The sequence below is a fragment of the Arachis ipaensis genome, chromosome B10 (assembly GCF_000816755.2).
Source record: "Arachis ipaensis cultivar K30076 chromosome B10, Araip1.1, whole genome shotgun sequence".
NCBI classification, from domain to species: Eukaryota; Viridiplantae; Streptophyta; class Magnoliopsida; order Fabales; family Fabaceae; genus Arachis; species Arachis ipaensis.
The window spans coordinates 45383141-45435792 of NC_029794.2; the positions used below are offsets into that span (position 1 = coordinate 45383141).

The following is a 52652-nucleotide window of genomic DNA, read 5'->3' on the forward strand; positions in this document are numbered from 1 at the left end:
TTCGTGCACCAAGTTTTTGGCGCCGTTGCCGGGGATTGTTCGAGTTTGAACAACTAAAGGTTTATTTTGTTGCTTAGATTAGGAATAATTTATTTTGTTGCTATAGAGTCATTAAATCTGAGTCCTTTAATTTTTTTTCAAAAAAAAAATTCTTCAAAAATATTATTTTTCTTTATTAATTTTTAATTTTTTTTCGTGAGTTTAGTGTCATGTTTTAAGTTTGGTGTCAACTGCATTCTTATCTTTTTCTTTTAAATTTTCGAATTTGTGTTCTTTATTCTTCCTTGATCTTCAAGTTTTTCTTGTTTATTTTTCTTGTTTGATCTTTGGTTTTTCTTGTTCTGTGTCTTTTCTTGTTTTACTTGTGCTTTCTCAAAACATTAGTTTTCAAAAAAATTAATTTTTAGTTATTAAAAATACCTCTTTAAAACAAGTGTTACATTTACTGCTCAATTGGCTAGAGCGTTGGTTTATGTTCTTGGTAATTAGGTATCTTCTTTTTAAAATCTTTTTCAAAAATAATTTTTCTTTGATTGAATCTTGTGTCAAACTTTAAGTTTGGTGTTTTCTTGTTAATCTTTTTATAATTTTCAAAAATTTTATTCAAGTTTTCTAAAAATTTTAAGTTTGGTGTTCTTTCTGTTATTCTTGTTGTTCTTGTGAATCTTCAAAGTGTTCTTGAGTCTTCTTTGTGTTTAGATCTTAAAATTTTTAAGTTTGGTATTCCTTGGTGTTTTCCCTCCAAAATTTTCGAAAACAAGGAGCATTAGATCTAAAAATTTTAAGTCTTGTGTCTTTTGTGTATTTTTTTCTTTCATCATTAAATTCAAAAATATCTTTTCTCTTTATTTTAAGTAATTTTAGAAATTTTCCTTTAAAAATTCAGATTTTTATTTTAAAACTTTTTGTTTCATCTTATCTTAGTTTTAAAATTTCAAAAATCATATCTTTTTCAAAATCTTATCTTATCTTATTTCAAATTCAAAATTCAATTTTCAAATTCCAAAATTCAAAATTCAATATTCAAATTTCAAATTTCAAATTTCAAAATTTCAAATTTCAAAATTTCATTTTCAAAATTTAATTTTCAAACTTAAAAATCAAATCTTTTCAAAATTTAAATCTCTTTCAAATCCTTATCTTATATTGTTGACTTTTTCGAAATTCAAAATTCAAATTTTCAAATTTCAAAATTCAAATTTCAAATTTCAAAAATTTAAAATTCAAAATTTAATTTTCAAATTTAAAATTTAAATTTCAAAATTTCCTAACTACTTTCTCTCTCTTCATTTTTCGAAAATCCTTACCCCTTATTTTTCAAATCGTTTTAATTAATTAATTATTTTAGTTTTCAATTTCCTTTTAATTTTTGAACTTATATTCGAATTTTCACTTATTTTATTTTATTTTCGATTTCCAAAAAAAAATTTTGCAATCCACATCATCTCCCTTTCTCCATCATGGATCTAAGTGGAAATGAGCAGTCCAGAAGGACTCTGGGGTCATATGCTAACCACACTACTGCTTCATATGGGAGTAGTATCTGTATACCCTCCATCGGAGTCAGTAGTTTTGAGTTAAATCCTCAGCTCATTATCATGGTGCAGCAAAGTTGCCAGTATTCCAGTCTTCCACAGGAAGAACCTACAGAGTTTCTGGCACAGTTTTTACAAATTTCTGACACAGTACATGATAAGGAAGTAGATCAGGATGTCTATAGATTATTACTATTTCCATTTGCTGTAAAAGACCAAGCTAAGAGGTGGTTAAATAACCAACCTAAGGCTAGCATAAAGACATGGAAACAGCTGTCAGAAAAATTCCTGAATCAATATTTCCCTCCAAAACGGATGACATAGCTAAGGCTGAACATCCAGGGCTTTAAACAACTTTTAGAGATTTATTTTGTACCTCATGACATTTTAGATCTGAACTTTGTACTCTTTGACGGCATGAGTCTCTAAACTCCATTGTTGGGGGTGAGGAGCTCTGCTTTGTCTCGATGAATTAATGCAATTATTTCTGTTTTCTATTCAAACACGCTTGTTTCTATCTAAGATGTTCATTCGCGCTTCAATATGATGGATGTGATGATCCGTGACACTCATCACCATTCACAACCTATGAACATGTGCCTGACAACCACCTCTGTTCTTCTACCTTCGATTGAATCAGTATCTCTTGGATTCCTTAATCAGAATCTTCGTGGTATAAGCTAGAATCCATTGGCAGCATTCTTGAGAATCCGAAAAGTCTAAACCTTGTCTGTGGTATTCCGAGTAGGATTCAGGGATTGAATGACTGTGACGAGCTTCAAACTCACAAGGGTTGGGCGTAGTGACAGACGCAAAAGGATTAATGGATCCTATTCCAGCATAAGTGAGAACCGACAGATGATTAGTCGTGCGGTGACAGCGCACCTGGACCATTTTCACTGAGAGGATGGATGGTAACCATTGACAACGGTGATCCACCAACACACAGCTTGCCATAGGAGGAACCTTGCGTGCGTGAAAAAGAAGACAGGGGGAAAGCAGAGATTCAGAAGACAAAGCATCTCCAAAACTCCAACATATTCTCCATTACTGCATAACAAGTATTTAATTCATGCTCTTTTATTTTTCGCAATCCAAACTGATAATTATAATTGATATCCTAACTAAGAATTACAAGATAACCATAGATTGCTTCAAGCCAACAATCTCCGTGGGATTCGACCCTTACTCACGTAAGGTATTACTTGGACGACCCAGTGCACTTGCTGGTTAATGGTACGAGTTGTGAAAAGTGTGATTTACAATTCATGCACCAAATTCGACCTCACTCTATTGTGATTTTTTACTTGACGACAATTTGGTATACTTGCCGAAGGAAGATTGTAGTGATACAAGATTCCGTGCATCATTATGATACTAAAAAAGGAGCTCCACCTTCCATTCCCATTCCAAGTAAGCTTCAGGGTCACTTCTACCTTTAAATTCTGAGATGCACATCTTGATAGCATTGAGGTTACTATCAACATTTTTCGATTGTCTATGACACCGGAATTCAGGCGAAGTCTCCTCTTCAGACTCCTCAGAATGATTATGAATAGATTTTTGAGACTGTGCTCTTCGATTAGGGGAAAGAGAGTTAATTCGGGAATCCATGTCATCAAGACGTTGTTCAATTCTTGCAAGGACGCCAGCGAGTGCGTCGACGCGGAACGTTAGTCGTGGATCGGGGTTTCCGTCATTGTTAGCCATCAATGAACCTGTGAAAAAAAAAACAAAGACCTCACAGCACACTTCTCACGTGTATCACTCGGAGTAGGACACTCATGTTTACACTCAATACGTGGCTTTTACCCTTTGTTGAGCTCATCACTCTTGCCTTTTTCTACTCTTGGATTGCTTTAACAAGTTGCATTTCAGAAAATAAGGAATTGAGACACAAAACTAAGGTAATCTGAATGATAGAGACGTTCAACTTGACAAAAAGACAGCCAATGTATGTGACTGACGAGAGGATTTTTACCAGTAAAGAGATTCATAGAAATGGTTGCGTTGTAGATATAGTCTCTAAACCGACAAAAATCCCTTCGTACAAACGTTTTGGGTGTCACAAGTAACAAACCCCTTTAGAAATTGTTAACCGAGTATTCAAACCTCGGGTCGTCTTCTCAAGGAACTGCGATGAAGTATGTTCTTATTATTGGCTATAAAGGTTGTAATCGGGGTTTAGAAGGTGAGAAGCAAGTAATTTAAATGACAGGTAAAGTAAATGGCACTAAACAAATACTGTAAAGCAGACTTTTGGTAAGGTAAAAGAAGTTGGAGGTCCAACGTGGTTATCTCTCTCAATTATAATGAAAGTTGAATCTAAACTCCACGTGGTCAACCTTTACTAAGGCAAATGAAAGTCAAGGGACTAATTAATCTGGCCTTCGAATCCTATTTATTTCCTAAGAAAAGGTTGGGATTATTTAAGTTCAGCTTAATTAGCAAGATAACGATTATCAATTATATTGAGTTTAATAACTGTTGAGTTACTAAATTCTTAACCAGAACTAAAAGGGGAAAAAGTAAAATTGCTGAAGTAATAAGAATATCCTTAGATGGGAAGCAATGGTAACTTAAATCAAAGTGAATAATCATAAACTGAAAATACCTCAATTATCATTAATTCAAATAACAATCTGTGACATGGAATAATTCATAAATCAAATTATAATAATCAATTCAAATGTTGGAATAAATAAATAAAAGTAAAACTAAAATAAAAGAACATTAAACCTGGGATCCAGAGTTACTCTTAAAACAAGAAGAAATCCTAAATCCTAAAAGAAAGAGAGAGAGAATCTCCCTCTCAACTAAATCTAAATCATTGAAAGGTAAAATATGCGAGCTCTCTTTGAATGGGTGCATTCCCATACTTTATAACCTTTGGTCTATACTGTCTGTACTTGGATCTGGGCCAAAAAGGGCTTTAGAATTCGCTGGGGGCGCATTCTGTAAATTCTGATACGTGGCCCCTGTCACGCGTCCGCGTGGGTCACGCGGTCGTGTCATTTGGAGTTTTTTCTTGCCACGCGATAACGTCAGCCACGCGACCGCGTCATGTGCATTCTGCTTAAGGCGCGCGGTTGCGTCAGTCATGCGGCCGCGTCGCTGCTGATTCGTGCTTGGCACGCGATCGCGTCATTCATGCGATCGCGTGGATACCAGTTTCCTTAAAGCTCTGTTTTGCTTTCTCCTTCCATTTTAGTATGTTTTCTTTTCCATCCTTTAATTCATTCTGCCTTAGAAAACCTGAAACTACTCAACACACCGATCACGGCATCGAATGGAAATAAAGGTAATTAAAATAATTAATTTTTAAAGCTTAGGAAACATGTTTTTCACAATATGACATAATAAGGAAGGGACAGTAAAACCATGCAATTAATGTGAATAAGCAGGTGAAGGATTGTATAAATCACTCAAATTAAGCACAAAAGAACTCATGAAATATGGGTTTATCAACCTCCCCACAATTAAACACTAGCATGTCCTCATGCTAAATCCAAGGTACCTTAAATAATAAAGCATTTTAGCAAATGAGATGGGAAAGAAAATATTGTACAAACTTGCAAAACAATTAGTAAATATAAGCATAGATATATGTTGATGAGTTATAGAACCCTCACTGGATTTTGTGTTTACTCTCTAGTCACTCAGTGTTTATTGGATTTATTCACTCTATTTTTCTTTTTATTCTTAATTTCTATAGCTTTGTTTTTCATCTAACCAATCAACAATTATAGAATATAGTCATACCAAAAAGTCATGAGGTCTTAATTGAGGTTGTAATGGGGCCAAGGTAAAGGTAAGGATTTATGTATAGGGTTAAGTGAGCTAAATAAGTGAATCCTTAATTAGACTAAGATCTCACCTAACATACACATCTAACAAGATAAAACTTCTTTACCTATTTTCCCACATTTCCTACTTATTGTTACATGCTCATGTTTCACTTTTTTGTTTCTTTTTTCTATTCCATGTGCATTGCTTTTATTTTGCAGTGGGGAATTTCTTTTGTATCCCCTTTTATTTAGATGCTGAAAAATAACTCGGCTAATTTGGGGTAAGTGAGTTGAAATCAAATGATGGCCTCAATCATTCTCTTGGTATGTATCTATTCTATATTCTATAATTGGACATATAGATTAAAGCAAAGGAAAGAACATCAGAATAAAAAGAAATGTAACACACAGAAATGAAATTATGGTTTGAATGCAACCATACAATTTAAGCTCAAGACTCACAGGCTGTGTGTTCTCTAACTCAAGCATCATATATCATTTATATATTGTATGCAGGTTTAGTTAAAAATTCCAATTATTCTCATAAAAAAAATTATTTAGGGTGGCTTTTAAAGTTTTAATGTTCCTCCTTGATGAAATGTTGTTAGCTTAACTACATCATGTAATGCTATATACAAGTTTTGTGGATTTAAATCTGATATGTTCAATTTTCTAGCTTACTTCCTTTTTATATGTTTCAATTTAAACTATACTATCTTATGCTAAAAAAGGTAAACTATACTAATTAATCCACTAATAAATCAGAATTGCAAACTAAACTAAATAACTAAAATAAACTAAATGGCTAAAGTATGAACTAAAGATGCAAAATACAGAAAATAGAGTAAAAATACATAAAAGCAATGTATAAGTACTCAGAAAATAACAGTAAAAGGAAAAATACAGAAAAATATCCAAAATAAAAGAAAAAGTATGTAGTGGTTCACCAAAATAAACGCCAGAGATGGCGACCTCCCTACACTTAAAAGGAAGCATCGTCCTCGATGCTCAATCAAGCCGGGTGTGAAGGAGTGTCATCACTGGGAGGGATGGTAGCGGGGATCTCAGTGGTGGTGGTGGGCTGAGGGTCTGGCTGCTGTGGAGGAGGTGCTGACTGGATCGGGATCTCAAGATCCGCAGCCTCAATCTGATGTGGGACCGCTGCCTTGGTGCGGCTGGTGCTGCCTCCTGGGGATGGGTCTCTGCCTCGGGCGCATCCGCCTCCTCCTCAGATGCCTCGGATGGTGTGTCGGGCTCGGAGGGGATATCGCCGGATCGTATCATCAGCTTTAGGTGCTCATAGTGCCGCTTGTTGTGACGCTCCATCTGGTCAAGTCGTCGGAACAAGCAGTGCACCAGATGATAGACGGGCTCTGTGGCAGGTGGAGGTGCAGTGGTGGTAGCAGGGGTAGGTGGTGCAACAGTGGAGGAAGAGGGTCCAGCAGACTGTGGGGCTGACTCATCAGTAGCAGTGAATGGTGCTGGTCTGTGGCCCAGGGCTAAGAAGTTCCGGCTGTGCGGAATGATCTTCCTGCAATCCGCCGCTGGTGGTCTCTCATCAGCATCCTCCCATGGCACGTCAGCTCGACGGCCAAGCTGTGTAACCAGATACGAAAAGGGGAGGGTACCTCGGACGTGGACCCTGGCCATATAATGCCGAATGAAACGTGGCAGATAAAGGTCCTTACCCTCTAGCACACACCAAAGGAGGGTGATCATAGCAGCCGGGATCTCCGTCTCGTGAGTACTCGGCATCACATAATTACTCAAGATCTGATGCCATAACCGAGCCTCATCGTCCAAGTATGCTCTCTTGATCCCTCTAGGCATGGTAGTGTCCTGACCCATCTCCCAAGGAATTGTCGGGTCGAGAGCTATCCGTGCCTTCACGGCATCCCAATCAAACTTCATCTGGCGCATGTCCTCCTCAGCCTTTGAATAACCATCAGGCTAATCGGACTTGGCTGGGAGCCGGAGAATGTCCTCTAAGGCCTCCTCAGTGACTAGAATTTGTTTTCCTCTCAGGTTCACTGCATCTAGGGTGGTGAGGTAGTAGTTGCAGTAGAATTCCCGGACCCAAGATGAATTTACCTCTGTCAGTGTTCTCTCCAGAAAGAACCAGCCCCTTTGCTTAATTTGCTCAGTGGTGTACTACTGGAAGGCTTCTAGAATCTTCAGAGTTCGTTCCAGATATAGATTTCTGGAGTTTGCAAAAGCCGGGTACTTCAGCTCACAGTACCGGTTTGCAAATTTGATAGGATCATTTGCAGGGAGCAGCTGGTCAGCCTTTTCCTGCTGTGTGAAGTTCTTCTCCCACCATGAAGAATCGTGCATTAGAACAATGATGGATTGGGAGGAATTTCCTCTCTTGCGCTTGCCAGTAGCCTTGTCTTTTCCTTTCCTTTGTAAGGCAGACATCCTGAAAAACAGAAAATCAGGAAATGGATAAAATAGGAAAGCAAATAGGCAATTAAACAAAGGAAACTCAAAGCGGCAAGGGAGAATTAGAATAAGAAAAATGAGTAAATGAAATGTGATTGAATTCATGTTAAATGGAAAAATAAGCAATATGCCATGGTTAGAAAGTTAGAGGAAAGTGAAAATAATCAGAAAATATATTAAAAGAGTTAGTATGGTTAGAATTTGAAAAGGAAATTAGTAAATTAAAATTAGTGAGTTAGTAAAGTGCGGGTTAAAGTAAGTGGCATAGAAAAATTCCATATAACAAGGATTCACGGGTAAAAATAGAAGTACTCACAATCGAACAAGGAAAACAGGGTGATGCTGATTCGAATAGAAATAAAGAAAGCAACAATTGGAATCAGTGAATCACAAATGCAGTTTATAAACAAGGAAATTAAAGAGGATAAGAATGTCTGCCATAGCATTCAAGAAATGGTTTGGGTAAAGTAGAGTAAAACAGAGTTCAGAAATGCCAAACCAAAACATGAATGAAAATAATTTTCAAAAAAAAAAATTTAGGCAGCATTCCGGCTAAAATTGGATTGTTCCGGAAAATAAACAGCAGTCATAGCAGTTCATATGAATTAAAAACTTGATGCAGTTATCAGTAATGAATAGAAACAGGAAAATTTAGAGTAACAAGCAGCAATTACAAGAAAGCACAGCATATGAATGAGGTCACAAGAACAACAAAATTGCAGTTATGATAAAACATAAACAGGAACAGTGCAAGTAAACAGACCTAGATCTACTAACCACAGCCTAAGCTACCTAGCAACCTAAAAATCCACTACAGAATACATGTCTATCTATCCTAATGATGAACAAAAACGGAAAAAAGTACAGAAAAAATGACGAACGGATAAATGATAGGGTTCGCGGGCTGGGGGGTTATATTTTCGAATCCACGCGGCCGCGTGGGGCACGCGTTCGCGTGGTTGGGACGAAAATGGGAGTGACGCGATTGCGTGGGGTGCGCGATCGCATGAGAGGGGGGAAAAGAAGGTTGACGCGATCGCGTGGGTCGCGCGATCGCGTCGCTGGAATTTGTGCTAAACGCACGACTCCAGCGCCGTTTTAGTGCAACTCTCTATCTCCTTTTGGGGTGATGTGCAATCCATGCGACGCGATCGCGTCGCTCACGCGGTCGCGTGGGAATGGTTTTGTGCAAGTGACGCGATCGCATGGGCCATGCGATCGCGTGGGCCAATTTGTGCGAAACGCACAAGGGCCGCACGATTCCAGCCTAACTTTCTGTTCGTTGGATCCTTACACCGATATATAGATCACGCGGCCGCGTGGGTCACGCGGCCGCGTGGGTCACGCGGTCGCGCGGGTGGTGTTTTCCGCGATATGGCGCGATCGCATGGGGCATGCGGTCGCGTCGTGCATTCCCTTTTTTTTTTATGCATGAAAAATGCAGAATGCAATGATTAACATGAATGTTATGCATGATTCCGAGTTTAATAAATTAAAATGAAAAAGGAAAAATGAAAGCAATTAACAAGAAATAAATTGAAAAAGAAGCGACCATACCATGGTGGGTTATCTCCCACCTAGCACTTTTAGTTAAAGTCCTTAAGTTGGACATTGGAGGGGTATCCTGTTATGGTGGCTTATGTTTAAATTCGTCCAAAAATCTCCACCAGTGCTTGGAATGCCAATAGCCTCCGGGGTCCCAAACTAAGCACGCAAAGCTTCCAAACAGCTTTAAATATATTGTTAGGCTCCCGGGATGACAAATGTCAGAATAAACTTCCGGATTCCAAGCCTTGCTTTTAAATCTGCCTCCGTCTTGATCTACATGTCTCCATTCGGGCGGGTTAAAAAGTAGAATCTCACCTTGGTGACCAAACGTTTTTCGTGATCCATGTAATTGAGCATGATACCAATCCGTGTACTTCGAGGTGAAGCGTGGAACCTTATTGAACCTTGTACACCAGCTCTTAGTACGAGCCGTTTCCCTCTTACTCTTAAAGCCGCAGAGAGCTCTAAGCTGGTCATCTGTTTCAAGCAAACCATATTCAAGCGAATAAGTAAAGTTATAAGTTAAGGATTGTACCCACTTGAAGCTTGTATTAGGTGGTAATGGCCTTGGGATAGGTGTTTTTGGTGGTTCTGCAAGTTCCGTTTCCTTGTGCTCTTCCGTGAATTCCTCCACTTCTTTGCAAAGATCTTCAATTGTATCTGTGTCCTGGTCAAAGTCTTCTGTGTCTTCCTCATCACTTGAGTCATAGATTGGAGGTTGAGAGAAATCTACCTCTGCATCATCTTCATATTCACTTGGGGAAGATTTTTCGATCTCAGAGAATTCACTTGCGGATGCAAGTTCATCACTAAGAGAGCTAGACTTGTGACTATCATCATCAAGGGAATTTGTTTCTTGGATTATTCCGTCTGATTCTTCATAAACGATTTGCCTTGGAGAAATATCCTCCTTAGCATCAACTGTAGCATCATGGACGGAGTTTTCCTCAATTCTGGATTTCCATGGAGGTTCAGCATCTCCTAGATCTTCAACTAACTCTTCTTCTTGAACAAATACAACTTCTTCTAATTGTTCCAGTACAAATTCATGCTCTGTCTTGTCCACTGGAGTTTCTGGCACTTCCTTCATGCTCTGCTCTTCATTGGGCTGTCCACATGGAGCTGTGGTTGACCCTTGTATATTTGAGCGCCTAAAAGCCCATTGAATCATCGCTTGCTCCAGTTATTTAATGGTTGTTTGAAATTTAATTACTGTTTCTCTTAGGCGATCCTCTACTTCTTGGGTTGCTGGACTTGGACATGCTACAAAGGAAAGTGGTGGTGATTGGGAGCGATTGGATTGGTATTGGGGTAAGGATGGATCATATGGTGGCGAATGGTGAAGAGAAGCTTGTGAGTGTGGTGGTTCAAAGTTATGTTGAAAGGGTGATTTATATGTACGGGGTGGGGCTTGTTGGTAGTTACAAAGTTGTCCACCATGTCTTTCAGCTGGGTATGCATTGTGGAATGGTCTTTGTCCAGGATATCTCGGAGGGTGTTGCTGCCAAAAGGGTTGATTAGATCCTCTTGGTTCTATCCATCCTTGATTGGTCTGACCTTGATGCACATTCCTGCTGTAACTTCTATTTCCCTTAACAACATTAGAACCAAACTCAAAGCGAGAGGGGTAAGAGTTCATAGCAGCAAATAAAGATAAAAAGGAAAAACAAAAATAAATAAACAAGCAAAAGAAAAAATATTTACAATAACCAATAATAAGGCACACGTTAGCAGTTCCCCGGCAACGGCGCCATTTTGACGAGAGGATTTTTACCAGTAAAGAGATTCATAGAAACTGTTGCGTTGTAGATATAGTCTCTAAACCGAAAAAAATCCCTTCGTACAAACGTTTTGGGTGTCACAAGTAACAAACCCCTTTAGAAATTGTTAACCGAGTATTCAAACCTCGGGTCGTCTTCTCAAGGAACTGCGATGAAGTATATTCTTATTATTGGCTATAAAGGTTGTAATCGGGGTTTAGAAGGTGAGAAGCAAGTAATTTAAATGACAGGTAAAGTAAATGGCAATAAATAAATACTGTAAAGCAGACTTTTGGTAAGGTAAAAGAAGTTGGAGGTCCAACGTGGTTATCTCTCTCAATTATAATGAAAGTTGAATATAAAATCCACTTGACATGGAATAATTCATAAATCAAATTATAATAATCAATTCAAATGTTGGAATAAATAAATAAAAGTAAAACTAAAATAAAAGAACATTAAACCTGGGATCCAGAGTTACTCTTAAAACAAGAAGAAATCCTAAATCCTAAAAGAGAGAGAGAGAATCTCCTTCTCAACTAAATCTAAATCATTGAAAGGTAAAATATGCGAGCTCTCTTTGAATGGGTGCATTCCCACACTTTATAACCTTTGGTCTATGCTGTCTGTACTTGGATCTGGGCCAAAAAGGGCTTCAGAATTTGCTGGGGGCGCATTCTGTAAATTCTGATACGTGGCCCCTGTCATGCGTCCGCATGGGTCACGCGATCGCGTCATTTGGAGCTTTTTCTTGCCACGCGATCGCGTCAGTCATGCGACCGCGTCATGTGCGTTCTGCTTAAGGCGCGCTGTCGCGTCAGTCATGCGGCCGCGTCGCTGCTGATTCGTGCTTGGCACGCGATCGCGTCATTCATGCGATCGCGTGGATACCAGTTTCCTTAAAGCTCCGTTTTGCTTTCTCCTTCCATTTTAGTATGTTTCCTTTTCCATCCTTTAAGTCATTCTGCCTTAGAAAATCTGAAACTACTCAACACACCGATCACGGCATCGAATGGAAATAAAGGTAATTAAAATAATTAATTTTTAAAGCTTAGGAAACATGTTTTTCACAATATGACATAATAAGGAAGGGAGAGTAAAACCATGCAATTAATGTGAATAAGCAGGTGAAGGATTGTATAAATCACTCAAATTAAGCACAAAAGAACTCATGAAATATGGGTTTATCAGTGACAAAGGAAGGGAAACAATAAGTGATACTAAGATAACAGAAACAAAAAAATTAAATCCTAATTGGAACCCAAAGAAAATTTAAAAAGCTAAAACAAAGCTGAAACAAATTGAATTTCCATTTTTTTATGTTTTTCTTGGACTTTTTTTTTTTACTTTTTCTTTTCAAACGCTGATGTTAATATATAGAAATTGTAGTAACAAAATTTAAATAAATTTTGTTTTTTTTTTAACTATGAAGTAAATTTGCAAAAATTGACGAGAAAAATTAAAGAGACTAAATAAGAATCGTGGAACGTGCAGATAAATAAGAATTTACCTAGAACCTGTAACTGATACTAAATTATAAGAAAATAATTGGGATTTAATAAATTCGAAACATTAAAATCCAAATGGAAGAGTTGGAAGGAGGATATCATAAAAAGAATGACACAAAAGGAAAGAATATTGGCACACTCCAAAGACACAGTGAAAACATAAAGGATAGATAAAAGTTTTTCTACTAGACCTCTAAGATACCTGTTATTAGCAACCTAGGTCACCGGAAGGGATTCCCTACTAGACCTTCAAAGAATCTGTCCTTGACAACCTAGATCAGAGGGATGAAAATTGAAAGAGACCCCACGCAAATTCACCTTAGTATTGGATCCTTCAATCTTCTTCATGTAACAAGCAAAGCAAATCACTCACCTCACTTAATCACACAATAAAACGTGCTTAAAGCAACTGAAATTTATTTATCAAAAGTTGTGTAAATGGTCTCACCAAAGGTGTTTAAATAGGCCCCTAATAAACTAACTAAAAGATAAGATAAGATTTTAAAATTTAAATCAGATTTGATCTTAATGGAATAGATCAGATTTGATTTAAACTTAAAATTTCTAAAAATACTACTAAGCAAATCAGAACTAAAAACAAATCTTCTAACAAACTCTAACCCAAAACAAACTAAAACAAATGCCTGAAAATTCGAAAATTAATGATAAATTATGCCTTTCACTGAATTTGAAAAGTATTATTGGACTTCTTGTTGTCATAACTTAGTCCAATGGGCCTTGTCCATTCTTTCTTGGTTAGAACTTGATGTAAGTCCTCATGCATAAGTGTTGCCAAGTTCCTAAAACTCTTCTTGAGCTTCTTTGCACTTTGCACGTGTTCTAATGATGGGATCTTCTAAAAATGTGAAATTTCCATTCAGCCCTTATGCCTTAGAATACCCCAATTATCTTTTCGAGCATGTATCAATACTTTTCTTTTTTTTTTTTTAGTTTTCTATCCAACTAAATAAAAAATTTATTCTTTCTTTTAAATTTTTCTTATTTTTCTTTCATTGAAACATATTAAGATAAATTAAAAATTCATCCAAATTATCTTTTCTTCTTTCTTCTCCTTTTCCTTAATTATCAAAAGATCTTTGTTTTCATCCTTCTATCCAAATAAGGCCTAAGTATTCATCTTTGTTAGTTGTTAACGAGTTTCTGATTGTTAATGTCAAAATAGTATAAGTTATAGATAATATTTTTGTATAGATTTACTTTTTATTTGATTTTATAGCTTGAAATGGTCAAACATCATATCATAAGAGTGCAAGATATTTTTTCAGATTGACTATTAAGATTATAAGAATAATATCTCATCATCCTATTAAATTTTCTCATCTAACAAACCAAATTAGGTGAATTATTATTCAAACAAGTAAATGCAATTTTACAATTAATAATTATGATAAAAATATATAGAAAAAGGTCAAAGAACATAAAAAAAAATATATGGTGAGAGTGATTTATTTTTTTTTCCCACATTTTAATTGTAGTTGTAATTTGTAAATGAAATGGTAATTTCCTATCTGATCTTTTAGAATGAAGTGGTGATGGGTTATTTCTACTTAGAAAAAAGCATTACACTTTTTTTAGGCAAACTATGAGCTTTTCAAATATTCACAACTTCATTCCATCTCATTATCCTATATTTATTCATTGTCAACAAAATTTTATATAATTTTTTTTTAACAATCTCACGTATTGTAAATTCCTTAATAACTCTCTAAGTTGGGTTAAATTCACAACCTCAAAAATAGAGACAATACAAGTGTAATTATCCGTATCATGCGCGTGAGAAGATTGAAATTATAATTTTAAATTATTTTTTTAAATTCATTCATGAGAACCATTTCTATGTAAATTGTCTTGTTCTTGTCAAATTTGAATGGAACTTTCCATAACCTTATAATTCTTGCCTTTATTTTTCAAACTTTTTTATTACATAATCTATCATAGGTAACACTGTTGATAGAATTGTAGTTAGTAGCCTTTAGGTATGAAAAATAATAAACAGAAGAAGATCTATGTCTGAGGTACGAATTTTTAGATGATAAATAATTGTAACAATTCACTATTAATCCTTATATATATACACACTAATTATACATGGTAATAATTAGCAAATATTTTCAATGGAGATACTTGCTACAATTAGGTAAAATTTATGTCATTTTGAAAAAAGAACAAATAGGTCCCTGACCTTTTGCTCCGCGGACATTTTCGTCTCTGACCATTGAAAAATACTTTTAAGTCCCTGACCTTCACAAAACTTGGACAGATCAGTCCCTACGGAGGCATTTGGACGGAGGGACTGATCCGTCCAAGTTTTGTGAAGGTCAGGGACTTAAAAGTATTTTTCAATGGTCAGGGACGAAAATGTCCGCAGGGCAAAAGGTCAGGAACCTATTTGTCCTTTTCTCTTATATTTTTATTAACCTTTATGATTGATTCAATAGAGATATACTTACTCAGTATATATGTTATCTACATTAATTATATGTCAATATTTTTAGAAAAGAGCTAAAAGAGGAGATATATAAATATATATATTATCATTGCTATATAGAAAGCATACATAAATTACTATATTTTTTTATTATATTATACAACTTAACATTATAGTATCATGTTATTATTATTTCTAGATACTTGCTATAATTATATCAAATTTAATTATGACTCTAAATAAATAAAATAGATAACATTCAATATTATTTTTTTCTTTTTTACATTCAATATTTACTGTAAATATAAAAAGTTGATCTTTTTATTATTATTATTATTATCCACTAATTGATATCAAATTAAATAGGTCACTATGAATGTGTACATCAACTATCTTCTAATAAAATTATTATACTCGAATGAGAATTAGAACTATATCAATTGATATTATTAGAATGATTAGAAATATCGATGATTGATAAGTAGTTTAATAACACATTGAATATTGATTTGATATATTAAAATAAATTTATTTGAGAGAAATTTTTTATAATATTTTTAACCTATGGTCTAAAGGCACAATTATAATAACCCATTTTTAAGTACTTAATTAGTTAATACAAATAATTAGTATAATTGATTTAGTTCAATAAATTAAAAGAAATAAATGTGAAAGAAAAAGATAAAAGAAAAGTGAAATTATAAAAACATGTAGCCATTAAAAAGAAATAAAAAAGTCCCTTTTAGTTTTGTTTGATTTATTAATTATTAATTTATTATAATTAATTTCACAATATTTATTATACGTTATTCATCTTACAAATTAATACAATCAATTAATTGATATTAATTATCGATAATTAATTATAATTGATATAACTCATTTCGCTATACTTTCTAAATAAATAATTAAAAATGCACGTCTCAATTTTTTGTTAAAGTAGAATAAAATAAAATATATAAATTGAGTAGATATAAATCTGAAAATTATAAAATTTTATTAACAAATCAAATAAATTAGTACCATAAAACTAAATTTAATGTCTATTTTAAAAATAATTACTGATCTTTTATTCTTTTAATTATTAATAATTTAAATAAAGTAATACCCTATCACTTATTTTGTTATCTATTTTAAGTAATTGCTAACATTCTATTTTTCTAATTATTTGCTTGTCTTATTTATCATTTATACTTTCAATCAATTATATTAATAAACAAATAAACTAAATTAACTCCGGTTATACTTGGACTATTCAACAATTTAACATAATCTTTTTAATTTAGAATTAACTACTAACGATAGAAAATAAAAAATTTAGAGTAATTCAATATCATGAACATTAATTATTATTGTGAAATAACCTAAAATCATAATGTAATTTATTTTTAAAAAAATAATCAAGTATTATTGTTAATTATGAAATAACCTAAAATCATAATGCAATTTATTTTTAAAGAAATAATAAAGTAGTCAAAATATTTTAATTAAAAATATGAGGGGTTAATTACTATTCATTATTAATAATATATCAATTATATCAAAAAGTAAAAATATAATTATCCGTATTTACACAATTAGTAGAATTACCATCATGAGTAAAATTTTGTCAAAAAAAAATTGCATACATAGTGAATTTAAAAAATAAATGTCGTTAAGTAATTATGATTTTTTTAATAAATAGTAAAAAATTAAATATCGTAAACTATATTCTTTTAAAAGTAACCATTTTAAAGTGTTATAAAATGTATAAATAAAAGATAAAAAATAAAAATTAAATAAATTATAAAAATTGTACCCTAAACATGAGAGAGAGAGGGAGAGATAGAAGGAGATAAATAAAGATAAAAGAAACAAAAATAAAATAAATTATAAAAATTGTACCCTAAACATAAGAGAAAGAGGGAGGAAGGAAGGGAGAAAGGGAGATAAATAAAGATAAAAGAAACAAAAATTAAATAAATTACAAAAATTGTATCCTAAACATGAGAGGGGGGAGGGAGAGAGGAAGAGAGAAAAGAGAGAATGAGTAAAAAATATTTGATCTTGTATAAATAGATAGTATTGAGAAAAATAAACTAACTAAATTAATTCATATATTTTGTTATCATATTTATTATTTATTAAATAATTTGATATTTACTCCAATCAAATCAAATAATTAATATAATTAACCAAATTAATTAATTAAATAATTTTAAAAGAGAGAATAATACTTTCATTACATGAGAATAGTACTTTCTAAAAATAAAAATATTTTCTTAAATTAGTATAATTATGTATTATTACTTAAATGTTAATTATAGTATAGTTATAATAAAGATATTTTTATAAAATAAATTTAGAAGAGAAAATAGTGCATTCATTTTGGCGAAAAAATAGATTCATGAAGAATTGACACCTCACTTTCATTAGTTGGGGGAAAACCCAGTTTTAGTATATTAAGTAGACAAATTCTAATTGTGAAATTTTAAATCTTCACACACTGCAAATCATGGAGATCAACCACAATGTAATGGCGACTTTTTCTTACTTTTGACCATGATATAAGTTCTCCTTTTCTGGTCAAGAGTCCAATAACATCTAATTAAAAAAAACGAATTAAAAGCATGAAATTAAAGACAAATAAATGAACAATACAATAATAATAATAATACAAATTAACTACGTATCAAATAAGTTAACCTTTTCATTTGTTTGTCTCAATATATCAGCATGATCAAGAAAATTGAAATGATTGTCAGAAATGTTACTACCATCAATCGTATTTACTATACATGACTCCTTCTTAAAAGTTATTCTACACACATGTGTAGTTGGAAGATAAAATCCGCTTGATTCCTCAATCAGAAAATTTGAGAAGACATAAACCTTCCCCTCGATCAGATCATGCTCAAACATCTTTACTAAATAATTCTTTATTGAACAATGAATTTTATCACACTGTAAAACAAATTAAAAATGAAGATTATTAGCACTTATAACTCTATTAAATCACATTGTCGTTGATTCGTTCAAGGGTTTACTTATCAAATAAATTTAAAATATGAACAAAAAACTATAAACTAGACCTATCATTACTTGAAGCAATCATGGAGGATAATCAACCTATCTTATCATCCATGAGAACCATTTCTAAATAAGCTGTCTTACTCTTGTCGAATTTGGATGGGACTTTCCATAACCTTATAATCCTTGCCTTTATTTTCCAAACCTTTTCATTACATAATCTACTATAGGTAATACTGTTGATAGAATCATAGCTTGTAGCCATTAGGTATGAAAAATAATAAAGAGAAAAAGAACTATGAATGAGGTACGAATTTTCTACATGATAAATAATTGTAACAATTGACTATTACGACTTATATATATATACACACACACTAATTACACACGATACGGATTTTTAATGGAGATACTTGCTATAATTAGAAAAAAATTATATAAATAGAGACACCTGCTAAGTATATATATATGTTATCCACATTAATTATATGCTAAAAATTTTAGGAAAGAGATAAAAGAGGAGATATATACATATGTATAATATTATTGCTATATATGAAGCAGGTTTAAATTGCTATAATTATAGAGACTTACTATAATTATATCAAATTCAATTATGACTGTAAATAAATAAAATAGATAACAATCAATCCTATTTTTTTCTTTTTAAATTCAAAATTGACTGTAAATATAAAAATAAAATCACTAATCATTAAAAATTTGAGTAGAAAATAAAACTCCATAATAAAAATTTAATTTGTTAACTAATTAATATTATGTTTGTGTTTAGGGTTCTCGAATGTTGTAATATGACCATTACTTGCCGTCGGATCCGTACAATCAAATAGTGGATGGACATTTACGGGACACCGACTTTTATCATGTTTCACAAATTGGAGTTGTTCAATGTCAGTCAGCATTGATTAATGCTATGATCGAGAGATGGCGCCCTGATACTCACAGGACAAATCACTGAAATAAGTCAATGGGAGCTCAAAATTACACAAATCAGCCAAATACAAAAAATGGTTCATGAATCAACCAGAGACATATATCTATATAATTCGAATTAGGTTAATTCGAACTTCATCTTCATGTAATTCAAATCATACTGATTCGAATTACCTACACGCACACACCCACTAATTCGAATCAACCTGATTCAAAGATTCGAATTACACTCACACACGCTGCACATAATAATTCGAATTGGCCAGATTCGAATTACTCATGATTTAATTCTGCCCATTCTTTTATTAAAAAATTAATAATTGATTAAAAAAATTAATAATTTAAAAATTAAAAAATATATTTTTTATTTTATGCATTAAAAAAAGCTAACAAAATATTTAATTACGAGACTTCTTTAAAATATTAATGAGCTATCAATTCGAATTTCATACAATACTCTTTGCCCATTTTTAATAGCTCATGAATATTTTTTTATAAATATTTTTAATAAATTTATTTAAATTATACCACAAAAAAATATTTTATTCTATACAAAATAATTTTAAAAAATGGATTAAAAGATGTTATGAGTACTATAAAAATTTGTAATGTTCTAATGACTTAGGACATTAAAGAAATACTCTACATAGTCAACAATAATTTAGAAATTAAAAAAAATATAGTTATAACCAGTATTTACCTAAATTACTCGAATATTACAAACTTTTATAGTACTCCAAAACAATTTAAAGGAAAAATAGCTTAAAAAATGTTAGGAGTACTATAAAAGTTTGTAATATTCCAATAATTTAGGTAAATACTAGTTATAACTATATTTTTTAATTTCTAAATTATTATTGACTATGTAGAGTATTTCTTTAATGTCCTAAGTCATTAGGACATTACAAATTTTTATAGTACTCCTAACATTTTTAAAGCTATTTTTTTAAATTATTTTGTATAGAATAAAATATTTTTTTGTGGTATAATATAAATAAATTTATTAAAAATATTTATAAAAAAATATTCATGAGCTATTAAAAATGGACAAAAGAGTATTGTATGAAATTCGAATTGATAGCTCATTAATATTTTAAAGAAGTCTCATAATTAAATATTTTGTTAACTTTTTTAATGCATGAAATAAAATATATATTTTTTTAATTTTTAAATTATTAATTTTTTTAATCAATTATTAATTTTTTAATAAAAGAATGAGCAGAATTAAATCATGAGTAATTCGAATCTGGCCAATTCGAATTACTATGTGCAGCGTGTGTAATTCGAATCACCATGATTTGAATTACTTTGGGTGTAACTCGAATCAGGTTGATTCGAACTAGTGGGTGTGTGCGTGTATAGGTAATTCGAATCATTATGATTCCAATTACATTGAAGGTGTAATTCGAATTAGGCTAATTCGAATTACATAAAAATGTCCTCTTAGTTGAACCTGTAATAATTATTGGTTTAGTTGAATCACGTAAATTTTTTCCCAACTTGGTTTATATGGGTGATTTGCCCTTATTATTATTATTATTAAAAGTATTTTTAATTGATAATTGATAAGTAGTTTAATAATGTATTAAATATTGATTTGATATCTATACCAATATATAATGGGGATACACAGGTTTATTATCCAATTCTTTCTTCCTCTTTTGCCCCCTGTTTCTTTTTTATTAAAAATTTAGTTTACCCACGACAGAATTTAAAAATTGAACCACTTCTAATAGAGAAAACTGACACTAGGTACTCAAGATACATGATATTTTAAAATTAAATTTATTAAAATATACCAATATATAATGGAGATACACAGGTTTAGTATCCAATTCTTTCTTTCTCTTTTGCCCCCTGTTTCTTTTTTATTAAAAATTTAGTTTACTCACGACAGAATTTAAAAACTGAACCACTTCTAATAGAAAAAACTGACACTACGTACTCAAGATACATGATATTTTAAAATTAAATTTATTAAAATATAAATAATAATTAATATAAATAACGTTATACTATAATCATAATAATATAAATAAAATTATGTCAACAAAATATTAATTATTTATTATTTTTTTATAAGTATTTTTTATATATAATAGCCCATAATACAATATTATATAAGTGATCAATATATCATTATAGTACAATAACTGATAGTATATAAAATATTTTTATTTTCTTATTAGTTATTTCAATGAGATAATAGTATTTAAAGTATAAAGAAAAATAAATCATTATTAACTAAAGTCATTGGAATAATTAAATCTACAATATATGGTTTATATATTTTTGATGTCCAATATTTATTTTTTTTAAAAAATTACATGTACAAAGTGTAATCATTAATCAAATTTATACCAATACAATATATAATGGAATATACCAATGTATAATGAGAATAAGAAAATTTAGTATCCAATTTTTTCTTACTATTTTACCTCTGTTTCTTTTGTTAAACATTGGATTCAATATAACAAACTGTTATTACGTCCTCCATGTTTATTATTTTTTTTATCAAGGAAAGAATTGACCCACGACAGAGTATCAAACTGATTCACCATCAACTCACGACATATTTTAAAATTGAAAAAAACTGCTACTATTACGTATTCACTTTAAAAACTAACTCACTTTCAATAAAAAACTGTTCCACCTTCAGTCATACTTTTAAATTACTGTTTTTCTTTCAATCTTGGTCTTGCAAACGTTTTTCTGCTCTGCATATTATTGTTATCTTTCTGACAAATAGCAATGGAAACTTCACGAAATCAACCGTCATGTCAACGTCGACCCACTTGGACAGATTATGCTAGACGAAGAAGACAGAACATGACCGAAGAACAAAGACAACAATACCTAGCTAGAAGACGTGCAAGTTATCGGGAAATGATTTGACAAGGAAAACAAATTGCCATACCAACTGATACAACTCCAATTCCAAACATTGGTGGAGGTACCTGATTAACTACAGACATAGGGGTAGCCAGATTAACTACAATTAGACAAATGGCCAGAGCTACACCTATCATCAATTTGTTACGGGTAACACGATAACTAAATTTAAATTTCTTTGTTATGAATTCTTGAATTGAATTAGTTCTTAATAATTATATTTTACTTTTCAAAATACAGGAATGGAAGCGTATGACAATAAAACTGCCACAGGTAACAGAAATCAAACTATCACACACAAAATTAATTAAATTAATATTACTATACATGGTTTAGTATCCAAAATATATATATCACGAAATTCTACATACACTGCAGTGTCTTTCTTAATCAAATAACACATCAATCATATATGAAGTTATAAAGTTAACATTAAAAATTTGGTATCCAACTTTTTCAGACATCATTCATCCTTAAAAATAATTTAAAAAAAAAATTTAATGGTCAAAATAATAATAATATTTTTTTAATATATTTCGTTTTCATCTTACAATATAATATATAACGTAATATATAATATTTATATTAAAAAAGAATAAAAAATAATGTCATGTAAGACTAATGACAAAAAATACTCTTATATTAAAGTAATGAATCAACGTAACATTAAAACTTTTAACAACACTTTAATTTAATTTTTTTAAATTCGTTATGTTCTCATATTTTAGAACTTTGGTAATGATATATATTTCTAAAAATAAAAAAAATTAAGATATATCTTACTTACATACAAATATAACGGTTAAAAAAATTATAAGAGCTATCTATACCAATATATAATGGGAATACACATGTTTAGTATCCCATTTTTTTTCTCTTTTGATTATTAAAATATAAATAATTAATATAAATAACATATAAAGAAATAGAATATAAAATAACTGATATATTTTTAAGTGATCAATATATCATTATAGTACAATAACTGATAGTATATAAAATACAATTATTTAATTAACAGTTATTTCAATGGGACAATAGTATTTAAATTATATAAAAAAATAAATCATTATTAACTAAAGTCATTGGAATAATTAAATCTACAACACATGGTTTACATATTTTTTATGTCCAATATTTATTTTTTAGAAAAATTACATATAAAAGTGTACTCATTAATCAAATCTATACCAATATATAATATAATGAACTATACATAACGGTTAAAAAAATTACAAGAGCTATTATTTTTTATCCCCTATAATTAAAAAAGCACTGCATAAATAAAGATTAATTCTTTTTATTATAAAGAAGATTAATTCCTTTTATTATCAACGTAAACACAAAAAAAAACAAGAATACATTATCGTATAACAAATAAATTATTTTTTAAACATATCTTTGTATTCTTAATTGTCTTAATTGATAAAATACTCATCATATCATTAATTTATGGTAACAAATTAAAAAAAAATTAAAATATCTCAAACATTAATGGACGAGAATCAAACTTTTGAAAGAAAAAACACTATAAAAAATATAATAGAAGCATAGAAAAAACTATTTGTATTATAATAAAGAAATATAGATCAATTCTAAAATAATTAAAGTTATCGATATTTTGTTTCAGGCAATCAAAGTTAACTAATATTATGATAACTAATTATTCTCTTATGAGTTTAATTTATACTTATTTTCTATATTGGTCTTTAAAAATATAGGTACGAAAATACATGGTAACAGAGCTGGTCCAAATAATAGATCCCCTGGTTAGTATCTTTGTATGCTTTAAACATGTAAACACATTGATATAAGTTATTTTGTATGCACATTAAATCTTCTTAACGTATAATATTAACAAAATTAACCAACTTAATTAACACGCTTTATTTTATTGCTAAGCACTAATTTTTTATTAATTCTAAAATATTTAAAGTTACCGATATTTTGTTTCACGAAATCAAAGTTAACTAATATTATGATAACTAATTCTTTCCTTATTAGTTTAATTTATGCTTATTTTTCTATATTACTCTTTAAAAAATATAGATACAGAAATACATGGTAACAGAACTGGTCCAAGTAATAGAACACCTGATTAGTATCTTTATATGCTTTAAACATGTAAACACATCGATATAAGTTATTTTGTCTGCACATTAAATCTTCTTAACGTAGAATATTAACAAAATTAACCAACTTAATTAACACGCTTTATTTTATTGCTAAGCGCTAATTTTTTATTTTTTCCAAAAAGTATATAACATATAAAATTTGCAATTTTTTCAAATATAAGTGTACGTCAAGACACCATTGCTACTACTAATTCAATTCCTCAACCAATTGCTTCTTATGAACCAACTACAAACAATACTAGAAGCCATGCAAATATGAATGGTGAGTACTCTATTTATATTTCTAATATTTTATCATCATCATATAATAATAATTTAAAACATTTATTATATTGAATAAATATAAAGTTTTATTAATATACATTACTATATAAAATGTGTTTAGTTAAACTTATTGTATTATTATGCTTATTAGTTATCATAATAACAAATGAATTTTTATTATGTTTATTATCTATATTGCTCTTTAAATTATGCTTACTATATATTGTAAACAAAATTCTGAATTTAATAAAAAAATTTAAAATAAATACTTAACAAATAAAACATTTAAAATAGTTGATACATTCATGAAACTAATAATAATAAGAATAATTTTATAATAAAATTTTTGTAACAGCATATATCTTTTAAAATTAAAGAGAAAAACTGAACAAAAAAAATTTAATACAAAAACAACAATTAACAAATAGTCAGATACTACAAAAATATTGATGTCTTATCTCATGTATTTAAAAATAAACTGTACAAATTATATGGGTCCTTTTTATTATAAGGTTATTAACAAATTAAGAATTTAATAAATGGTGAAATTTACTAATGGCACAATGTGTTCTAATTTCTTAAAATAAAAAAAACTAAATATTATATTAAAAGGTACAAGTCAATAGGTAACTAAATAATGTAGACCTCAAATTAAAAACATAGATAATATTGTTTACATTCTTATGAGCTACAAGAAAAAATTTTAATGAATCACTAATTTAATTACTAACTAAAAAAAATACTACTACAACTGTTATCCAATAGCAAAAATCATGAGACACATAATATCATTTAGTGATGAAAAATAAATTTTAACATCATTACAGTAACTAGGGAATAAACCCTTGATGATAATAAAATTATCAAATTAAAATTTAATAATGTAGAAAATGTTATTAACATAAACACCAACAAAAATAACAAAATAAAAGTACACCATACATGTTAACCATAAAAAATATTTATACAATTTTAATGGACAAAATTTTTACTGTATCGTTAATTTATCATAATAATTTAAAAAAATATAATTAAAATTATTACAAATTACTGGGCGACATTCAAAACTTTCATAAAATTGAATAGCAAACAAAAACACAATAGAATCATATCATTTTAAAAATATTTTTTGTATATTTCAGTATAACTCAGAATAAAAATTTGCTATATTAAATATATATTTAACCTCATATATTACCTAGAACTTCAAACTTTGACAATCTTATATGAATTTAGGCAACAGAAAAATCTAGAAAAAGACACTACATCTTTAAAAATTACGTTTATTTTTCAAAAAACAAACCTCATTTGAGAAGTTGTATACATATTCTTTGTTCACTCTTGATTTCACTATCTAAAATAATATGAAATAATTAATGAATTCTACCCGAGTCCCTAACCATACAATTGTTGGCACATGTAGAAAAAGAAATCTATAACATAATATTTTAATATTCCTATGCGAGTGCAGAAATTAGACACCATGTCCGAACATCCCACAATTGTGTTCAAAATTTTCAAGAGAATACAACAGTGCTTCAAACTACACTACTTCCTACAAGGACATGTACACACTGTAATGCACGTCTGTTTCACTATGAAACATTTGACTTATGTTGCAATGGAGGAAAAGTCTCTTTGCCCCAAGTAAATGCTCCTCAGGAATTACTTGAAATCTTCTTAGACTCTTCTGCAGAAGGGAACCATTTCAGGAAACACATTCGTGGTTACAATCATATTTTTTCATTAACTTCGTGCAGTGTACATATAGACGAACAATTAGCTACAGCAAGTCATGGTATATATACATTTCGTGCTCAAGGATCAATGTACCACAGTATAGGAGGATTTCATCCGGATCAAGGGGCGCGGCCACGCTTCTTGCAACTGTATATATACGATACTGAGCACGAGTTACAAAATAGGATGCTGGAGAATACTGATAAACCTCATTTGTAGGGTTTATCTTGTGTTGAATTTAGAGGGTTTTATCATCTTTTCCCACATTTATTCAATGAAATAGCATGGTTTTGTAAATTCTCCTTTAATTGTGTTTAAGAGTGAAAACATGCTTTTTAGGCCCTTAATTGTTTAATCTTAATTCACCTTGATTCTATTAGATGCCTTGATATGTTTGTTAAGTGATTTCAGGTTTAGGAGGTAAAGATTGAATCAAGGGAATGAAGGAAAAGCATGTAAAAGTGGAGAACTCATGAAGAAGTGAAGGAATCGCAAAAGCTATCAAGCCGACCTCTTCGCACTCAATCGACCATAACTTGAGCTACAAAGATCCAAATGATACGGTTCCAGTTGCGTTGGAAAGCTAACATCCGGGACTTCAAAATGATATAAGATTTGTCATAGTTGCATCACGTTTAGGGGGGCATGCACGCGCAGATTGGCAAGTGATTCATTAAAAGCAAATTAGTGGCCAGCAAATTCTAAAGCCTTGTGGGCCCAATCCAACTCATTTCTGATGCTATTTAACCCAAGAATTGAAGAGGGATGAGATATCTAGTCATTAGTTTAGTTTTATTTTAGTTTTATTATGCTTTAGTTAGTTTTAGAGAGAGAAGCTCTCATTTCTCTCTAGAATTAAGATTAGGTTTTAGATCTAGATCTACTTCTTCTTCTTCTCTCTTAATTTTTCTCTTTCATCTTCAATTGTTCTCTTGTAGATTGTAGAATTCTTCTTCTCTTGTAATTCCTTTGTATTGTTAGTTATAGTTTATGAAGTTTCTTTTGTAGATCTACATTTCTTCTTCAATGCAATTGGTGAGTTCTTTGTTGTTTCATAATTGTCTTCCTTTTCTATTGTTAATCTCTTGCTATTCTAGTTAGATCTCTCTTTAATTCTTACAATTCATGTTGTTTACTTTTATTGCCTTCTATGTGTTTGTTAAAATGCTTCTTCTAGTTATGAGTTTACTTTTCTATTGTTTTGCCTTTCTATTGTCAATCTCTTTCTTTTGTAGTTGTAGATTCCTTTAATTCTTGCAATTTACTATGCTTTCCTTCTATGCCTTCCAAGTGTTTGATAAAATGCTTGGTTGGATTTTAGAATAGAATTTTATGTTCTTGGCTTGGGAAGGTAACTTAGGAACTCTTGAGTTACTAATGTCCAAGTGATTGACGATTGGGAGCCATTAACTCTAGATCTCACTAATTTTTTGTTCTTGGCTTGGGAAGGGAACTTAGGAACTCTTGAGTTACTAATGTCCAAGTGATTGACGATTGGGAGCCATTAACTCTAGATCTCACTAATTGATTTGGTGGAGAACTAGGACTTATGGACTTGGATTGATATAGCTCACTTAACTTTCCTCTACTATTAGTTAGGGGTTGACTTAGTGGGATTAATCCTTGCCAATTCTCATGTTGTGGTTAGTGATAAGGATAGAGATCCTTGACCACCAACCCTTGCCAAGACCTTTGTAATTGTTAGTTTATTTTCATTGTCATTACATTTCATGCCTCTTATCAAAAACCCCAAAAATATCTCATAACCAATAACAAGAACACTTTATTGTAATTCCTAGGGAGAATGACCCGAGGTTCCAATACTTCGGTTTATAGATTTTAGGGGTTTGTACTAGTGACAAACAAATTTTTGTATGAAAGGATTGATGTTGGTTTAGAAACTATATTGCAACGAGCTTTCATTTGTGAAATTCTAAACCACACAAAAGTCGTCTCATCAAAATGGCGCCGTTGCCGAGAAATTACAATGGTGTTGTGTTATTGGTTATTGTATATATGTGAATATTGTGAATATGTTTGCCTTTTGCTTCTTTGTTAATTCTTGCTAGTTTTAGGATTCGGTTTCCTTTGTTTCTTATTTGATTTTATTTTCATTTTCTCTTGCTATCATGAATTCTCACTTTGGCTATGAGTTTGGTTCTCACTATGTTGTAGGAAATGAGGACTATAATGAGAATGTGTATCAAGGATGGGATAACCAAAAGTGGGAGGTGCCATATGCATATGACCGATTCTCTTGGCAACAACCTCCACCAATGCACTATGAAGAAGAGCCATTCTATGATGCATACCAATCCAATGGCTATGGTAAATTTTCTTGTGACTTTCAAGAACCACCACCATATGCCTATGAGTCATATCCTCAACATGAACCTCAACCATACTCACAAGCCTCTTTTCACCAAACACCTCCATATGACCTTGACCCATTTCCACCCTACCAACCACCTTTTCAAACATATGAGCCATACATGGAACCACCATCCCAAGATCACTACTCCCAAGAACCATCTCAATACACACTACCACATCCTTACCAAGAAGAACCACCTTCCTATTATGAACCCTTTCTCCAAGACAATGAACCCTCTTATCCATCCCAATCCTCAATGGATGAAACCCTTAGCCTTATATTTCAAGGGCAAGGAAAAATGCAAAGGAAGACACTAGAATTTGTGGCTACCTTAACCAAGGTAGTAAGCGTTTTAGTCTCTCAATATTTGAGCACTCAAACCGCTCCCATGGTCACATGTGGAGAATCAATTGAAAAGCATAGCATGAAGGAGAGATTGGAAACTCCGGTGGAGAATGAGGGATGTTATTTTGTATTAGAGAAATTGGAGGAACCTATGATCATTGAAGAAGAGGAAGAAGTGGTTGAAGACTTAGGAGATGCGGAACCTCCTTGGGAACCTAAAGCTGAAGAGAACCTCTCCAAGAAGAGTGAATTTGATGTTGAGGAGGAGAGTGGACAACCTCCAAAATAATTTTTGAATGAAGATTTAGAGAGAATGAAGCAAGAATTAAGTTTCCTTGGTGATGAAGATCATCATCCAAGCCTCTTGGTGGTGAATCCTTTGAACTTGAAGAACCTTCTCCCAATGAGATAGAAAGCAATGTGGAAGTAGATTTCTCTCAACCTCCCATCTATGATTTGAGTGATGGAGAAGAGCTAGATGAAAATGATGAACAAAAGATTAAAAGTGAAGAAGTTTGTGAAGAGGTGGAGGCAATCAAGGAAGAATATAAGGGAGTAGAGCTTGCAAGAACATTGGGAATACCTCTCCCCAAGCCATCACCATCTATTCTTTCGTTCAAGTGGGTAAATTCCTTATACTTAAGCTTTATTATTCCCCTTGAATATGGTTTGCTTGAGACGAATGGTCAACTTAGATATATTTGTGGCTTTAAGAGCAAAAGGGAGATGGCTAGTGGTTGGAAATATCATTCTAGGTTCATGAAGGCTACACGTTCAAGGCTTAATTGCAACGGTTGGTGTAGAGCTAAATTGCTTGGGTATAGGATGTTGTTTGGTTGCTTAAATGAGAATTCCAACATCATGGCACCCAAATGGAATAATGATAATCAACTCAAAGATGGGTGTAGAAACAAGATATGGGATCCCGGCATACATGAGGATCAACTTTGGGAGCCCATAGTCTATGAAGAACTCCATCAAAGCTTGGGAGAATTGAACTTAAAGAATGGAGCTCATTGGAAATGCAAGCGTTGGTGGATGTTCAAGGATGGCTTCAAGCACAAGCCACCTTGATGGAGCTCCCCATAAGTCCAACTTAAGGACAATAACCAAAAGTACTAGGTGGGAGACACCCCACCATTGTAACTTCTTTTCATTTTCTCTTTTTGTACATATTGATAATTAGTTTAAATTCATGTTTTTGGTTGATTTGTTGAGTATAATTGGTAGTTTTGGCATGTTAAATAAGGTTTTATGGTGTTTTGGTAGCTGTTTGGAGGTTTGGAATGCTTAGATTGGTGCAAAAACATAAAAAAAAAAAAAACAGAGCACCATCCGCGCGTACGCGCACTGCATGTGTACGCGTGCATCAATCATTTTCGCCTATCCGCGCGGACGCGCCATGTACGCGTACGCGTGGATTGAGAAATTCCACCCCAAGCCAAAAACCCAAGAGTTGTGCGAATGTTGCACGCGCATTGTGCCTTTGGCACAAAATCACTTGCGCGTACGCGTACATGACGCGTACGCGCCACTCTCGAAATAAGCCATCCGCGCGAACGCGCCATGTGCACCTACGCGTCGCGTCCATTGCACCACCATCCGCGCGCACGCGTACGTGCGGATATCCTTCCTTCACCACATCTCTTTTCTTCACCTCTTTTCATTTCTTTCCTTCTCCTTTCTTCTTCCCTTCTCCTACCCTTCATCCAACACTCCCAAACACCATTGATAACCATTTATTTTAGTTAGTTAATTAGTTAGTTAGTTAGTTGATTAGTTAGTTTTAGTTAGTTTTCATTTCATTTTCTCTTTTTCATTGTAAGTGTTGGATTGTTATTCTTGTTTACCATTAATTGCTGCTGAGTATTAAAAAGGGATGTTATCTTAACATCATTATGTTTATAATTATTGTTGGATTCTATTATTGAGGTTATATTTTGCTACTTAGTTTTGAGTTTTTCATGCTTACCTTTTAAGAATACCAAGTGATGAGAATTGCCTTCGAGCTTGTAACTCTTCTTGAATTGCATGATTCGGCCACCATGTGATTTGAATCATATTCTTTGATTAGGCAATCTCTTGATATTGGATGTTGTGCATTTACTTTAATGCGTTGTGTTTCATGGTCATATACATCCATATATGTTATAGCTTGAATGCCTTCATGCTTCTTTAATGCTTGTTTTACCTTACAAGTTTACTTAAAGCATCTCAAGCACACTAGAATGAGTAAAGTGCATGCCTCTTTTTTGTGACTCAGCTTTTGACGCTAGTGTGTGTTCTAAAAGGCGCCTATTTTAGAATTCACACACTTATTTTTCATCAAGTCACACTAATTCACTCACTCAATTCTAGTGATTAGTACCTCATTCCAATAAATGTATGCTTCCTTGCTTTTGTTTTCTCATCTTATGGTGTTATATTTTTATTTTTTTTCATGAATGACGCACCACAAGCAAAAATGGAAGCGCAAACAACACGCAGCAACCGGTTGACCTACCGGCTGAAGGTGGCAATCCGGAGAGTCGCCGTACCCCCTTGCTCATCTTTAAGTGCACCGAGGACTGTGCAAACTTTTAAGTGTGGGGAGGTCGTCTGACCGGTCGGCGATTTTAGGTGACAAGTTTTTAATCTCAACACTTTTCATTTCATTTTAGGTCTTTTAGGATTTTTGTTTCATTTTCTTAATTTTGCATATATATATTTGGGTGACAAGTTTCTAATCTCAACACTTTTGCATTTCATTTTTTTGGTTTTTAGGATTTTTGTTGCATTTTCATAATTTTGCATATATATACATAATAAGCTTAGTCAAAATAATGAAATTTTTCAAGATTTCTATCTATAGGGCACCAATTGATTTGAGTGAAAATTTTTCATAAGACTTGCTTGAATTATATATATTGTGGAACATGTTTTGAGCTAAGAACACAAGCAAGTGAGATTTGAGCCTAATGGTGTGGTTACATCTTATAACCACTTATTTTCCTTCTTGGTGTGGTTACATCTTTCTATGATTGTAATCTCTTTATGTCCATTATTTTGTGTATTCATGCACTTATATGATTGAGGCCATCATTTCATTTAGCTCACTTACCCAAATAGCCTTACCTTTTATCTTCCATTGTTAGCCAATTTGAGCCTGCGATTAACTCACTTGTTCTTAATTTTAGCACATTACAAGCCTTGAAGTGAAAAACAATAAATGTCCTTATTTGGATCTTTGATTATCTTAGGCTAGTGTGTGTGTATCATTCAAGTGTGGGAACCTTGGGACATTGGTTGAATAAAATGGTAGTTTTGTATTTTTATTGAAATTATTTGGAATTGGGTACATGCTCATGTATTGATAAAAATGTATAGACCTTATGCATTGATGTTCTTGTATATAGTTTGAAAGAAAAGAAAAAAATAAGAAAAACAAAAGAAAAAGGAAAAAAAACAAAAAGAAAGAAAAGAAAAAGAAGAAAGAAATAGAAAAAAGAAAGAAAAAGAGAAAGAAAGAAATAAAAAGGGGACAAAATGCCCCAAAGCAAAGCGAAGCTCAATAAAATCAATGCATATGAGTTGTGAAATGAGAAGAAAATGCATGAATATGTTAAAAACTGAAAAATGGGTAGTTAGATTATAACTTAATTGTATAGGATGTCATAGGTTAGGTGGGAAGTTTAAGCTAATCAAAGATTCAAATTTCAAGTCCACTTGACCAAATATGCATCCTTACCTTGACCCTAGCCCCATTACAACCAATGAAAAGACCTCATGATACTTGTATGCATGCATACAATAAATGTTGATTGTTAGAAGAAAAAAAAATCTTGGAAAGCATGATTAGGGGAGAATTGAGTGAATCAAACCTAAACACTTGAGCGAATATAGCACAAACACATCCGGTGAAGGTTTGATGCTCAATTACATGTTTTCACCTATAATCATCATTTTTCTTGCAAGTTTGTAAAAATATTTAATAACTCAATTCAATTGTGGATTAGACTTGTTAGTCCTTAGTCCTTGTGCATATATGCTTCTTGGAAATTGATTTATGTTGACCAAGCAATTGCATTCATATAGATAGTTGCATATAGGTAGATTGCATTTAGTTAGACTTCATTGAATAAATGTTGATACCCCTTGTTTCTCTCTTGGCTTAAGCATGAGGACATGCTTGGTTTAAGTGTGGGGAGATTGATAAACCCCATTTGTAGGGTTTATCTTGTGTTGAATTTAGAGGGTTTTATCATCTTTTCCCACATTTATTTAATGAAATAGCATGGTTTTGTAAATTCTCCTTTAATTGTGCTTAAGAGTGAAAACATGCTTTTTCGGCCCTTAATTGTTTAATCTTAATTCACCTTGATTCCATTAGATGCCTTGATATGTTTGTTAAGTGATTTCAGGTTTAGGAGCCAAAGATTGGATCAAGAGAATGAAGGAAAAGCATGTAAAAGTGGAGAACTCATGAAGAAATGAAGGAATCGCAAAAGCTGTCAAGCCGACTTCTTTGCACTCAATCGATCATAACTTGAGCTACAGAGATCCAAATGATGCGGTTTCAGTTGCATTGGAAAGCTAACATCCGAGGCTTCGAAATGATATAAGATTTGTCATAGTTGCATCACGTTTAGTGGGGCACACGCGCCGATTTGCACGTGATTCATTAAAAGCAAATTAGTGGCCAGCGAATTCTAAAGCCTTGTGGGCCCAATCCAACTCATTTCTGATGCTATTTAACCCAAGGATTGAAGAGGGATGAGGCATCTAGTCATTAGTTTAGTTTTATTTTAGTTTTATTATGCTTTAGTTAGTTTTAGAGAGAGAAGCTCTCACTTCTCTCTAGAATTAGGATTAGGTTTTAGATCTAGATCTACTTCTTCTTCTCTCTTAATTTTCCTCTTTCATCTTCAATTGTTCTCTTGTAGATTGTAGAATTCTTCTTCTCTTGTAATTCCTTTGTATTGTTAGTTGTAGTTTATGAAGTTTCTTTTGTAGATCTACATTTCTTCTTCAATGCAATTGGTGAGTTCTTTGTTGTTTCATAATTGTCTTCCTTTTCTATTGTTGATCTCTTGCTATTCTAGTTAGATCTCTCTTTAATTCTTACAATTTATGTTGTTTACTTTTATTGCCTTCTATATGTTTGTTAAAATTTTTCTTTTAGTTATGAGTTTACTTTTCTATTGTTTTGCCTTTCTATTGTTAATCTCTTTCTTTTGTAGTTGTAGATTCCTTTAATTCTTGCAATTTACTATGCTTTCCTTCTATGCCTTCCAAGTGTTTGATAAAATGCTTGGTTGGATTTTAGAATAGAATTTTATGTTCTTGGCTTGGGAAGGTAACTTAGGAACTCTTGAGTTACTAATGTCCAAGTGATTGACGATTGGGAGCCATTAACTCTAGATCTCACTAATTGATTTGGTGGAGAACTAGGACTTATGGACTTGGATTGATATAGCTCACTTGACTTTCCTCTACTATTAGTTAGGGGTTGACTTAGTGGGATTGATCCTTGCCGATTCTCATGTTGTGGTTAGTGATAAGGATAGAGATCCTTGACCACCAACCCTTGCCAAGACCTTTGTAATTGTTAGTTTATTTTCATTGTCATTACATTTCATGCCTCTTATCAAAAACCCCAAAATATCTCATAACCAATAACAAGAACACTTTATTGTAATTCCTAGGGAGAACGACCCGAGGTTCCAATACTTCGGTTTATAGATTTTTGGGTTTGTACTAGTGACAAACAAATTTTTGTATGAAAGGATTGATGTTGGTTTAGAAACTATATTGCAACGAGCTTTCATTTGTGAAATTCTAAACCACACAAAAGTCGTCCCATCAAATACATAATTGCATGAAAGTTTGGTTTTGAAGCTAAAACAATTGTTGCACCGATATAATCCTTTTATCCATGTATTCTGCCAGCTTGCACAACGACTAGATGTGCAAGAGTGTAATTTGGTGATCAGAGAGCGACCTGCTAATCAACCACAATACAGTCTCCCAACTGCTTCACAAGTAGCAGCCATAATAGTTGGTGATGACATTGAAACAATGGTGCGCGGACGAGATATCAAGGTTCAAACTTAGAAGGATTCAGGAGTTTGTTGGGTATTACGATCCACTACAATATCCTCTTCTTTTTCCATTTGGAACCCATGGATGGGATATAAATACTCGAACTCAACGTGGAAACAAAGTATCATGCCAGACATATTATAGTTATATGCTTTAGGTACAAACTCTTATATTTGCTACATCATTTATAGACTTCCGTATATGATAATTTGTACCAATACATCATTTCACAATTTCTAACAATTTTCTATAATCCTCGATATTCGTAGATCCGCCCCAATGACCACTCAACAGTTTTGCAAGCGGGGCGACTTCTTCAACAATATGTTGTTGACAACTATGTGAAAATGGAAACAGGCAAGTTAAGATGGGTTCGACAAAGACAAAAGGAACTTCAAGCTGAACTGTATCAAGGCTTACAAGATTATTTGCACACAGGAGAGAATAATGCAGGTAATTATTCAATTTAATGGCCACACGATTGATCATTATGTGTTCCTGAATTTAAACTTTAAAACTAATAATACTTTTCTCTAAAATTGGTTTTAGAAAATGTTGGCAGAAGAATGATATTACCATCGTCGTTCGTGAGCAGTCGTCGAGACATGACTCAACGGTACGAGGATGGAATGGCTATTGTTCTTAAAGAAGGAAAGCCGGATATCTTTCTAACTATGACATGCAATCCATCATGGTCGGAAATAGCTTTGGAACTCAGTCCTACTCAAACTCCACAGGATCGTCTGGATCTAACAACTAGGATTTTCAGAGCCAAGTTCGAACAATTAAAGCATGATGTTATTACCAAAGGTGTATTGGAAAAGGTGAAAAGTTATATTTATGTCACCGAGTTTCAGAAAAGAGGATTGCCACACGTACATATGTTGCTAATCTTAGAAAATAATGGCAAGTTGAGTGATCCTGACCAATATGATAGTTTGGTCCGAGCAGAAATACCATGTAAAGAAACAGAACCACACTTACATGAGGCAGTGCTAAGGCATATGATCCATGGTCCTTGCAGAACACTAAATCAATCTTCACTATGCATGAAGAACGGTCAATGTAAATGCAACTAACCAAAAGAGTTCGTACCAGAGACACGACGAGGTGATGACTCATATCCTCAATATAGGAGGCAATTTGATACTCCAATCTCTATCAACCAAAATGTCACAATTGACAATAGATGGGTGGTTCCATGCAACCCTTGGCTAGTACTGAAGTATGATTGCCATATCAATGTAGAGATATGTAGCAGTATCAAGAGCATAAAATATCTATACAAGTATTGCTATAAGGGACCAGACCGTGCGGCAATGGAGGTTCACAGAAGTTCTAATTATGATGAGGTGCAACAGTTTATTAATGCAGGATGGATTGCCACTCCAGAGGCATGCTGGAGGATATTTCGATTCAACCTTTACCGAATGTACCCATCAGTTGAAAGGTTGCAAGTTCATTTGCCAAATCAACATCAAGTGAGCTTTTATGAGCACCAAACTATTTCTAAAATAGTTAATAATGACTATTTGTCAAGAACAATGCTCACTGAATTATTTGCACTTAATCAGGCTGATGACCAACAATCTAGGCATCTTTTGTACAGGAAAATCCCAGAATGTTACAGTTGGCACATCAAGGAAAAAGAATGGCGTCGACGCAGGTCACAAAAGAGATCTATCGGTCGGATCTATACCGTTTCGCCAACAGAAGGTGAAAAATTCTACTTGCGTATTCTGTTGTCAAATGTAAGAGGCCCAACTGGTTGGGATGATTTGCTAACAGTCGATGGTGTCCAATATTCATCCTTCAAGCAATCCGCTCAACATCGAGGACTGTTGGAGAGTGATAGTAGTATAAGATCATGTTTGGTTGAGGCATCCATTTTAAGAATGCCATGTGCTTTAAGAAAGTTGTTTGCCACCATTTTAATATTTTGTGAGCCAACAGATGTAAGAAGTCTATGGGACGAGTTTCTTTCATGTATGGTGGATGATTACGCATCAACAAGCACTACAACCTGCAATGGGTTGACAAATCATTTGCTTAGGGATTTAAATGACATCCTCCTACAGCATGGAAAACATATTGCACAATACGATTTATCAGCTCTAACCTCGGACAACGACAATGACAACTTCATGCCTAGAATTATTCAAGAAGAAATGTCCATCGAAGTTCCTCAAGAAGACCTGTGTTCTATAGAAAGATTGAATCATGACCAGTCTACAGCTTTCAGGTGTATTATGAATACAGTTGATCAAAGAGAAAGTGGAGTGTTCTTCATTGATGGACCAGGAGGAGTAGGTAAGACATTTCTTTACAGAGCTATAATTGCAGACTTAAGACGTAAAGGGCATATTCTCTTGGTAACTGCGTCCTCAGGAATAGCTGCAACTTTACTGCCTGGTGGTCGAACATCTCATTCTAGATTTAAGATCCCAATCAATGCAGAGCCATCCTCCACGTGCAATATAAGTAAACAATCTGATCTCGCAAAACTGATTAGGCATACGACAGCGATAATTTGGGATGAAGCGCCAATGGCTAATAAAGAGACAATAGAATCATTGGACCGCACATTGCGAGACATCTTAGAAAACAATAATCCATTTGGAGGGAAGGTGATGGTTATGGGAGGGGATTTTCGCCAAGTACTACCTGTTGTGCCGAAAGGAAGTAAGTCGCAAATGATTTCAGCTTCTATTGTTAAATCACATTTGTGGGCATTCACCAAAATTCTCCACTTGCGACAAAATATGCGATCTCTTAATGATCGTGATTTTGCGGAGTATCTTATGCGCATAGGGGATGGGATTGAGCCTACCATATGTGAAGACTTGGTACAAATAGAAGCACACATGGCAATACCATGGGAAGGTGAGGCATCATTACACAAATTAATAGAAGAAACCTTTCCAAATTTGCAATCTCATGGGTGGGATGCATCTTATATAGTGGAGAGAGCGATATTGACACCTAAGAATCATGATGTGCAACAGTTTAATGATATAGTCATCAACCAATTTCCTGGAGACGAATGAATTTTAGCATCCTTTGATGAAGTAGAAGGAGATACAAATAATCTGTATCAACAAGAATATCTTAACTCGATCTCCACAGGTGGATTGCCACCTCATATGTTGAAGGTAAAAAAAGGTGCTCCTCTAATGTTACTAAGAAACATAGATCCTAAGGCAGGCTTATGCAATGGCACAAGGCTACTGTGTCGAGGAACTTTTCAAAACATGTTAGACGTGGAAATCTTAACAGGCCATCACTCTGGAAAAAGTGCTTTTCTGCCTCGGATAAAACACAAAACAACTGAGAACTCAGGATTACCCTTTGTGCTTATTAGAAAGCAATTTCCTATAAGGTTGAGTTTTGCCTTAACGATAAATAAATCACAAGGGCAAACTATCCCTTAGGTAGGATCTATTTCCCTAAACATGTGTTCAGCCATGGTCAATTATACGTTGCTCTATCTCGAAGTGTTTCTCAGTCAACCACAAAAATCTTAGTAAAAAGAAGGAACAGTAGATGAAAAAAGGGGACAATTCACAAAGAATGTGGTGTTCAAAGAAATTTTGTTACTTGCACCTCAGGTAATTTATGTGCTTGGCAAATACGTGAGCCTTTTTACAAGTATAATTTGTGTATTATGTAATTTTATTATTACAATATCAACATTAGAATAGATAGTTTTGTTCACTAATTTCAACAACCAACGACCAAGATTTTTAACAGATAAATTGATATCAAGAGAGCTCATCAGCATATTCAAAGAGATAAGCGAAAGGAACTGAAACCTCTACTTTCCCCAACAGGTTTGCGCCAACTACGATTCACATAAATTATAAAAATTAATAAACATACATCCTTAAAATATATCATTATTGGTTTTTTAAGAAATTATAGTTTGCAATATTTATATTTACTTTGAAAAAAATTCAAAATTTGATTTCTTTAAATGTTGCTATCAATTTTATAATTTTAGCAATAAAATTATAAAAATTAAAATTTTAAAACCAATAAAAGGTATTGGTATGTCTTATTTGGAATGTATCATTACTTAATTCCAAAGTAATATATAAAACACTATTAAAATATATTGTGATACATATATGCAATAAATTATAGGAAATAGGATTCTAATTATTATGGAGTACATGGAAGGATGAGCAATCAATTGCATCAATAAAACTAATCGACAATAAAGTAAGGATTACAGCATTAATGACAGGGACAACTGCATTGATGATACATATTTTTGTTTTAGTGTTATTGATCAAACGTGAAATTGACTTAGGTTCATCCAATCAAAATTTATTCTATTGGTTGGGGAGGTACAGTTAAAGCAGACAAAACTCAATTATGGAAGATGGTAAAAAGAGAAATATTGGATAAAAAGAATAAAAGGTAATGCAATAAACTTTTATTACATAATAAATATTTCCGTCTATTTCGTCCTATATACCAATTATGTTAAACTTTTAACTCTTTTTTTTTTCACCCATGAACTTAAAAGAACACAATTAACTCATTTCGATACAAAACAATATCATTGCAGGTAATTGTTATTAAAAAAAATTCCTAACAAAAAAAAATGTAATATCATTTAATTTATATTTTGTCAATGATAAACAAGGATTAATGTAATTTTTTTTGTCCTTTTAGAAAGTTCACTACAAAACAAGATATCACAATTCTACAGGTTTTAATTGAATTCTTTTCTATAATAAGCAATCAATTTAATTGAATAAACGTGGAGCATTTATATGGTTATTTTTATGGTAAACAAAATCTGACAGTTTTTCAAGATGCAAGAAGTTATTGATAAGGAGATGTATGATTAATTACAAAGGATTTTTTCTAGATACACAATCTTTGTATTCTCCTAAATTTTTCATTAATACTCTTATAGTTTGATATTTAAAAATGAAATTTATAAGCATATTCATTTCTTCTATCTTTCCACTATTTGTAGGAAAATGAAGGCCTCTTCATATTCAAAATTATATTTTGGCCTACCACTTAAAAAAGAAGAAGACAAACATGAATATCCATGATATTTAGGCAAAATTAATCTTTTGTAAATAACTAACATGCATTTGGGTTTGTAGATATACTCTTTTTAAATTAGGATAACATTTTTGTCGTTATTTCTTGAACTATACCTTTTTCTGATAATATATACATATATCTTTATTGTGTGATTTTATAATTTAGCATTTTAAAAGTTTTTTATAGTAATTTTACTCTCAACAAAATATCATATAAATAAGGTTACGTTAATTTTAAAATGATAAAAAAATAGTTATCTGACAAATTTAAAGGGTAAATGATATATTAACACCAACACTAAAATATGATATAAATAAGATCACATCAATATTAAAATTTAAAAAAAGTAATTTAATAAATTTGAAAAACAAATAATATATTTTAAAAATAAAATTAATTTCTTCAAAATAATAGAAAAGCGGCTGAACAGGCACGTTAGTGCCTGTTGAGCCGCTAGTAATTATAATGAAGATATGTTCCTAAATTAGTATAATTATGTATTATTCATTAAATATTAATTATAATATAATTATAATAAAGATATTTTTTATAAAATAATTTAGAATAGAGAAAAATGCATTCATTTTGGAGGAAAAACGGAGTCACGAGAGATCGATACCTCACCTTTATTAATTGGGAGAAAATTCAGTTTTAGTATATTAAGTAGATTTTTTAATGCATGTAGTTCATGATGATCAAGCCCAAAACATGATTCATCTTGATGGTCTTCAAGTGATGTTACTAAAGCAAACGCATAAGGAACCGAATTGAAGAATCTTTACATTGAAGCACAAATACCTGCATTTATAAACACAAACTGTAAAAATATAAAATATAAAGATTTGAAGATAATAGTTAGTTATAAAAATTCTGCTCTTGAAGAAAAGTTATTTCTTTAAGGTTAAGGACTTTTAGGTAAGGTATGAGCGACAATATGGTTCGGAACTCCATCTAAAAATCTCACTCAAATAGGTTGAATTAAACATCTTGTTAACACCTATGCAAAAAATAAAGTAAACTCGGTAAAAATTTTAAAATGAGAATTAGCATTAAAAACCACCACAACTAGAAAATAGATTAATACAGACAGATTTATAGACGGATTTAGTCTTTATTACAGACAGATTTTTGGTTACTGATGGATTTTGTCCTTCTGTAAAAGTCCCGTCGGAAATTATTTACCGACAGATTTTTTTTCCGTCGGAAAATTACAGACGGATTTTTACCAGTTATCGACGGATTTTCTCTCTGTAAATTTTCTGTCCATTTTCCAAAGGCGACAAACTTTCCGACGGATTTTCCGTCTGTAATTACAGACGAATTTTCACTGCTTCCCATTTTTCGACGGATTTTTCATCTGTAATTACAGACGGATTTTCTTGAGATTCTTGGTCCATCAAAATTATTCGCTGCTTCCCACTTTCTGAGCAGAGGATGTCTACCTTACTATATCCGATCTACACTCAGACAAAAAATAAGGCAATTATTTCAACTTGACTAGCATTGAAGAGTGGGTAAATTTGTTAGTATTCTTAAAAGGGTGGAAATAAATTTTACTCAGGTGGTCAAAGTTGATGTCAGAAAAAAATGTAATTGCACATATACAGCCATGCTATAGAAAAAAACTTATTTTGAGCATGATACCTTCAACTCTGCTATCTCTTGTTCTCGTTTTGCAAATGTTACAATGAACGCAGCTTCCTTTTTCTTTGCCTTTTCAAGCTGATAACAATAGATATATGTCAATGGTCAATGATAATTGATAATTAATCAATGGATAGTGAACTACATCAACAGAAAAAAAGGGCAGATTATATTCTAAACCTGCTCTCTTAAAGACTCCTCTGAGGATTTCAGGGCCTGAAGAAAATCAAGCAACATTTTGGGCTCTGGAAAGAACAAAGGTTAACTAATAGTTCACGGATAAATTTATAACAAAAAAATAAAGCAATTGTGTACAAAGAACTAAAACTTGAACAATTAAAATGCAGATGTATATCACAATTAACATGCCAAAGACAAGGAATTACAAACTAACCAGGAGTGGCACCAGCAGGTACACAAGGCTCATTTTGAATTGAAGAATGCCAACTTTGAATCTCAGATTTAGCAGCCTCAAGTTCATTCTGGAAAATTCACTGATCAAGTCAATAGTTATAAATGAAGCCTTGTCATTGATAACCAATCATGAATTCATCTCTTAAATTACATGAAATGTAACTAAAGTCCACTTTTAACATGACAACAGATAGTAAATAAATAAAATAGTAAAAAAATAGAATAATAAATATTTAGACAATAATGTGTGCACAGGTATATTTCCCTGCAAAAAAATGTAACAGGTAGCGCATGTAGTCATCTTTTCTTCGAATTCACGAGACGCCGGTGACGCACCCGCGCGTGACGGTATCATTGCTCTCAACGATTTTTCAGAGCGAGGACTCATTTCTTTGTTTTCTCGTTTCTTCGTTTTCTCATTTCTCCGAGTTTTTTTGTTCCTAAATCTTTTCTTCTCTCATTGATTCCTCGATTTTTGTGAGGATTCGAAGGGATTCTTCACTTTTGATCCGAAGGAATTTGGAGAAATGCTGGATCGGGAAGCTTGATTCTTCTGCGGTTTCGCGATCGTCTTTATTTTTCAGCTTTGTTTTTTTCGTGTGATTTTGATTTGACGCGTTCCGCGAGCTGATTTACGCGGAGGTTACTGTTATATAGGCTTGAATAGGCATTTGATTTGTGTTTTACTGATTTTTGATAAAGGAATTCGATCGAATCGGGATTTTGTTGCAATCATGACTCAGGTACTGTTTCTTATGAATCTGAATCTCTGTTGCTATTTAAAGATGTTTATTACTATGAGCTGACTCCATATTTTCCTGCAAAAAAAATGTAACAGGTAGTGCATGTAGTCATCTTTTCTGTATCAGCTTATCATCAAAGAGTAAAGCTTTCTTCAATTGTAGCAAAGGCTAATTGCATACCAAACGTTTCTCCATATTGGCTCTTGATATAACATTCTGCACAAAATCAGAATACGACTCTTTACCAGTCTGCTGAATATATGCAGCGTGAGCAGCTAAAACATCTCCTATTTATTCCTTAAACTTGGCATTGAAGAAATGGATTTCTAGTACACTCTTTTACAAATAGGAGTCATAATTCAAGTAAATCAAAGCATACACTATAAATAATCCAACTGTGCAAATTTAATGGAAATTATTATTAGTGTAAACCTGTACTAAGATCTATACCACTATCTTAGCTATCAATATAACTTTTTCTACATAAATAGATTTTCTTATATGTTTCCAAAATCGATATAGTTGAAGGAGGTGGACTAGAGGCACATGACCAGAGGACTAGAGATTTTCTTACATTTGATGACTCTATTAAGACAAAAAATTACAAGTGCTAAATAAATTACATGTGATTTAGCAAAGTTGGCTGGGAAATTCAATAGTATTGCAGATAAATTTCTTTAACCCATGTTGCAACACACCACTGATTTGGACCTTCCACCTAAACCCTTATAATGTGCCATTTTTATTTGGTTCCATTCTAATCTGTAACTAACCGAACAGGTCAACTGATGCAAACAACTTTGACATGATAGATTAGTTCAATTGCAAGAAAGAACAATAAGTCAATTAGTTGAATTGACCTGTGCACTGATTCAATCAACAGAGTAGCAAACACCTAAATTTTAACTAGAGAAACTGTTCCAGTTTTTTAAATACTTCCTCACCTCTCCCTGGAATTAAGTTCATCACCTAAACATAATCTCAAGATAAAATAGAAAATTCATAGCACCAAATGACAGCCAACAAATAACAGCAACTAATTGTTTCACAGCATCTTTTACCCAAACCATTCAAGTAGCAAGCATGAACACAACTACTTTTACAAATGTAGCAAAACATGACTGAATATCTTATTATAGTTTCTACATATTAGCAAAGTCATTACCTTCATAGAGATTAATTTAATCTATACTCATGATAGATGGATATCAATGAGAAAAACAAAAAAAAGTGGAGTGCATAATATCATATGCAGAACATGTGCATTTTCTATGAAGAAATTTTAAACCTTACTTAATAATTGTGAGCACAAACTCCAATAAGTGGTAGATCAATGTCAACAACATGAAGATTAGGTTCCTGAGACGTGACTTCCTTCAAGAAAGTGGCTATTTCTTTTTTTTATGAAGATGAAATATGAACTGCAAAAAACAACAGCAATCTGAGTCCAACATAACTGAATATTATATAGAATAACTCAAAAAACTTTTGAGAACATTGTGAAGGCTATTGAAGTCATAGGAAGAATCATCCAAGTTTAAAATGGGCTTGGCTCAGGGATTGCCCAGAAAAATATGCAGAGACTAAATCACTTTTCGTCCACTTATATTCACATTCTAATCAAACAAATGCCCGATAAATAACAAGGAGATGATTACAAAATTTAGAGGAATATTATTATGTTAACTACCATTCAAGCATTAAACCGAACAATTACGACTATTGACCACACATTTTATCACACTTGTTGTCTTATATCTTCTTCAAATTCAATTATTTTGATAGCTATCTTTGCCTAAAGGATTAAACTCTTGAATGGAAGAAAATAATGGAAGAAAATAACTAGTTCATATAGGGATCATATAATATCTAGTATCATGAGAAGAACCATTTCACCAAAAGCAATAAATGGTTTTTGATCTTAACACTACCCATGATAAAATTAAGGAAACCAAAACTTGAATAAGACATGCTAACATTCTTAACATAGGGAACAGTATAGCAAGATCTAATCCATAAACTAGCAATACTTTCCATGAACAAGTACTACAGAACAATCATCAATCAAATGTATGTCCAAACAAACAGAACCTAAGACAAGCAAATACTTGTAACCATCATCACCAACTACAATTACAAGATTACAACTATCTATTAAATAAACAACAAACTAGCAATTCAGAATGGGCTTCCAGGGTGAGAATAAAATTAAGCCAAATAAGTTGCAGGCATATAAATTACAATTCCATACTCTCGACCATTTTAAAACAAGAACATGCAAACCAATAAATAAAATTAATTTAATCAAATTAGCTTACTTTATACAAGAGTATGTTTGAGTTAATGATTTAAGTGACTATTAACAGAAAGTTACTAATAACTAACTAACTAATTCACCATCTGTAATAATAAGTACCTATGTGGCCAACAAACACTGTGTCGATCAGTGAGGTAAGTGGATCAGCTGCCAATGCCAAAGCAGCAGGTAGTGCAATGGACAGTATTTCCTTCCCCAGTTCATCATATTTAAGCCACCCATCTCTGTTCAAAGCAGGTATATTAAAATTCAAAACTCCAATTTACATGCAAATAACCTAAAAATAGAAGAGAAAGACAAACTTTTTAACTGAAAATTCTCAGTCACACATTAAATCAGATTCAAAGAAAGAGAAGGCAGAAACTTTATCAAATTAAATCCTGTTTAATAACCAAAAACGAAAAAAGAAATTAAATACAAGGCTTGAGCCAACAACTACTCGGGTAATCAGATAATATCTTGATTATAAAATACTAAGCAGCTGGTTAATTCAATTAAATTTTGCATCTATAACTTACATTTGCTCTTCAATATTTGGGAATGCCTAATACTAGTGTGCATCACAAGGCACTTATCTGGATTATTGTGTATAACCGGGAAGCCAGAGAAGTCTAATAGTAATGTGAATATATAACGTGCATTAATCCTTAGGTAATATGACCAGGAAATGATGGAGTGAACACAAAGCTAATGTACATCAAACCCGGCATTTCACGGACTCCAAACTGTTCAAAACCTGAAATAATTTCAGGAGAAGTCAAAGCATACAACAAACTTCTACAACAAATATAACATTTAATGGAGAAGTAAAATCAACAGTAGCAGAAAGAACATTCAGAATAATGCTCTCTTCAGGTCTAATATACTCCATGATAATATCCTTGATCTGATCATAGATATTTTCAGGCTGGCCATGAACAGGAACCCTAGTTATACCAGGAAGATCCACCATTGTCAAGTTCCCTCCCAAACTAATACTGACAAAATATTGTAAACAATTATAATTCAGATTCAAACTAATCATAGTCCTCAATCAAAAGTTTGAATTAGAAACTAAAAAAGAAACTGAAAAAGCACATAGATCACAATAAGCAATGAGAAAGCACATCGATTACGATAAGCGAAAAAAATCATATGAATTTTGAGTTGAAGTCTGGGAAAAATATAATGCTGCCATTACGAAGATCACCTTGAATTTAGAATGCTTGAGAATCGGAGCATCGCCAGTGGCTCTCCGATGAACAACCACTGCCACAAAACCAAAACCCTAGTTCACGCACCCTATCGGTTCGAACAGGGAGAAAGAGAGAGGTGGAACCGCGACTAACGGTGAAACCGATTTTGGTCGCCACGGAGCTAGGGCTTGCGCGAAGGTATGCGAGCCAGAACTGAGGGGGATAAAAGGAGAGAGAGGCGCGGCGGTGGTGGAGCTTGAGCTTGCTTTGTTCTGCGAATGAGAAGGAACGAGAGAGACAGGGGCTGTATTCTACTGGTTCAGTGTTTAAAGAAGAGGAGAAGAAGGAGAAGGTAGCTGCGGCGGTTAAAGTGGCCGGCGGTGGCGCTGTGGATGAGGAAAGCAGAAGAAGGAGCTCGTCGGCGGTGGCGCTGTGGGGAATGCTAGGTTTGATTTGTGTGCTGTGAATGAATGCAGCTCGGGCATAAACTTAACCCCAACTATCATAGACCTAAAATATCAACATTTACAACGGAAAATTTTAAATTACAGACAGAAAATCCGTCTGTAATAATTTAATAAAATGCAGCATTTTGTCTATTTAATTACAGACGAATTTTCTGTCTGTAATCATTTTTAACGGAAAAAAATTTAATTTTTTCGACAGAATTATAGACGGATTCTCTTTTCTGTCTGTAATTTATGCTAATTCATTTTTTTGTTTTTCGACAAAAAATCCCTCTAAAATTCTGTCTGTATTTCCGTGGGATAAAATCCGTCGAAAATATTCGTCTATAATAACTAATTTTCTAGTAGTGCACTAATAAAAGTTAATTAAAAAGGGACCAAATATGTTAAAATTTTTAATAAGGATCATAATAAATTTTATTTAAGGAGAAGGACCATATTATTTTCATTGAGTGATAATATAATTCTTCAACATCACATTTTCTTTTGATCTATATCTTTTCTGAAATTAAAGTTTTCAAATTAACAATAATACTACTTATCGTAGTTGGCAGCGACTTCCAGTTGATAAAGTTAAACCATGGCTTGGAAACAGCCAAAAGCTACGTGCCGTCAAGGAAAGGAACGTGAAGAGTTAGAGTTGAGTAACGTTTGATGCCGAGGTCGGAGATAAGTGCAGAATCATAATTCTCACGCAATCGAAAATTGTTGGAGATAAACAAATGTTATTGAGAAATGAAGATGTCACAATTATTTTCAATTACAAACTTGAGGCGGTGGAGTATAATGGAGTTACGGTTTATGTCCAATACTTGGGTTGTGATTTGATAACACGATGAACACTAAAATTAGAAATTCTTGAGAAAATTAAATGATGGAAGATGCTTATTGGGACTATACATATAAAAACTTTTTCCAATTAAAATAAAAAGAGATTATACCATTAAAAGATATTATCGTCATCTAATAAATTTTTTTGGTCCCTATTTTTAAATAAATTTTGTTAGGTCCTTTATAATAATTTTATATTCACACCTTTCTATGCTACTCTGTGATAGAAAGAGGATGCTGCTCAGCTGCATCAGTTTATCCTGCATGCTGTTTTCGATATTATTCAGGACTACTAGCGTTAGGTGAGTTACAAGTTGATACAGAATCTAATTTTAAATAGGCAAATTTGATCTTATGATTATTCTTTTTTGTGTGTACTGCTTTTATTTGTAATATTCTTTTACTCAGCAGCTTATTTCTTAACATTATTGATGTAGGTTCTTCAAATCGGTAGATAGATTTAATGATCTGGTGGTCTCAGTGTATGTCACAGCTGGTCATATCCTTTATTGAGAGTTATTTTAAAAATTATATTACTCCTTTGATTAAAAAAAATTTGTTGTTCCTTCTTTTATGTCCATATGATGAAGTACTGAGGAACTTAACTTTTAGAACTAACTTGTTTCTTAGTGTGTATGGCTATACATTCTCTCTATCCTGAACTCCTTTGTCTGATCTGGCAGGGGAACAAAATGAAAGAGACAAGGCACAATGGTGAAGAACTTTATAAACTTAATTGCACAAACTCTTTAAGAGATTTATATTAAAATATCATAATTAGGGACAAAATTAGGAAAATATTAAAGAGACTCAGAAAAAAATTAATGTAATTTATTAGAATATTATTCTATAATTAGCGTACTTATTAACGTATTCTTAGTCTATATATTGGTAAGAATCTTGTAATCAAGTGAAGAAATGAATATGATACTTTTTTAAATTATTTTTCTTTTTTTTTTCTAAACCCTTTGTACCAGCGTATCCGAGCAGAGTTAGGTTTTGGGAACTCAGAAATATCATCACTGTCCCAACAATATTACCAAAATCCAACATATCCGTATCTGAAGAAACCGGCAGCACTACCAATCCAAAATCAACTATTTCTGACGAATTGATATTACAAATTACAAATATGCTACGCAATAGTCTTGGAATGTAATCACTACAAACCAATTCTGACAATTTGTCAATTGGTTTCAAATTAAATAGAAATAATTATCCATTATGGACAACTCTGATGAAAAAAACAATTAATGAAAGAAGAAAGAAGGCTCACCTAACAGGGGTACCTTTGGCACTGGCAGAGACAGAACCAGCATGGTAGCATATGATCAATGGGAACAAGCAGATCAAACAGTTTTAACCTGGATTATCCAAAACATCGAAGCAAACCTAATGAACAACGTGTTTCAATTTTCAACTTCAAAGGCACTATGGGACGGTCTGACAATCACTTATGGAAGCGGTGCCAATCTAATGCAGATCTACTACCTACATCGACGAGCCAACACTCAGAAATAAGAACAGTATATCCTAGAGGAATTTTAGAACAAATTGCAAGCCATATGGATGGTCATTGACAGAAAACAACCAAATTCCACGAAATGTCTTGAAGATATTCTAATTTCAACCGATTTAAACAAGAACAAAGGTTGTATTAGTTCTTTATTGGAATTGATGAAAAATTCAAAACAATCAGAAGGAATTTATTGAAGCAAGAGACATCTCCTTTAGTCGAATCCGCCTATGCCACTATCCGTAGGGAGGCGGCCGGACTTCAGATCTTGAATCCTACCATCAACGGTATAGGCGATGCATCACAAGGAGAAATTGGGATCGGACTAGCTGCAAAAAATAGAGTAAACCGGGATGTAGTCGCTTCAAGCGTTCGTCACCACGGGACAAGGAGGATAAAAGTCATCTCTCCTGCACACACTGTAGAATGAAAAAACACACCAAAGAAAATTGCCTTAGGATTGTGGGTTATCCAGATTGGTGGAAAAACAATCCCAAGTTATCAAAAAATCAAAGCAAGGGAACCGCTGTGAGCATCCCAGAGGTCATCAACAGCAACGGCAACGAGGCCAGAAGAGAGGAAGCAAGTCACAATGGCAAGGCAGCAGCGGTAGTAAGGGTTGAAACTGTGCCAGAAGGTAAGGAGGAAGAAAGGGAGACAAAAAATCATAATCTAATTAAAAAAATAAATGAATAGATTTTTTATTGTGAGGCTACCGATACTATGACTCATGACCTCCATGATTTCAATAGCTTGACTATACTCTCAAAAGTTCATGTTGAAAGAGCTAGTGGAGAATTAATTGATGTTAAAGGAGGAGGCTCCATTACTTTTTCAAAAAAATTAAAATTAAAAAATTTATTAAATCTATTAAATCATTTATTTATTTAAAAAAATCATTCATTAACCAGCAGTTTAATTGAGAAAGGTTATTGCCAAAATTATAGTGATGATGTATGAAAATGGTAAATTTAAAAGTTACGATGAAAATGATCATAAAGATAGTGACAATGGTGTCTTGGTAGTAATAGTTGGTTCTTTTGCTTTATATAATTTTGTTGGGTACAAGATATCGAGTTGGTGAATTTATTGCTTAATGATAATAAATTTACTTAGTTTAGAAGTCAATTTTGTAGTCGTATTGACATAATTATGGTTATCAAAGAGTGGTTGGAGAAATTTCCAGAAACACGATTAAAAGGAGGACTTAGGAGATTCTCTGAACATTGCCCCAAGGTAATGGAATATAAAAGGGTGGGTGGGGTTTAAGACCCTTTAAAAGCTTTGATTCATGGTTCACTCATGCGAAATTCTTGCAAATGGTGAAAGAAGAATGACAGAATTTAGGGGACATTCAATTTACTAATAAGTAGGTGGCATAAAGAGAAGTTTAGTGATATTGATAAGAAGATTAAGCAGTTTGAGGATGAAATAAAGAAGACTGATAATATAGTTAGTAATGGTACATATGATGGGACAGTAGATGCAAGAAAAAAGGCGATAGTGAGATGTTGCAAGAGGTGGTATGCTAGAAAGGAGATATATTAGAAAATAGAAACAGATGTCGCAGTTTTACCATGCAAAAGAGATAGACAAGAACACTAAATATTTTCATAACATTACTTCAACAAGATGTAGGAATAACAAGATTGATACTCTGGTAATCAACGAAAGGGTGGTGAGGAATCAAGCAAGGATTAAGGTTACAATTAGGGATTTTTACAAGAGTTTGTATCATCAAGAAGTATCACCTATGATTGGGTTTCGTGAAGGACTAGTTAATCGGATTGAAGAGGAAGAATCTATATCTATGGAGATAGTGCCATTTGTTGAAGAAATTAAGGAGGCAGTATGGGATTGTGAGTCAACAAAAGCTCCAGGTAGTAATGGGTACAACATGAACTTTATCAAAAAGTGTTGGAAAGAGATTGGAGATGAGTTCACTACTACAATTGTGATGAGTTTTTCGAGACATCTAAGTTGCCAAAAGAGTCCAACATTACATCGGTGGCATTGGCACCAAAATCTGTAGGGGCGAAGGATATCAAAGACCTGCAACCGATTAGTATGGTTGGATGTGTGTATAAAGTGGTATCTAAAGTATTGTCAAGAAGGTTGAGGCGGGTTATGTCAGGTTTAGTTGGGGAGACGCATAGTATTTTTGTGAAAGGCAGGAAGATTTACGATGGGGAATTGATTGTTTGCGAGATTGTTCATTGGTTAAAGTTGAGGAAGAAAGCTTCGGCTATCATCAAACTGGATTTCCAAAAAACTTATGACAGAGTCAAATAGAATTTTGTAGATATTGTTTTAGCAAAGATGGATTTTGGTCAGAGATGAAAGGAGTGAATTAAGGAATGTGTGTGTACTGCATAATGTCAGTGTTGATAAATAGGTCACCAACAAAATCTTTTAGGATGGAGAGGGGTTTGAAACAAGGGGATCCATTGTCTACTTTTCTTTTTGTGCTTGTTGTTGATGTACTGCATCAAATGATAGGAGCGGCAATTAGGAATCGGCGCATATCACCACTGTTGATTGGGAGGGATAATATGGAGTTGTCTCATCTCCAGTTTGCGGATGACACTATATTATTCTATCCACCCGAGGAGGAGATTGTTCGAAACTATAAGATGCTATTTCGGTGTTTCGAATTGATGTATGGGTTAAGTATTAACTTTGAAAAGTCTTGCTTGATTCCGGTGAAAAGTCTAGCCAGATTGGGTACATCGGGTGTGTGGTATATTAGGGTGCAAGGTAGCAGAACTACCAGTAAATTATCTTGGAATAAATTTAAATGTGAATCCACGATTGGTGAAAACATGGAAGCCAGTGATTGACAAGTTTAAAGAGTGTAACAACCGTCTCTCCCTCTTCTCCCTTCTCAAAACTGCAATTTAAAATTTCAAAAGCCAATTAGAAGATTGATTTAGAATTTTAAAATTCAGATATAAGTCTAACAACCATTCCAAATTCCTTCTTTTAAATTTAAAATGCCCTAGTCACACCTGCTACTAAAAATATATAAATAAGGATAGAGTAACAGGTGAAGGATTATCCCTCTCAACACTAGTCTTCTCCCTTCTTCTTCTACAAAAAATATTTCGTGTATAAAGACAAGAGTCAGTCCCATAGTCGATCAACAGACGTTAGAAAGAGTAAGGAATTTATGTTTTCTTTACCTTATATGCTTGGCATGGATTATATTTCTCTTGTCATTGTTATGCCGAATCCTTATCATCTATATTTCTACTATACATTCAATGCCTTCTCTTTTCATCTTTGATATTTGTTTTACGACATTAATCATTTCTTTTTTTACATGAATATGCTTGGTTCTCCATCCAAATTTCTATCACATATAAATTTATTATTATATAAGACTTTTTTAATTAAAACTACATGCATATCCGATTTTCTTAATCGATATCATTCTTATAATTGTTGTCATTATATTACAAGTCATTTAAGCCAAAAATACGTATATTATATGAACTATAGATGGTTATTTAATATGTCCCATTTTTATTATATTTTCTAAAGGTATAATACTACATGATATCTTTTATTTATACTATTAATGTTGTTATTACTATTATTATATTGCAAATTCTTAAATTAGAGAGTACATACATGTTCTATGTAAATCTATTA

The 52652-nt window shown here is 32.6% G+C and overlaps 1 protein-coding gene and 1 long non-coding RNA gene across 2 annotated transcripts; one reads left to right on the forward strand and one right to left on the reverse strand.

Moving 5' to 3' along the window:
• On the forward strand, window positions 22000-37871 carry LOC107620611. Its single transcript, XM_021114544.1, has 6 exons — window positions 22000-22035; window positions 22126-22158; window positions 34672-34803; window positions 35094-35277; window positions 35374-35883; window positions 36073-37871. Exons 1-6 carry the CDS (start codon window positions 22000-22002, stop codon window positions 37869-37871), a joined length of 2694 nt encoding a protein of 897 aa, XP_020970203.1.
• LOC110267666 lies at window positions 41384-42187 on the reverse strand. The gene is made up of 3 exons (XR_002355526.1): window positions 41930-42187; window positions 41716-41780; window positions 41384-41613 (listed from the first exon to the last, which is right to left on the reverse strand). It is a non-coding gene; the product is annotated as an uncharacterized LOC110267666 (long non-coding RNA).

Bases quoted from the DNA above. Each gene is read 5' to 3' on its own strand.
- LOC107620611 (XM_021114544.1), top strand. From the start codon at position 22,000: ATGGCCAGAGCTACACCTATCATCAATTTGTTACGG. The intron at 22,036-22,125 runs GTAACACGATAA...TTCAAAATACAG, and splicing joins CTATCATCAATTTGTTACGG to GAATGGAAGCGTATGACAAT. The intron at 34,804-35,093 runs GTGCGCGGACGA...CGATATTCGTAG, and splicing joins GTGATGACATTGAAACAATG to ATCCGCCCCAATGACCACTC.